Below are 72,089 nucleotides of genomic sequence, written 5' to 3' on the forward strand. Positions count from 1 at the left end.
CTTTCATCCATCAAATTCTCAGGGTGGATAATTCAGTTCAAATTCTGTTCAGGGGTACGAAAAGCCAGACTACGAGTTCTTGTCACTCAAAAAGTCACCCATTTTCCGTGCACGTACCCAATGAAATATAGTCCCCTCAAATTCCACCAGAAAAGCTTTCATCTTCTAACCAAAATGCAATTTGTAGAGGAATTCATACTCAATATCTACAGCTATTCAGTTTTTTGCCAAACTGCATCATTGATTTTTAATTAATTTTTTCTCCATTTATTTTGGTATCTTTGGTACGAATTTGTGAAGGGGTTTCGGACATTCCATTGTATTTACGGGTGTGAGCCCTATAGTGAAGGTCATATTTCTCATTTGACTTTTAAACATCATAAATGTGTTTTTGATGATATTTGCACCTACATCATATGGGAAATTACACATTCTAGGGTTATAAAGCTTCTCAAAGGGACACTTTTGAAACTCACACCCTTTGAGGTTTTTTAAAGAAATAAAAATGTAGTGTTGATCAGTTCTTCATAAGATGAATACCTAGATGCAGGCAGTAATCTTTGATTATGGGGGTGTCATCATCACATTATTGCCTACAAAATACTTGAAAAGACTTTGTTCTGTCAAACAGACTAACTTTATGAATTTTGACCTCTTCCAGTGGTAGCCAAACAAAGAAATACATTAAAATAACACAGTCATTCAAAGTTGTGTGATACTGATGACTGCTATGTACAAAGGTCTATCTATACCACAACAACACAACAACATAATAAGAAAACAAATTATAGCCAAACAGAGTTGGGGGGTGGGGGTAGAGGAGAAGGGGGGGGGGGGTAGGAAGGGGAAGGGGGAGGGAGGAAGAGATCTGACACAATACAACAACATAAACCAGCAGAATTTGTATGGGATGAATACTTCCCATAGACTTGTGTGCATTGCCGCATGCATCCTCTATAGTGAAGGTCATATTTCTCATTTGACTTTTAAACATCATAAATGTGTTTTTGATGATATTTGCACCTACATCATATGGGAAATTACACATTCTAGGGTTATAAAGCTTCTCAAAGGGACACTTTTGAAACTCACACCCTTTGAGGTTTTTTAAAGAAATAAAAATGTAGTGTTGATCAGTTCTTCATAAGATGAATACCTAGATGCAGGCAGTAATCTTTGATTATGGGGGTGTCATCATCACATTATTGCCTACAAAATACTTGAAAAGACTTTGTTCTGTCAAACAGACTAACTTTATGAATTTTGACCTCTTCCAGTGGTAGCCAAACAAAGAAATACATTAAAATAACACAGTCATTCAAAGTTGTGTGATACTGATGACTGCTATGTACAAAGGTCTATCTATACCACAACATCACAACAACATAATAAGAAAACAAATTATAGCTAAACAGAGTTGGGGGGGGGGGTAGAGGAGAAGGGGGGGGGGGGTAGGAAGGGGAAGGGGGGAGGGAGGAAGAGATCTGACACAATACAACAACATAAACCAGCAGAATTTGTATGGGATGAATACTTCCCATAGACTTGTGTGCATTGCCGCATGCATCCTCTATAGGGCTCACACCCATAAATATTTCCCCATAGGGACGTGTGTTAAAAATCAAATTTCAAAAAATTCTGTAAAATAGCTGGGAGAAATGAGGTGTTTCAGCTTCACTAACCTGGATAAGTTAGATGTACCCTTTCATCCATCAAATTCTCAGGGTGGATAATTCAGTTCAAATTCTGTTCAGGGGTACGAAAAGCCAGACTACGAGTTCTTGTCACTCAAAAAGTCACCCATTTTCCGTGCACGTACCCAATGAAATATAGTCCCCTCAAATTCCACCAGAAAAGCTTTCATCTTCTAACCAAAATGCAATTTGTAGAGGAATTCATACTCAATATCTACAGCTATTCAGTTTTTTGCCAAACTGCATCATTGATTTTTAATTAATTTTTTTCTTCATTTATTTTGGTATCTTTGGTACGAATTTGTGAAGGGGTTTCGGACATTCCATTGTATTTACGGGTGTGAGCCCTATAGTGAAGGTCATATTTCTCATTTGACTTTTAAACATCATAAATGTGTTTTTGATGATATTTGCACCTACATCATATGGGAAATTACACATTCTAGGGTTATAAAGCTTCTCAAAGGGACACTTTTGAAACTCACACCCTTTGAGGTTTTTTAAAGAAATAAAAATGTAGTGTTGATCAGTTCTTCATAAGATGAATACCTAGATGCAGGCAGTAATCTTTGATTATGGGGGTGTCATCATCACATTATTGCCTACAAAATACTTGAAAAGACTTTGTTCTGTCAAACAGACTAACTTTATGAATTTTGACCTCTTCCAGTGGTAGCCAAACAAAGAAATACATTAAAATAACACAGTCATTCAAAGTTGTGTGATACTGATGACTGCTATGTACAAAGGTCTATCTATACCACAACAACACAACAACATAATAAGAAAACAAATTATAGCCAAACAGAGTTGGGGGGTGGGGGTAGAGGAGAAGGGGGGGGGGGTAGGAAGGGGAAGGGGGAGGGAGGAAGAGATCTGACACAATACAACAACATAAACCAGCAGAATTTGTATGGGATGAATACTTCCCATAGACTTGTGTCCATTGCCGCATGCATCCTCTATAGTGAAGGTCATATTTCTCATTTGACTTTTAAACATCATAAATGTGTTTTTGATGATATTTGCACCTACATCATATGGGAAATTACACATTCTAGGGTTATAAAGCTTCTCAAAGGGACACTTTTGAAACTCACACCCTTTGAGGTTTTTTAAAGAAATAAAAATGTAGTGTTGATCAGTTCTTCATAAGATGAATACCTAGATGCAGGCAGTAATCTTTGATTATGGGGGTGTCATCATCACATTATTGCCTACAAAATACTTGAAAAGACTTTGTTCTGTCAAACAGACTAACTTTATGAATTTTGACCTCTTCCAGTGGTAGCCAAACAAAGAAATACATTAAAATAACACAGTCATTCAAAGTTGTGTGATACTGATGACTGCTATGTACAAAGGTCTATCTATACCACAACATCACAACAACATAATAAGAAAACAAATTATAGCTAAACAGAGTTGGGGGGGGGGGGGGTAGAGGAGAAGGGGGGGGGTAGGAAGGGGAAGGGGGGAGGGAGGAAGAGATCTGACACAATACAACAACATAAACCAGCAGAATTTGTATGGGATGAATACTTCCCATAGACTTGTGTGCATTGCCGCATGCATCCTCTATAGGGCTCACACCCATAAATATTTCCCCATAGGGACGTGTGTTAAAAATCAAATTTCAAAAAATTCTGTAAAATAGCTGGGAGAAATGAGGTGTTTCAGCTTCACTAACCTGGATAAGTTAGATGTACCCTTTCATCCATCAAATTCTCAGGGTGGATAATTCAGTTCAAATTCTGTTCAGGGGTACGAAAAGCCAGACTACGAGTTCTTGTCACTCAAAAAGTCACCCATTTTCCGTGCACGTACCCAATGAAATATAGTCCCCTCAAATTCCACCAGAAAAGCTTTCATCTTCTAACCAAAATGCAATTTGTAGAGGAATTCATACTCAATATCTACAGCTATTCAGTTTTTTGCCAAACTGCATCATTGATTTTTAATTAATTTTTTTCTCCATTTATTTTGGTATCTTTGGTACGAATTTGTGAAGGGGTTTCGGACATTCCATTGTATTTACGGGTGTGAGCCCTATAGTGAAGGTCATATTTCTCATTTGACTTTTAAACATCATAAATGTGTTTTTGATGATATTTGCACCTACATCATATGGGAAATTACACATTCTAGGGTTATAAAGCTTCTCAAAGGGACACTTTTGAAACTCACACCCTTTGAGGTTTTTTAAAGAAATAAAAATGTAGTGTTGATCAGTTCTTCATAAGATGAATACCTAGATGCAGGCAGTAATCTTTGATTATGGGGGTGTCATCATCACATTATTGCCTACAAAATACTTGAAAAGACTTTGTTCTGTCAAACAGACTAACTTTATGAATTTTGACCTCTTCCAGTGGTAGCCAAACAAAGAAATACATTAAAATAACACAGTCATTCAAAGTTGTGTGATACTGATGACTGCTATGTACAAAGGTCTATCTATACCACAACAACACAACAACATAATAAGAAAACAAATTATAGCCAAACAGAGTTGGGGGGTGGGGGTAGAGGAGAAGGGGGGGGGGGGGTAGGAAGGGGAAGGGGGAGGGAGGAAGAGATCTGACACAATACAACAACATAAACCAGCAGAATTTGTATGGGATGAATACTTCCCATAGACTTGTGTGCATTGCCGCATGCATCCTCTATAGTGAAGGTCATATTTCTCATTTGACTTTTAAACATCATTAATGTGTTTTTGATGATATTTGCACCTACATCATATGGGAAATTACACATTCTAGGGTTATAAAGCTTCTCAAAGGGACACTTTTGAAACTCACACCCTTTGAGGTTTTTTAAAGAAATAAAAATGTAGTGTTGATCAGTTCTTCATAAGATGAATACCTAGATGCAGGCAGTAATCTTTGATTATGGGGGTGTCATCATCACATTATTGCCTACAAAATACTTGAAAAGACTTTGTTCTGTCAAACAGACTAACTTTATGAATTTTGACCTCTTCCAGTGGTAGCCAAACAAAGAAATACATTAAAATAACACAGTCATTCAAAGTTGTGTGATACTGATGACTGCTATGTACAAAGGTCTATCTATACCACAACAACACAACAACATAATAAGAAAACAAATTATAGCCAAACAGAGTTGGGGGGGGGTGGGGGTAGAGGAGAAGGGGGGGGGGGGGGTAGGAAGGGGAAGGGGGAGGGAGGAAGAGATCTGACACAATACAACAACATAAACCAGCAGAATTTGTATGGGATGAATACTTCCCATAGACTTGTGTCCATTGCCGCATGCATCCTCTATAGGGCTCACACCCATAAATATTTCCCCATAGGGACGTGTGTTAAAAATCAAATTTCAAAAAATTCTGTAAAATAGCTGGGAGAAATGAGGTGTTTCAGCTTCACTAACCTGGATAAGTTAGATGTACCCTTTCATCCATCAAATTCTCAGGGTGGATAATTCAGTTCAAATTCTGTTCAGGGGTACGAAAAGCCAGACTACGAGTTCTTGTCACTCAAAAAGTCACCCATTTTCCGTGCACGTACCCAATGAAATATAGTCCCCTCAAATTCCACCAGAAAAGCTTTCATCTTCTAACCAAAATGCAATTTGTAGAGGAATTCATACTCAATATCTACAGCTATTCAGTTTTTTGCCAAACTGCATCATTGATTTTTAATTAATTTTTTTCTTCATTTATTTTGGTATCTTTGGTACGAATTTGTGAAGGGGTTTCGGACATTCCATTGTATTTACGGGTGTGAGCCCTATAGTGAAGGTCATATTTCTCATTTGACTTTTAAACATCATAAATGTGTTTTTGATGATATTTGCACCTACATCATATGGGAAATTACACATTCTAGGGTTATAAAGCTTCTCAAAGGGACACTTTTGAAACTCACACCCTTTGAGGTTTTTTAAAGAAATAAAAATGTAGTGTTGATCAGTTCTTCAAAAGATGAATACCTAGATGCAGGCAGTAATCTTTGATTATGGGGGTGTCATCATCACATTATTGCCTACAAAATACTTGAAAAGACTTTGTTCTGTCAAACAGACTAACTTTATGAATTTTGACCTCTTCCAGTGGTAGCCAAACAAAGAAATACATTAAAATAACACAGTCATTCAAAGTTGTGTGATACTGATGACTGCTATGTACAAAGGTCTATCTATACCACAACATCACAACAACATAATAAGAAAACAAATTATAGCTAAACAGAGTTGGGGGGGGGGGTAGAGGAGAAGGGGGGGTAGGAAGGGGAAGGGGGGAGGGAGGAAGAGATCTGACACAATACAACAACATAAACCAGCAGAATTTGTATGGGATGAATACTTCCCATAGACTTGTGTGCATTGCCGCATGCATCCTCTATAAGCACCAACAGATTGGGATCGTTCCCGTATCTTCGGTTCGAGTCATTCATTGCCTTTCTAGAAAACCTAGGAATTGGCGACATCGTCCTTCATGAGAGATGGTTTCATCTACTGACGAAGACGCCATAGATTACCACATTAATTGACCTACTAAAATCTATTACAGTGGTAAATGGTTGGAACTCATACAACACTAGTATTCGATTTTGCCCATATTCTGCTGCTTTCGGGGATTTGATAAAAACACATATACACACACAAATACACAGACAGAGACACACACACACAGACACACGCACACAGACAGACACAAACACACACACAAAACCCGAAGCAAACCCAGAGATATCGATGAACAACAGTGTCTCCATTATGTGAGTGTGTGTATATGTTCGTGTGTAGAACATCCTTTCTCCTCCCTGAGTGTTCCTTTAATAATGTATTATAATTTGAACAGTGTTGGCCGAGTCATTCTTTAAAGGGATGGCGCAGTATTGGTGGAGATGAGAATTGGGCTTTTTACTTTTTGCGAGATGCCAAGAAAACACAAGTACAGAGCATACCATTTTAAGAGGAATTCAAAATTTATTTGATGAAATCGGGTTTGGAATGACTGGAACATCCAAAAACAAAGTAAAACAAAGCGATCGTAATAAAATGTGGGTCCCACACTTTATTAGAATCACTCTGTTTTGGATTTCTATAAGCCGTTTCAAAATCAATTTTCATAAAATAAACGTTGAATTCCTCATGGAATTACACACTCTTTCATATTTCATAAGAGGTTTCTCATCACACACACACACACACACACACACACACACACACACAAATGTTAGAAACCTGAAATTTGGTCTCAACCCAAACTATACGATCCCTTTAAACTTGATTAAATGGAAAATAGTTGTGTATTTTCCATGCATATCTAAAATTATTTGCATGCACGGTATCATTCTTGGGCAGGTGGTCCAAGAAAAGGGGTTTTTGTTGCACACCAGGCAACCATTTTTGGTCTCCAACATATAACGATCGAACCACATCTCTTCTTCAATCAGAATTTCACTTTGCACGCATTGTGCTTTTCGCATACCACTGTGTTCGTTTCTCCGGATGGCAGTCGATTTTCTCTATTCTCGCAACCAACACGAGGACACTCGCTGGCTGGCACGATTTGCACGCACGTGTCACTAGGCCCCGCCCCTCGCGTGGCAAGAGGTCATTACCATGACGCAATTTGCGGACAGTCCAATGAAAAGCCTTGTTTCATGTGCCGTCTAGTGCTTGTTTACTACGGTAGTCGTGTGAATTATGCCTTTCGGACCGGTCGAATGCACAATTTCTCGTGTTCGTTCTTGCGCTCCCTAGCCCCCCTGTACGTACTCGTACAGTACTTCCTCCGTGCGTGTGTGTCACCCTTATCGAGCTCGCTGTGTGTAGCTAGCGCGCTAGCAGGAGGAATAGCATGCAACAAAGACATTACTCCGATCTGTTGTCGTTCTTGGCTGTGCCGCCTGCCGTCCACACGCATTATCGGAGGAGGAGCATCTCCGTCGAAGAGGAGCTCAACTGCCTTCTGACAGTGAATGTCGCCGTGTAAATTTCTATAGTCTGCTGTTCATGTTGCAACTAGCAGCAGAGTACACGGGAGGCGTAGGATCGAGTAGATGCACAGTGGTGTGTATATGTGATTGAGCGGAGGTTGGCCACTGTACTGATGTCTCAGAAATACCCAAATAAGAGCAAAACAAACTCTGTGTCTGAGCAAAATCAGGCACATGAACGCTCAAAATGAAATAGAAAGAGGATCAAGAGGAAAGGAGTCTTTCGGGAGTACGTGACCAAGCCAGAAGTGCGGGCCACATCAACACGATTATAATCTCTGATCAGCTGAGTTCAGCGGACCTGTTGTTCATGCACGGTCCTCACTTGGTTAGCTTGGAGGATATAAAACAGGGTTTAACAATTCTCTGGTCAGCAGCTCATCACCACTCTCTGGAAATGATGATTAGATTTCTAACCCAAAAATTTCGAGCTCAATCTCTGAATGACGTTCAACCGTTTGAAGCGAAGGTAAGTGACAAATTCAATTTCAGTTCCTTTTGTGACTGAGTTGTCATGTGGGTAACACTTGTTGGAAAAGTTTTTTTTTTTTTAAACTTTGAACATGTTACTTTTTTCTTTTCTTTTTTTTTTTTTTTACTGGAGAGGAATGTTACACTTAAGGATGCATAACACCGTGAGAGGGGTCTAACCGTTAGTCTATAGGCCCTCTATGGTTTCTAGGTACGGTACCTCTAAAATCTTTTAACCATACTACCCATAGGCATAGGGTTATGACAAAATTTGGCTAACTGGTACAAAATAATTTAAAGCTCTTAATGTAGATCTAAGTTACATCTGTAATTGTAAACACCAGAGTCCAAGAAACCACTAACCAATGGCAGTGCTATAAATACTGCTATTTGGGCAGTGGCTGTGCAGTGGGCATTGCAGCATCCTATGGAAAACATGCTGATCATGGTGATGATGGAGTCAGTAACAACTAAACGCTATGAATGATAATATCATTTCCATCATGGTGGTTACATTTTTAGGAATCGTTGACCTATAATTGTGTTAAGTGTTAACAAACATGGATTACATGTAATTGTGCTACTTGCCATTGTACCTTCTTCGCTGTTTTTAGAGGTGTACCAAGCATATCGTGCAGCAGCAATGTGTGTAGTACCGTACAGTCTAACAATAATTTTATGAACACATAGCCATAGGGCCCTACTGTATTTATGGGTAAACTCAGGCCCTATATATGATCTCATTACTTTGGGGCTGAGTTTGCCCATAAGTATGGTACTGCAATGTCTCCCCTTCACCCGCACCAAGTAGTTCTCGATACACTTTGTGTGCACAAACACAAGGTAAATTTAGACCCATCCCACCCCCTCTCTGGGTTGGATTAACAATACCAACAGCTGTCAGAGATGGCTTGCTTCCAGAAAATTTAGATATTCGAGACTGGGAATTGATTGTGTGTACGAGTTTTCATACCTGGCCTGGACATTCCCATTGTATCGTACTCACATATTGGGGCATCAGGAAGTGTATACATGTATGTACAATCCTGGCAATGGTTCGGTAAGCCCTCCTGCTACTATAGTACTACCGGTATACTATAGGCTAGCAACAAAGGCATGCCAGGGCCAGGAATGACAGCCATTTACATTTGTGCAAAGGCAGGCTGGAGAAACAACCACCTGCCCAATCCCCGATTCAAAAGGAATCAGTTTATATGGAACAGCGGAGAGACCCATGACGTGTGAGCCATGTACTAACAAAGACCTGTGGTCTTGAAATGTGTGTCTGTGTGTTGACTTTGCAAAATTGGTCAGCAAACATGTGGCTTTTCATGTTTTGTGTTCGTCATCAAATATTGCCCTTTCTATTTTTTTCTTTTAGTTGTGAGCCTGTACACATTATGTACATTGTAGGCATACATGTACTTTATATTGTAGTTGAATTTAATGCTACGTTTTGATAATTTAAATCACAATTCTTGTTCTGTTCTTCATTTTTACCTCAATTTTACTTCAATTAAGGCAAAATCAGAATAGTGTGGGTAGCCAACATGTACCAACACCTGTACCTCTATCTGACTTGTAAATGTAAGGACATAATTAATACAGCACTGAAATGTTCCAGAGAAATTTTCACTTGCTTTGTAGGCCTATTCGTATTCATAACCTATTAAGGAGAGCTCATATATTAGAAATGCTGTAGTGATGTTTTGAAGTTTGTCAGATTTAAGTTTTTCCTTTTTTGTAATTACATAATATCCTAGTTTTTCTATGCCTCACCTGTCTTTCATTGAATGTGTGGAAGGACTAGGGTATTACCATGATGCTCTTATAAGCAAATCTGTTTGATGCTGTTCTTAATTTCTACCAGTTGCCATGAACAGCTTGGTGTTTGCTCCCACTGGGATGCTATGTAAATGAGATCTAGTACAATGGTATGCAGCTACAATGCATTGTTAGCATGCAGCCTAGATACCCAAGACTTCGACTTGTCCATTGATTTTTTTCCCCCCTCCTCTTTCAACATGCTCACTGTTCATGCAAGCCCATGTAGTGTGGCATGAATGCACCCAATGAAGCTTTTCAGCAAGGGTTTTGGTTTTAGGAACCTATTGTATGGTAGTCGATCAATGTTTTCTTTTGTCTTTTTTTTTTTTTTGGTCTTTTTTTCTTTTTAGAGAAACTGGTAAATTACTTTATGCGCCCAATCACTATCAACTATACAACTTACATGAACGCCATCACCAACTACTGTATTTAAAGACTTTTGCAAATCAATATGCAAAGTGTGTGACAATTGCCTTTAATAGTTCAAAAGAAAAATTTGCATGGTGCAGAGGTCATCTGGATTAGGAACTGCTAAATAACATTTCCTGTTTGATAAGCTGTGGCGGAATATCATCTTACTGACAATATCATGCAAAAGGCAAATGCATTACGTCAAGCATGGTGATAGAGAATGTTCAGTGCCTACAAACTCCCTGTGAAGTTTACAACATTACAAATAGTGGGTACATTGTAATTATTGATAGCAGGAAGTATCCATGCTCACAACCAAGGGTAAATTTGGCCTCCATGCCTAAGATGCCAAGGAGCTCTATCTCAGAGAAGAGGCCTGTTTTGATTTCTTTTCATCAGCAGTTGATTTACAGAGGTCAGATCTTGGCAAGGAAAGAGGCTTTTACTTCAGCCCCATCAAAAAACAAGTGCCATGGACCTCAATGTTATTCATTCAGTCCGTGCTTCATGCCATCCACGGAGCTACTATAAATCTGCAATAAGCTGCTCTTTGGAGAGTGAGGAAAGGGAAAACAGGGGAGCGTAGACATGAAAAGCTGCCACACTTTCCACAGTGCTATTAAATCCCTCTGCCTGGGCTTGAGTTAAGGGGATTTCTATGCAGTCGCTGAATTTAAAGTGAGGGAGTAATATTATGCATACAAACTCATCACTTGGGAATTTTGTATTGTTGTTTTGTTCTTTGTAGGGCTTGGTATCCACTTTTAGAGTATTAAAGCTTATGAAACAGACAATAGTTTGTACCCCATTCTCTATCCTTTTTCTTTTGTACAGAAGTATACCCCTCTTGGTCTGTTTATTCCTTCATATAAATTGCAGTTGTTAGGGATGTGACTTGTTTACAAGACAGGTACAAACTGCTTGGCATCCTGTAATTTGCCTCTACTCTGTTAGCATAGGCCTTTAAATTGCTCCTAGGCCCCATAATGGACCTACGGTGCTGTTACTCTCTCTCGCAGTTGATGCCTCTCAACAAGAGTGACCCTTTTGATTACGTCCTTTGTTGTGAAGTTGATGGGAGGGAGGGCGGGCAGGCGCTGGTGGTGCCATTGCCACTGTGGTCAGAAAAGCGTTTCCTTGTATTGTGAAACTGGTGATTATGATGCTCTAATGCTGAATAAATTCCCCACAAATGATGCAGGTAGTTATGCGTGGTTCTCGATCACCCTACGTGCGTAATTATTCAAATCCAGAGGGCATGGCAACTCCTCCACTGTGTTATGCCGTAATTAGTGTAAAGCTTACTGTTGTAACTGCTGTAGTTCCAACCTTCAATTTTACAGACTTTTATGGTTTCTAATGATTGACCTAATATTGCTGTTTTTGTTATCATTTTTCTGCCCAAACAGATCACAGCAGAAGAGACGGAAAATACTGATTCTGAAGAGGAAAACCAAGAAGTTGAACAACTTTTCAAAGGTACATTTTATCTGTTCCTCTGCATTGTAATCTAGAGTGACAAATGATCTCACTATTTTAAACTAGACAAAATGATGCGCACAGTCACGATCATTCATCATTTCCTCCTAGTTATTGTAAATTGATTAATCCCAAAATTTGCTGACAGTATCATGATTGAGGTTCAGGGACACAGTGACATGTATTGCTGCATTTGGCACAGCCCCCTGTTGTTTCGAGCAAATGATGTACTATACACACTGGATCACTGTTCTTCTAGCCAATTGAATGCGTATTCAGTGATGAGAATTCACTGATTAAAGAGTGAAATTCCATACAGTGTTTCAAATTGGCTTTAATGAATTCATAGAAGTATTAAATCAGACATGTATGGAATACTATGTAGCTGAAATTCCATCAACATTTGGAAAAAAACAGTTGTCATGGTGGATTGTGTGTGACTGCTGAGTGCTATCAATACCACTGTTGAGCGAAAATTTGAATATAAGAACTTTCTGACTGTAAGACCAATTTTGGTGAAACCTCAACCATTCGGGGTTTTGTTTTGTTTTGTTTATATTTTGTGTATTTTACCCTGGTCATCAAAACCAACTTGAACTACAGCTGTAGTGTGGAATTGCTCTTAAAACCAAATTTCAGCGGCCATGAAGTTTCAGTAAGTGCTTGACACGCCCACTCACTCATAGAATCTGTAATACATAGAAGCTATATGTCTTTTAAAAAGATAATGTTGTTTCCTAATTTTTTTTGTTTAGAGAGGAGAATGTGCATTGGCACCATGGCCCCGAACTCCGGCCCCCTGCACCACCAGTACCCATCGCTTGCCACAAAACCGAGACCGCTGGAGGACAATTCCTCGGAGAACATCCTCGTTTCCGCGCCAGACAGGCACAGCTCGGAGGAGGAGCTGGCCTGCATAGAGAGACAGTTGCCGGAGAAACGGAAGTGGTCACAGGTGAACCACTGGAACAGGAACGGGGAAGTGTCCAGCTCCAGTGACGAGGAGGTTAAGGAGTTATTCACTAAGTCGTCGTCGCCTCTACAGTTTAGTACTTCACCGCCAAAGCACCTCTGCAGACTCTCCCCAAAGAGAATAGACAATAAAATCCACTTTGTTGCCAACGTTGGCCCCGCCGGGGACTATACGTCACCTCGGAAGAGGCACCGGCACGTTCACTACGACGGTCACATCCAGAGCGGGAGGCGAATAGACTTCGAGAAGATGCAGCAGGTAAATTATGCACATTTCCTTGTTTATCTCTGTGAACCACTTAGGGCCTGAGAATGGAATACTGTATACATGTGTACTTAGGGCTCACACAATGCAAATGCCAAAACAGCATCTGGCCTCAGTTATAGGTTTGTGGTGGCAGTGGAGAACAAGAGCAAAGAGAAAAATAGTAACAAAACAAACAAAGAACTGTACAATATATACATGTACGCGGTGGTATAATATGGGTATCTAGAACTAGCAATGCAGTCTCGCAAGTGTTTCATTTCACAATCAATATTCTCAGAGATGGAAGGAGAAATAAGTAGGCCCTACATTTCTTTCACAGAAGAAAACTTGCTGATTTGCTACTCAGGATATGTTATCCATTGCACAAATTTGTATCTTAGCATGTTGAAAGTTTGTAAATATAACGTATCAGTTGACTCTTAACTTTCACCAAAAAAAGAGAGTAAATTTATAAATAAAACCTCCCTTAAATGCACAATATAGGCCCTATACATTACCATGAATTGATGAAGTGTCTTTAAAGGGACTGTACAGTACTGATTGAGGTAAGGGATTCATGTTTTGAACATTTCTAAGTGAGATAATGAGAAACCTCTTATGAAATATGAAAGAGCATGTAATTTTAAAAAGGATTCAACGTTTATTTGATGAAAATTGGTTTTGAAATGGCCGAGATATCCAAAAAAGTGATGATAATAAAAGGCGACATGCCACAACTTTATTACGATCGCTTTGTTTCACCTTGTTTTTGGATATCTCAGCCAATTCAAAACTGATTTTCATCAAATCAACTTTTGATACCTTTTAGAAATGCATGCTCTGTGACATCTCATAGAGTAGTTTCTGAATATCTCGCAAAATGTTAAAAGCTGAATCCTCACCTCGACCAGAACTGTACACACCCTTTAATGTCCAAAGTGTCACAAAATGGGTATCAAAAATTTTTTAAAAAGAGAGAGGAAAAGGATGTGGTCTCATCATATGGGCAGTATGGTGAGATATTACTGACCAGAGTTATAAATAGCTGTTTACAGTTCAAGAGACTACTGGTACAGTTGTATGTGTATGGTGTAACCCTCCCATGCTGTGCTCTGGGCTATACAGCAATGTCCATTTTGTCCCTGTGCGTAGCTGAACACAGGAAATAACTGATAGGTGGGGCAGGAACATTGCCATAAATCCGAGCTGTTTCATATTATTGCCAGGGATTGCCATGTATAATTTGATTTGATAATGCCTTCAACATGTACTAACTGAGTACCAGTCCTCTGCATGTTTGTTACCCATGTGGCAATGTGAGGGATTGCCAGTATGGTACAGATATTGTATTGTAGATACATACACTCAGCATTTACTGCTGTATGTGTGTGTATGTGTGTGTTTGTGTACCGAATACTGTATGTATCATATTTGTGTGTGTGTGTGTGTGTGTGTGTGTGTGTGTGTGCATCTAGGCTTAAAGGAGAATTATTCCTGAAAGGAAATGCTGTTTTATTTTTAACACAAAGCAAAGAAACACATACCAAAGCAACTAAATGTGAGCGTGATTTATCAGCAGATCCATGAAAACATAGGTAAAAGTTGACTGCAGTACACTGTCCCAATAAAAGCTGAGTACCAGCACTGTGACTTATCTTCACCACATTGGAATGTGTGGTAATTAAGGACACAGAAAAAAAAAATTGTTCCATAAGACTCTTACGTCAGCATGCAGTGTGCACAGCACCTTTTAGGCCTTTTGACTGAGGACTGAGTACAGAAAATTTTCCTGATACCACCCTTTCCTTAGAATCTAATAATTTTATTGTGACACTCCTCCAGTGCCAAACAATGAACACGTCTCTAACTTTGTTTGATGAAGTATCATTGGGCGCCGTATCATTGGGCGCAGTAGGAAACCACAGAATACATCGTAGGATGGGAGGCGTTGTGCCTCTACAGGACATAAAGGACAAAGCCATGTTTACTGTTGTGTGTTTATCGATACTCGCATACTTGCATCATTTTGGAATATAGATAGGTATTTCATGTGTAATGTGTATGTAAATTTGTGTGTTTGTTTGCTGAACCACCGCCTACAAACCTCTGAGGGGGAATTAAATGTACCAGTACCTTACTTCTTGCTGCTTGGGCAATGAAGCATTTTCCCCTGGGTGGCCAGTGCTTGCTCACCATGGCAAGATTTGAGATGAAAACACATGAGAACCATGAAGGGGGGGGGGGGGGGGAGTTAAGAATTCCTAAAAAATTCAGTGGGAAGGCCATGCATGCTTGACCAATTAGATCAATTTACCTATGACCTACTTGCGTCCTTGCTTCTTGCAAAACTTTGATATTCAGTTCTAGCTAGTGTTCATGCTATTCTTATAGCTTTTTGTCGTGATTTGTTTGTTTAACTCTTCTTTTGGACCCACAATGAATTTGATAGAACTTTTCACTGTTTGTATAGGAAAAAAGGGAAAAAAAAGGAATTACCAGTGAAGTCATATTGATTTATGAATGTTTCAATGAATTTTGTTATCCTTCTATAATACAAGTAAAGATATTAAAGAGCATAGATTCAGGAGAAGCTCAACAGTAGAATAAAAAACAAACAGATCAAAGTATTAGAGTAATGGAAACATATCAATACTATGGCCTTCATTTGAGAACTTTTATTTGATAAGATCTGAACTACAGCAGGGAGGTGTCCTCTCACCTCCCTGACTACAGGGAGGGTTGTTACACCCACACTAGCAGCTGTAAGTGTTATGCACAAATGTAGATTGTCATTTTTTTTTATCCAACTCTTTTTTTTTCACCAGGTATTTGTATGACTGCTTTTATTCATTCAAGTGTTTTAATTCATTTACATTTCCTATTTCGCCTCTGAGAGAGAGAGAGAGAGAGAGAGAGAGCTTTTCAAGTTAAAAAGAAAAAAGAAAAAAGAAAAAAGAAAATCGCTTGCAGTGTACCAATGCTGATCACCACCGGGTACTGCTGCAGATTTGAATTGTATGCCTGCATTTTACTATGCTACTGTACGTACCTGTAGCTTGTCATTATAAAGCACAAATGTGTATATTTCATCAGTACTAAAGTTGTTTACTCGGTCATCATGCAGGTTTTCTGACAATTTTTATTTGCCACTTGCTGGGAGTTACACTGGTAGTGTTCAAAACAAATTCAGGCCCTTCCATTCGTATAATATCCAACGGTCACATTAAAAAAAAAAATGCCCCCCCCCCAATGCCACGTGTACCTTCCTTTCTAATTGAGTCCTAAGAGCCACTTCCCTATGACGATAATGTCATGAAGTTGAGAATGCATCCAACTCACAGTGGCAGGGAAGCCCAGTTCGTACATATTGCGCAGGATGCGGGGTTTAATGTTAGAAGTTCCCATTCGCACAACTGTAGCTTGCAATGCAAGGCATGCCACATTGACTGTGGTGCTGTGTACACTGTGGTTTGTGGTTTGTACAGTTCTTGTCACTGTACACACCTACGTACAAGCATGATGTAGGATTGTACATTCTGTTTGAGAGTACATTGTATGCACTACCATTCAATTAGGCTGACATATTACACCTGTAGAATATATTCGTAGATACGCGAAAAGTATACTGTACATGTTTTAAAGAGATCAAATCAATTTGCTTGTTGTTAACACTGTAGGAACATCATTTATTGCATTGTAACAATGTTGCTACCACATTCATTATCCTTTAATAGCAAACATACAGTGTCAGATAGTGGGCTACTGATCACACCTCGGTGTGTCTTTGTTGCAATTTATAGTGATATAGCCCAAGGCAAGCAGTGGAAATATGAAGTGTGCAATTTACATCATTGTGTATATTATTATGCAAATCATGTCATTCATAATATGCCAATTATGTACAAGAAATAGCATGCTTTCTCCCCACCAGGGTGTCAACTTCAACAATTACTGTAGCAGTCAATGAACAGTCTGTCCTGTTTGAAATAATATTTCCATTTATATTTGTGTTGAATCTACATGTAGCTCCCATTATTTTTCCTTTGTCTCTGGTACTGACTGCGAAATTTTAAAGACACAATTTTCAAGTGTAGGCCTATCATCCATGTTTAGGTTTCAGCGATTAAAAGACAAGACACATTTAACTAAATGTTTTGCAGAATGGTTGTGTGCAAACTGTTTCAATCATGTGTAGTTTGATCATGTGGATGAACACATTTAATCGAATAAATTACAGAAGCATGTCATTAATGCCAATGACTCATGTACAATGTACATGTATGCAGAAACATTCCTTGTAGAGACATATTCATGTGGGACTGGCATGTATACTGTACAGTTGTGCATTGTGCATGCTCACATTAGAAAATGTGATGATATCCCAATTGTTGGTATGAATATTATGGATGTACAATTTATGTACATGCAGCTTATTTTTTTTTGGCAGTGTTCCATGTGTAAAATATTACTGGCATCGCATTATATTCTATAGGAACATAATTTATTTTCTGAGTATGAATTACATGTACTCTACAACTTGAATGATATCAAAGGGAATGTGACAATTTACTTACACCCCCCCCCCCCATTATGTAATAGTTTGCCCACATTACATTCAAAACTTGTGGAAGTAAGTCATAGTCACTCTATGTTTTGTACATTTTGTGTGCAATAAAACATACTTTAGGCCTATATTTGATGATATTTCCTCCACTCGGAATCCCCTACTTGTAAATGTGATTTAAATTGCATGCTCTGATGAAGACACTATTGGTATGTTTACAAAGCCTTCATTTGTGTCGGTTAGCATGAAGACACAAACACCCTCTGATCTCTCTCTTCCCGAACTGACACAGAATTTTCTTCTAAGGGGCATATTTGACTAGTGCATTTGACAATCCAATTCTCACTTCCTGAATTTCATACCCTGGCCGTTCTTCATGACAACAGAGTCCATCTAGAGGCATTCCTTTGTTTGGTCCGAGAGGATGAAAGTGGTGGGTGGGTGGGGGGGGGGGGGGGGGGGGAGGGGGGAGTTGGGGGGATGGGATCACTGAAGTGCCCTTTTTCGTCGACCTGGGTCATAGAAAATGGGTCTTCCCTTCATATCCTAAGCAGCCAGCCCCCGCCAGATGCACAAGTGGGAGTCGGGGAGTATAATCACATCACACTGCGTGCATGCAGGGCAGTGGACAATGGGTTCCAAACTAGAGAGGATATATGATAATGTACAGAGAGAGGAGAGACAGACTGACGGACAGACATTCAGATAAAGATAGAGCATGACAGAGAAGGAGGGAGGAGAAAGAAAGATACAAAGAGACAGAGAAACGTGTGGAGGCAAAAACAGACATGGGGTGGGGGGGGGGGGGGGAGAAGAGGGAGGGTGAGATGGAAAGGCCCGCCAGTGGCATGAGCGCAAGTATTGTCAAAATCAATTTCACTTACAATGTACTTCCCTTCTCTCACTGATAGAGATGAATAAGAAAGGTGGTTCATTGCACCCGAGTACAAGGGGTTGTTTGTGAGAAGAAACCTGGAGGCATGCTGCAATTTTACAGCAATTTCACCTTCCAGTACAGAGTGGAGAGAGCAGTGAACTTCATGCAGTAATTTGTTTACACGGTGTTTAAGCAATTATCTACAACTTGAACAAGCTGTTTATGTGCATCGTACCCCATGATCTGAGGTATTCCTGATGGAATGCAGAGATGTAAGAAGTGGTCTGGTAATAGCTGTAGGCAGATGTACACTACCTGTACTGGTCCCTGAAACTGTGATGGCGCAAGAGCTGCAATGATTTATTACTGCACGTACATAAACTTCATTTGTAGAATGCAATTTCATCTACAGTATATGTAATTAGGTATGTACACATGTGCATGAATAATTACCACGGACATTGAAGTATAAATAACTAGTTTTGATTACATAATTTACTATGATAATGATGGACTATATAGTCCATCATTATCATAAAATGCCATTATTATAATCCCACAGAATCAACGATACCCAATCAGTTGTATGAATTTGTGCATGTCTTAGAATTATTTTGAGAGAAATTCTTTGTTTTCTTTAGATGCATATGATGAAAATGAATGTACAGTGACATCCAGATTTAACTATCTAAATAGTAAGTATAACTCATACAGAGGGGTAATCTGGTTTACAAGTAGTTGAATGGAAATGCAATGTATTTGTCAACTCTTTGTGCACACTTCCTGTTTTGAAAATACACTATAGCTGCAATCCCATTTTAGAGCTGGATATATCTGTATCATACTTGGACAATATATTCATACAAGATAGAATTGTTGATCAATATAAAACGCTACCTGCATAGGCCTACATAGAGATTATATATGTCTGTTCCAATGCAACACACATTGTAAATATTATGGATATTTATTGTTTTGTGTTTGTTGTTGTTTTTTAACAAAGTACAGTACATGCATTAGGCAACATTGTACTGTACACATGTAGGCCTACGATTTACGAACTGTAGATAATGCTACACAGAAAAAGCAGTATTGATGAAGCAAATGTTGTTCTGGATGATACAGTTTACAAGAATTACTTTTCAGACCACATATGTAGTAGCCCTCTGAAGATGGGCTAAGGGTGCTTTGAGTAATGCCCATTAAGAAGGCATTATTTGCACGCGACATAGCACTATACTGCTCAAAACCAGAAATGTACATGTACCTAGTATAGACAGTTTTAAGTGGAAGAGTACAATGTACGTGAGAGCCAGTATTGATAAGAACATGGGTGAAATACAAACTCAGTGGAAAATGTGTGCTCCATGTACACAGATACCTGTCCCATTAGTTCATGTTTACAATGTGGCGCTTGGCACATCTGCGAGTGTTATTAATTGTGACACACCACAACTTTGCCACTACTGGGATCAGTGCCAAGCACTGTCCTTTTCTCTCTCCCTATAAAGGAAGCGTGCAGTATTAATGACCTGCTTGGCGCGAAGCCAAGCTGTACCCTGCCGTACACCCCATACGAGTAGCATACGTATATAGTAGATTGATATTGACGACTATACTTTCTCCTCCGGCATAATTTCTGCTGGAGGTTTTGGCAGCAACATTGTCTTTGAGCGGCTTGCATAGTTGTATCCACATGTGCCGTGTGTTGTTTGTGATTGTGGGTGTACAATTGCATGATGATTCATCGCAGGAGCAAAATGGTTAGGACAACTGCAGAAGAAAGTGTTTTCTCTGTCAACTGTAACATGCAGCCGTCACTGTCTGTAGATTTTCAGTTATTGTGGTTGTTGGACATATTAAAAAAAAAAAAAAACTTTGTGTAAACAAATACATGTAGTTTCAAATGAGAATTTGAGGGTTGTATGCACCCATGCAGCAGCATGGCTTGTCCAATGTTTTTGATGCGTGAAATGCTTTAGCTTACCCACACAACACATCGTCAGATTTCCTCATTCTTGTATTGTGAGGGGAATTTCTCTGCCAAAGCCTACAAACCCTCCTCGGTGGCCCATTTGACGAGGGTGTGAACTTCAGCGGGAGAGTTTTTCGAGCAGATTTAGTGGAGTGAAAAACAGATTACCAGTGCAGATTCTAAGCCAAGATTTGTCCATTAACATGTGTACACGAAGACTGCATTTGGCATAATACCGTAGAACTGCATTCTACATTGTATTGTACATTGTTTCGATGATGTTCAGTTTTGATGATGTTATGTAGAGAAAGTGCCTGATATAAGCTCTTTATAGACAATCTAAAACAGAAAAATCACCATTTCTTGTCGTGGACAAAATAAACTTGGACATGCTGCAGACGTTGATTGTACAGCATTTATAGTTCATGTCCATAAAAAAGTAGACAATGTGAGTTCGCATGTACAGTACATAGTTATATGCACTACTACAGAAAGCCCCAGGCAATTAAATCATTTTGATACAAAAAATTATTTGTTGTATAGGGCCCCAATTTTTTTCTTTCTCTTCTTTCTTTAAAACACAACAACAATTAAATCACATGGAATAGGATTTTGATATGCTAATTTTTGCACCATTGTATTGACTACATTATGTAAAGAAGAGGATGTATAATTCTGCTGGGAAATTTATGTCAAGATCATAAGCTTGACTACCAAGGTGCATATAAGAAAACAAAATCAGCACAAAAACAACGGTACAATATACTACAAAATAGTCCTCATATCGTCTGTTGAGAATGAGAAGGGCGCTACACTGTAAGTTGTCTCGAACACTATGGGTTTTGTGACAACTTAACGCCCTTATCATTCTCAACCGACGATATGTACACACTATGTACAGTAGGTCCTATGGTACTCTTTAATTGTTTAGTAGGCCTACATAATCATCTAGAAGAAGAAAGTGGAATTGTTACATTATGTTCTTATAATAAATCAATTTCTGTAATTCATAATTTCCATGATATCACAGTAAATTGCAATAGTGAATCATTCAGAACAAACAAGTCAGAACTTTCCTACAACGTGTATTTAGGAACAAATTATAGAATTGCTAGGTAATGAAAAGGTTGTTTGATAATCTGATTGGATCTGCATTAAATAGTTGATGTAGCAATTATAAATTGTTGTTTGTCCATTCTTGCCACCCACCCCCTGTTAATCTGTCCCTCTTCATCAGATTAATGTATATCAAAACATATGAATAATGTACACATACACTGTAGCCTTTCAAATTGTTGAAGATAGCTGTAGTTTGGCATTTGTTATTCAGTAGGCTATTGCTTTCACTATGATCATTAGCCTGATTGAATGAAAATGGACTAATGTTACGGAAGAGTAGTTTGTCCTTTTTGTAATCATTGCAGAAAGCATTTGGTATCCTTTGTCGTATTTCAGTGGCACTTTCCACCATACGTGTACGGTGAGACTACGTGATGTGCATCGAAAGTATTGTGGATGCATAAATTTACAGACCAAATGTTTGATTTGTAACCCTGCCTGGACTGTGGAGTCCTTGGAAAAAAATAACTGTCCCTGTTTATGCTGAACACTCAAGGTTTGATGCATGGCCATGACAAGCTCATGTTACTTGGGATCGTTGACTTTTAGAGAAGTACTTCAGCTTAAGTGTGACAAAGCTGCTTTTCTAATGTGAGCTTTTTCCTCTTTTATTTTCCCTTCCTCCCTTTGCAGAAAATGTTGGCGAAGCGGCATTCAATGCACGGGCGAGGAATGAAGTCGGCCAAGCTGGTGAGAATAAAGGTAAAAAAACGATTGGACTACACTCTCATCATAATTTGTTTGCTCATGCATTTCTTGGAGATTCAGCCTCTCTTCTCATTATGGCTGGGGGAAATTACTTTGTTATTTCTCCCAGGGTGTTCATCTGAGTAATGCAGATGAAAAAAAAAAAAGAATTAGGGAAGCATTACTGTAAAAGCTGTGTGAAAATTCAAGCTGTGAGGCAAAAATGGCGATGGAAATGAACTGGATGTGTGAAATTCAACATTTGCGCTGAAGTGAAAGAAGAGATTAAACTGCAGTGTGATAGTAAGAGGTACAATTTATGTATTTCCAACTGATGAATATTATTAAAAAAAAGTAGCACTATAACCCTGATTTTAGTTTGAGGCATTTGCCAGATATCAAAGCCACCGATTGTTCATGACAATATTTAAAGAGATATGTTCAAAGAAAGGCCGAAGATGTGTCTTGTGTGGTAATGTGTTCTTATGCTATTAAAATGCTTGCATCTGTTACTGTATTGTGTGTCGTACGGGGACTATTTGAGTCGGGGACTTCAAGGCTGGAATGCCAACCTCAGGTTCACAACGAGGGCAATGAACACGAAGGCTGAGAAATGAGCGCCTCTTTTGTGGAGCGCCATTCTTAACATGAAAGCCAGACAGGCGTTAAATGATGATATTTATAGCAATGCTGGGGTTAGTGCCCGTTGTGATTTCCAGACGGCCAATCACATCATAACGATGAGACCCAGGCTTTGTGAATGTTAGTCCATGATAGTAGGACAAGGACCGGTGCTCAATATGGCCGTCTGGCCTGTCACTCACCCCAACATGAGGACGACTTTGTGAGAAGGAGTTTGTCGCATGCAATATGTGATGGCTGATGAGCAGTTCATCCAAGAACTGAAAGTAAATGGATCATATAAATATTTATTCTATTACTCCCTGCTGTGTCTGTGCACTGCACCAACGTATTCTCTCTGTGGTCTTAATGTGCACATCCTCTTTAAACGAATACCTGTGAACACTTGACGATTTCCTGTTGGCTTTTTTTTCTTCCCGTCAAGGCTCTGAATTTGGCAGTAAAAGCATTCCTGAGCATCTGCTGCCACTAAATGAATGAACCAACATACATGCCTCTCTGAACTTCATGCCAACCTCTGTGAAGTGCCCAAAATGGGCTTATCATATGGGTTTTGGAAAAATGCAGAAGCAAACAAAAAAACAAACCAACAACAACAGAAGCAACAAAGAGTGGGCGGGACCCTGACCTCCTGAGCTCCATGCAGTTTGCATCAGATGTCTTTCTTCCTCCTCCCATGATTGACAAACAAGTCGATGTTGCCCTTGTGACACCATCCCCTGTCATCAAGGGTGATGGATATAGTTGTGTGGGTGCCCGGCTCTGGGGGTCTCTTGCCAGGTTCATGATATTCCATCCCGACTAACAGGAGGCAGCTGGCGAGGAGGCCCAAGTGATACACACTGCTCAGTCACAAACAAAGTCTTAAAGACCCTATGGCGTTGGGATCCGTGGAGCAGGAAGGCTGGCCCAACTTCGATATATATTCGAGAATCGCCCGTACGAAACTGTGTACAGCTTATCACTGATTTCTCAGTAAGTACTCACACAACCGAAGAATCTCCACTGGAGTCGACCGTTACCGATGAGTGTACTCTTTGGTGCATGTATTTGCTGACCAGTGCTATTCATAGTTTTCTAATGTACCCCGGTGAGCAGCGAATTGGGCCACCCATGAATCCCGCACTATAGGGTCTTTATAAGAACCAATAGTATGTGGAGAGAGAGGTGGTCCGGCTGAATTGATCTTCTTTCGCTGTCTTCTGGGTACATTGGAAAACCATTAATAATGCAGATCTGCCAGAATAGAATTGCCCATCAGCGAATAGGCCCATGTGCATCGAAGCATACGCTCATTGGTAACGTTCGACTCCAGTCAATATTCCCAGGCTGCGTGTGTACTTGCATAAAGATCACTGATACGACTGTACACAATTCGTTAGGGGGATTCCTGAACGTATCCAAGTCAGGCCAGTCTTCCCATTGCATGGTATCACCATGATAGAGCTACAAGGTCTTTGAAGGACAAGTTCACCTTCATAAACATAAGGATTGAGAGAATGTAGCAATATTAGTAGAACACATCATTGAAAGTTTGAGGAAAATCGGACAATCCGTTCAAAAGTTATGCATTTTTGAAGTTTTTGTGCAGTAACCGCTGGATGAGAAGACTACTGCAATGTGTGAATAACTTAGATGTCACATGCGTACAACAATATACAGAAAATATAAAGAGAATTTCACAAAATTTCATCTTTTGAAAAAAGTACACATTCCCCCGACTCGTTATCGGCAAATGTTATGGGTAATGTTATTCCCCCTGCCTTTAGAAAGAGGCAAGTCAAGTGCTCTTTTATTATGCGAAAAAAGTGAAAATATGTTGAATTTTCTTTACATTTTCTTTATACTGTTGTACGCATATGACTCACAAGCTGTAGTAGTCTCCTCATCCAGCGGTTCCAACACAAAAATTTTAAAAATTCATAACTTTTGCATCGATTGTCCAATTTTCCTCAAACTTTCACTGATGTGTTCTACTAATATTGTTGCATTCTCTCAATCCTTATGTTTATGAAGGTGAACTTGTCCTTTAATTCAAAGGGAGGAGGGAGGGGGTGGGAGGGATGGGGGAGGGGGGAGGAGGGGAGGGAGTGGGAACAGGAATATGGAGCAGGTATTTGAGTGAAAGAAGGTCAAAGCTATGATACCATACTACAAACTGATGAAAGCTGGCAATATTTTTTCCCAGTTGCAGTAAGTTGTACATCTGCTATAGTGTCTTTAACCCATTGAGGACGAATCCCAAGTAGGCCTATACTCCGGCATTTGTCTATGGAAATGCGTGTTGTTGCATAAACAGCCCATCCTCAACGGGTCAATGTGTGCTCGAGTAAAGCTGAAGATTGGATGACATTCATTACTATCAAATGTGTTGGGAAACTTAAATAAATTATGGGGGGAAAAATCATTTGAATGAAACTGATTAAAGCGTACAGTGTAGTAGTAACAAATTTATCAGTGAAAGTTTAATTAGAGTGACTTTCTCTACTGGTGACAGTATAAAAGTTCCTGCATCATTTTACTTTAGTGAGCATCCATGGAGATCTTGGAATAGCCCGTCTCACTGGATATGACCTTGACGTCACTTGTAAGGACTTTACCACTTGATGCACGCACAAAAGATACTGACCTTCATGTATGCTCCTGCATGAATTTTCATGAAGGAATCATGTCAGTTAGTGTGGAGAAGGTATGATAATGTATCTTCGGTGATATAGGACTTATATTGTATATTGTGAAAGAGTCACCATTTTGAAGAATGAATGTCTTCTGAAGAACATGGACAGTATTGGTACTTCATGAGCAAAGCAAAGTGAGAAGTCTTGCCTATAGTGTATACTGTAAAACATGGTATATTTGTGGCATGAATTTTTCGCGAATTGGAGCCGACAGCCTTTTTTGCGGCATGAAATTTTTGCGAACTGCCACTGGCATTCAATGCATATAGTGTAGACAAGAACTCTCGCTTGCATTTTGATTTCGCAAATCTTGACACTCGCGAAATTCGCGAAATTGAAATGCACGCGAACATTCCTTGTTTTACAGTAGCCTATATGCATCATGTTTGCGAGACTCTACAGTTGTATAAACTACTAAAATAGACTCTTTTGAGGGCCCCAATTAAAGCCTCATTACAAATACAGAGAACTTATTGTCGTAAGAACAATCAAATCGACGAACTGTTGTCTGTGTTTTGCCCGTTTGTGTGAGTCTTCTCTGCCCTTCCTGTGCTATTCTCTTCGCTGCATTCCCATTCTTGATTTCCTTTTCTCTGTCGTACTCTCCCATTGCTGAGGGAAGTTGGTTGTGCAGGTCAAGCTTTTCAACCTCTGTTATTCTAGCAAGAAGCATTCTCCTGTGTGCAAAACAGCAACTCCAGAAGCCCGCTTTGATATGCCCCCATTTCATAAATTTGAGTTTCGAGCATTTTTCGTTGCTCTGTGTGCGTGAATGAATAGGTCTGTGCTTCCGTCAGTCTATGGGCTTCCCCTTTAAGGGAGTTAGAAATGGATGATTTTCCTTTCATTTCCTGGGTGACTGTTTTTAAAAATACCCTCCAGTAGTCTCGAGAGAAGGATGTATTTTTTTAAATGGAATTGTTGAGTGATGATCATGATTCTTTAGGTCGAATATATGTATTTATACATATGAGTCATCAATTTTGGGCGGCAATTCTGGCAATGTCATATCATTTTGTGGTAGTACATACGTAATTTCCATGGCTGTATTGCCTTAGGTACCCTATCATTCCATCAGTGTGCAAACGAATAAATGTATACATGACATGTGATGATTGCTTGTGGAATTTCTTGCGGTGTCAGATTTCTAAGCTGTATGTAACAATTCAGTCAACCACCAGACAGATGAAGAAGAAGAAGAAGAAGAAGAAGAAGAAGAAGAAGAAGAAAAAAATCTTTCCGCACATGATTAAGTGCCTACATTACCGGTTTATTTGTTTGCCTGTGTCGGCATCCATTTCCTTCCTGCATCGTTGCACAATGTTCCTTGGGACCACAGTCTGCCAGATAGAGGACGATATACAATTACAAGTGGATTGTTGTGCACAAAATACTGAGACTAGAGTTAGGATCAGGTATGGTTCACAGGTAAATGGAAGAAACAGGAATGGGGAAGTGCTTTGCAGATATGATTAACTCATAACACTCAAAAGTATATCAGGATTGAATTGCTGGTTGACTGTCTTTGTATTGACCATGTGGTAGCTTGTGAAGGCATGAACTTTACAGAGTGTAAACATACAATGCAGAATATCTATAATTCACATTCTGATTTAGTTGCCTGGTTTATAGTATTCATTCTCTTGTATTGTCTTTAATATTCATTAACATATTGCCTGGCATGTTTCAGGACTGCGTGATATTATAATGGCCACTCTACCCCTCCCACACATGAATTTCTCTGGAATTTGTTGCTGTTGTTTTTGTTCTTTTAACTTGGATTTTCTCCCTCGTAAAAATTACTCATGGAATTTTTTTATATGATAGTTCTGTGATATTGCATCAGGAAAAAGTAGGGGAAATTGTGGAGATACAAAGTTGCGGATAAGAAAACACACACATATAAAAAAAAACAAAAAAAAAGTTATTTGTCGCAGTCACATGAAGAGATATCCAATTCTAGCTCCCATTATGCACAACATTGCTCAATTCAGTACTAGCAAGAAATCACCCACACAGAACCATAATCATCATATCCTGTATGTATCCATTCTCTTTTGCTGCCATGCCTTTTAATTGATTTTGTTTTATTAAAGTAGTAGAGGCTACATCGATGCACGATGCATTACCAAAAAAAAAAAAAATTACACTGTATGTAATGAGTGAACACCTTCTTGTCAAATAAAGGAGCGTTCAATAGGTAGACAGACAGTCAAATTGTGTTGAATGTTTCTTAAGGAAGTCGGGCAAACATTGGTAGAAGGAGTCAGTGCTCTTGTAGAAGTGATGGTTTTTAAAAAATGTATAAGAAATAGTAAAACACGCTGGTATGCCACATTGTGCTAGACGTGACTGGCTGGGCACTGAAAACGGATGTTCAGACGTGACTAAAGCTCTCTTTTGACAGCCCATGGTTTGTGCCTTTTGACAGCCCACGGTTTGTGCCTTTTGAGTGGAAATGTGCTTCCAGGAGAATGTACAACCGCATGCCAGGACCCTCTGACCCTGTTCACACCAGAAAATATATACTAGTACAGATCTCTGTCACCAAAACAACTGCTTGGGCATGTTAGGACTGCATTTGTGATGAGTCTATGATCTATACAAAACATTGCTCTCTTTTCCTGGCCAAAGAGTTTAGGTCAGAATGGCTCATAGTAGTGAACTCCAAGGAAAGTGTTACCCATAATCCTGCGCAGACCACCCTTTGTAAGAGTGGATGGGATACTGGGTATCTTGGTTCAATAGGAAAAGAGGAGATGGGAGGGGGGCTGGCTGTAACCCTTCCTGCCAAGATAACGCCTCCCAAATGAGCCCTCTCAGATCATCATCTTTCAGATGCTACATACATGTAGCTAATGAAGCAGTTTTTGCATCAAAGTCTGAAAGCGAACTTGCATGCATAATGAATGTCATTTCCACTAATCGCTCAGTGTGGGGACTCCTGTCAGTGTCTTCATGCAGTGATGTGAACGTGTATAGGAATGCAGTCAAACCACATGATTACAAATAAAGTCTTTGATTGATAGTCTGAAACCCCTCTCACTGCGCTTGGGAGCAGATTACAACCTGTGTTGTAAGGTGCAGTGAATCAATGATTCATGGTTGGGGCAAACACAATGGTGGGGGGGGGGGGGGGGGGGGAATGGCTCCTACTTCTTTACTCTGTTTCTCTACCCACCCTATCCCCTGGTGTACTGATGTACTGCCACAACAAGTTGACTACACCTTGTTTGTCTATCTTCCTAAGGTGTAAAGATGACTTACCTTGGAGCACTAATGCCTAAGGTTAGTGGGGTCGTACGTATTATAACGAATAAGATATTGCTGCTGATATGCCTCAGAAACTCAAACTGAGAATGGACGTCTAAAGTCTGACTGACGTGCCAAATTTTGTAATCTGCAGAAAGAAGAATACTGTTTAAAGCCCCAAAGACTGATCAGCATCCAGGTCTTTGCATTAATTTGTCATGAAGAATGCTTGATTGATCATAGAGAAGTTACACTACGTGTACCAGTTCTTGTTCACCTTTCATCGTCGTTGAATTCATAAGGGGCAGAGATCGATTTGGGCTTCTTCGCTCATACTGATATGTATCTCTCTCTTCTAAAGACGACGCTAGTCTAAGATCCCTTCTGGCCATCAGTCATTAAGTACCCAAATATATCTTGGCCATGAATTTGCGGATGTGTAGATAATGATTCTCATTTGTTTGTTAGTATTGCTGTTTTCCAGTTTCGCCCTGATATAACTTCAGGTGGTTTGGTAATGGTATGGCAAAGGGGGGAGTGTTACACGTGAACACATTTGCCTCCTTTGTTATTTTCATTTCCTCCTCCAAGCAGCGCATGTAGCAGGTAATGGGTTTTGGTTGTCGAACAGTTATAGCAACTCTTTCTGCGGTAGTCTTGTATTCCAACATCCCCAGGATATGACAAACCTACATTATATTCTCCTGCATCCTTCTTACTTGTGTGGTTCAGTTTTCAATAAAATGCATACAAAGTAATTGCTAGTTGAGCAAACCCCCTCAGTGTTAGGTGGGGGTGTTAATCACATTGAGTGATGGTTCTAGTTTTTGTTGTTTTTATTGTTGATATTGAGGTAATCATTGCCATCATAATCATTATTATCATTGCTAGTTGTTACTCTGTAGGTGGTATCATCATTGCTATTGCTTCTACTTGTATTGTAATCTCTGTGTATCTACAGGGGAGTTGTTTCATATTTTGATGAAGTTTCCTGGTGCTGTGGGTGTTGTAATGATATTGATCTATGCATGGAGCTTTCCAGGAAATGCCCGAAGGTTGTCATGATGCATCTCTATGCCCTATCTAGATTAAAATTATGTGTTGCAAATGTGGAATATGTTAGTGGCAGCCACGCAATCATCTCATTTATCATTCGTTAAGAGCATTCAAGAGTGTGTTGTGCTTTAATGAATGCCAACTTGTTTCCAAGTACATGTACAAGAAAAAAAAACCCTCACAATTGCTTTGTGACAAATTGTCGCTTCTTTTATAATGGCTTGGAATGATTGTCTTTAGCACACACTGTGACATATCCTAGGAGGTGATGTAATCTGCCAGTTTGCAAACACTTTCTTTGTACCCTGATCCGTAACATTTAGTGAGCCATTGACTTGCGGGACCTACCTGCATGAATTAAGTATGATAGGTGTGGGTGCAGAAGAATAAGGCAGAACCTCATTAGTCCCTCGATGCCCAGGGCTATGTAACACCGGGAACGTATCTATCGACTCATTGGCACCGTGTGCGAAGTCCTTTATATGTTTGTATCATATTTTTACACCGATAACACTGACAGGCTGTGTGACATATCGCACGCATGCATCAGAAACAGATTATGACATCATGGTACATGTACCTGTACTTAGGTACAGGTATACATTTTTTTTACTGCATTACTGTTGCTGCACTGATGGTCTGTGTCTGATACACTTGCATAAGCATTATCTCCGTAATTAGAATTTGACTCTGACCTGTTTTCTACTTTATATCTTAAGCAGTTGGCCATGACTACGGCAAATTTTCTCTTCTTTCACCCTCCACTTCTCTCTCCCCTCCCTCCCTCCCTCCAACGTGTCCATTAGCAGCGTACTGTGGGCTGGCCTTGGCTGCTCAATCCAGGGTCTCACTCCTAGTGTAGCAGAGGCATACAATAGATCTTTATACCCACTTATAGATTTTTTTGCTTGCTTTGTGGGCACAAAAATAAGGACAGAATGCCCGCTTTGTCTGAAATGTGGCTAGAGTGAAAAACACTCATTCAGTGCACCTGTGTGTGTGTGACAGGCATTCAGGTAAAAGTCGATATTTCGGTCATTGTTCTGGGGCTGTTTATGTAGCTATTGAAAGCAATGTTTTTGCTTGAAACTTGTCTTTCTATAGATAGTCTTTCTTTCTTTCTTTCTCCCTGCACTAGGTACACCATGTACCAACAATTTGAGCAGCATCCATACATTATGGCGTACAAAGTCCATTTCATATATTTTGGGTTATCTTCCAACAACAAGTCAAACAATCGCATTGCATAACATGTATGAGTATAGTCCTATTGGTGAGTATAATTATGTAGACAGAATAAAAAGGTAGTGGAGGTGATAATGTAGACATGGCCCCAATCAGGAACAGTCTCGGCACATGTTTATCCCTGTGCACCAGCATGGCCTCCTAGTCTGCTCTCAAGGCCAACATAGTGATTATTTTAGCAACCAGGCTAGGGAAGGGTAAGGAGAGATAAGCCTTTAAGGTTATTCAGGGACTGATCTGGGATTGATATAGCATGGGCAGAAGGCACAACCTGTCTTTTGCACTTTTTTACTCATCCTCTCTGGCCTCCAATGAATGATGTAAAAAGCATAGGCCTATATACATGCATGCATCAAAGCCATCTTATTTTTTCACCTCACCAAATGTTCTCTATGAAATCCCAATGGTAGAACCAATATTGTAGGCCCTAAACGTCAATATTTTTTGTGCGATTAATTTTTTGCACTAAGCAGCTCAGAAACATGTTCACGAGTTCTTCAATTCGAGCTGTGCAATTTTCAACCCATTCATCATGTGCAGAGAAAATGGTGAAGATATTTTTGCGGGGTTTAGAATTCATGCCAGCCAGAAGTAGCGCAAAACACATGAAAATTAATGTACTGCGAAAATGTCTGTGTTTTCAATAGTATGCATATGAAGTGATATGCCCCTACTGTTATGTGATTATTTGCATTGATGTAAACCATCTGTAATTTTACAAAAGTACAATATGAGTAAGCTCATACATCTATTTGCCTAACTGTGTAAATCTTGATTCAAAACCTAACCATGCTGTTTATGGATGTGAAGTCCTTCACCAGTTGGTAACCCATCAAGTACCCAGTGGATTCTTCCCAGAAACTTCTGATTGTTAAGCAGCTAGGAATTGTTCCACTTCCCTTTCAGATCTACAGGTGATGAAGCCTGGTGAAGCCTGGTGAAATTTTTTTTTTTAAATTAGAAGCATGAAAATGTAGCCACATAGATTTGCCGGGTGTACCTCTTGAAATTTGCTTTGCCTGAGGGAAGTATTACTTTTGTAATTTACTTGATTATTCAAACTATTCCAGCGTAACATTACTGAAAGATACCTGAAGCAGTAAAAAGTAACAGAAAAGAGTGTTCCAACCACTGCTTTCATCTCAGACAAATTTGGTAAACATGCAACATTTTCTGATAGTTGCCTTCATTTCACTATGTTCACCTAAGAATTTGCTCCTCCTGCTATTACTGTTCTAATCTAATGATTCTAGTAGTGGTCAGTGCATCCTATTTTGTTGTACTCAGAGTTTGCCACTGACAAGAATTACCTCCCTTGGTAGCTTTCTATCCAAACATGATATAAAGAATATGCAATATGGGAGCGGGATTGAATATCTGTCATCTTTGTTGCAACGTAGCATTCATTGTGAACGTGGAATGCATGTTGGTCATTCTCACACCTAGTCTTCTCACGCTGATATCAAATACTGGTATTGCCTGGTAGTAAGCAGTCAAGTAAAGTAATTATAGCCTCCAGGGCAACTGCTTGAAATCCTGACAGCAAATTGGTTCTTGTTGCTAGGATACATGTAGTCACACCCTTTGCTGATTGTAGGCTACCATTATACTTTGTAGTCTTCAGTGTGATGGGGGTCACTTGCAATGAGTGGCCTTTTTTTGGCTGCTCCCTTTTTTTTCCTCCCTTGTGAGCCTTCGGTAAAGAATCATAGTCCTGGAAATGTCACCTGTGTCGCATTGTGCGTGCACATGTCACATTCAGTACAGTTGGGGGGTCGAGTGTGAACGCACCCCCCAGAGCAGGAAGAGCCCAAACCTTGGCATTAAAGAGAGTGAAATACTGCAGATAGTGGGCAGCGTCAATCACTCCCCTGGGTGCCAGTCATCCTGCCTGCCTCCCCATGCTCTAGCCAGAAATGTTTGGGTACATGCCCAGCGTGTTTCCTCGCGTAATAAATGACAAGATGTCCATATTTTCGACACTGTGTGCAAATTCCATTTTCCCCCCTTTATCCCTCTCTCTCTCCAACTCTATTTGATATGAGTATGTTTTGAGATGGCAGCACCAAAATTTTAAAAATTGATAACTTCTGAATAGAGTTTCCTACTTTCCTCAAACTTTCACTGATGTATTCTATGAATACTGCTGCATTTATTTGATCCACATGTATTTTTTTGGGTTGCATTCCCCCTTTAATTAAGATACCCACAGGCAGCTGATTATTATTTCAGTGCTCCTATGTGTGGGTGTCATTGGAAATTGCTGAGAGGATTCGGATCAAAGTCTTTTTCTTTCTGTCTCTCTTCTCTGTCTCTTTTTTGTGGGTATGAAAAGTAAGCAAATACTTAGGAATTTGTTTTTCCTGGATGACAGGACAGGTCCTCAAGAGGATAGAGATGATCTATTTTGAAGCTCGATGTTTTTGTTGGGGCTTTTTGAGGTCTTTTTTTTTCTTTAGAGCTGCACCTCATGTCAAAGAGTATGATTGCAGGAAATATTAGTTCTGATGACTGGCAGGTGAAAAACAAAGCCTGGGAACGAGTGCGGGTCATGTATTGTTTTCGTATCCATTTTCTGTTGCCTATTGTGACTGACGATGGCACGCACAGGCAAGTCATTAAATGATATTGGCTGTATGTGTGTGATTTCATTTGAGATAATTATGTGCACATAACTAAAGTGCCTTTTCTCCTCTTTCTGAATGTATGCATGAAAACAATGCGACCGTACTGCCTAGCTTATACGTGTAGACCTACATTTTCCCAATGGTTCTTGAAAATGGAGACAGCTTTCGAGAAAGCAAATGCTTGACTCACAGGTGAAATCAACTATTTGCCAAGTGATGCCAGAGTAAGCCACATGATCTGTTTCATGAGCAATTTCTCATATCCCCAAGAAATTTCAGGCGATCAAAATGAAAATCTAAACGACATGCCAAGGTCGTAAGGTACACATGTATGTTGACATCAGTGTAATCTTCTGCATAACTCATGATGTGATTTTTCACATCACTTTATGATTGCAGGGAAACCCCAAAAGTTGATCTTGGAAGAAGTCTTTAAGATGTGAGCAGAGCATCTGTTCAGGAAATTATTGGAGTGCTGCAATTGTGTTCAGTTCTCCCTTTCCCCATCTCATTTGCTGTACACTTGTAGGGCTAATCATTTTTCATTATTCTCTTGTCTATTTTGTGTTTGATTGTGTTGCTGTTATGTTTTTTTGAGAGGAACAGACTTTATAGAAACTTTCGGCCACCACTTAAATGTTAAGTAGTGGTTAATGGTTCATTTCTTCTTGGCCGTGTAAGTTTTTAAAGATAGCACATTGTGTGGCAGTGCATGATCATATGTGATTGTTGTCTGTTTTTGACAAGGATAAAGTGGGGGGGGGGAGGGGTATGGTAATGCTAGAAATTTGTGTCTCATTCAGTGATCAGCAGTCCTGCTAGGCGGTAAGAGTGTAGGAGGTTTCCATGAGGCAACAAGGTGGTGCCAAGTGTAAAGGATGGTCAAGCATCTGTGCAGGACGTACCATAGCTGGCAAAAAAAGATGACCCAGAACAGTGGGTCAAGCTGTCACACAGCATCCTCTAAATTCAGCATGCTTGATGGAGCAGAGCAGTTCAGAAAAAAAAAAGTAAGTGGACAACTACCGACATTTCAACGTCATTGGGATACTAACAGTGGAGGATTATGCGTTAATGTTAATTTCAATCACGAGATGGCAACGTGGTGTTTGTTTTTCGCGCACCCATGCAGAAGGCGCCAAGATTCGGGGAAAGGGCCTCTATTGATCATCATCAGAGAAGGATTTCTTCGTCAAAGCAGCCCACTTCTCCTCTCTCCCTCTCTTTCTCTTTCTCTCTCTCTCTCGCTCGCTCTCCATCTCTCTTATATGCTCCTCTTGCGCTTCAAGCAGCCCTAATCACGTCATATTGTGCAGGCAGCTGCCCCGAGCCGCAGCAGCGCCGCCCGTTCAAGCTGCCAAGCTGCCGGTGGGAAGCAATCTGTGCCACATCCAGAGTGCTGAAATATTTATCAATTTGGCCCGGAATGCCGGGTGGAGATGTGTATAAAACCTGTCAGCTGAAGTATAGACAAAACTTCCAAACATTTCGCGACTCGAGTGCATTACTGTAACAAGATCAACGTTCCATGGCTGGGCACCCGCCCCGCGGTTTGTTGCCCAGAAATCCAAACAGCTTTATTTTTGTTGGGAGATGGGCACCGGGCTGCGAACTATCAGGCCCAACCTGCAATTAATCAGGCCTGACATGTTGACAACAAGATGAGCACCTAATGATATATCCTTCTGCTCGAAAACAACGTGTGACTCCTTCCAAAGATATGTCTAAATCTGCAGAAAGCCCGCGCGCCATCTTCTGAAGGGGGCTGGCTGCCGAGAATGTGGCAGGACGGGGTGGTCCATGCCCTGCAATTATGGCTGAGGGGGGCATGGAAAGTGATTGATGAGGCCAATAATGCTGATAATGTGTGAATTGGTGCATCTCTTCAGGGAGATGAGGACAGTAGCCTCTTCCAGTTCAGCTGTGGATGCCTTTGTGCATACATGTACAAAAGTGTGTGGGATGTGTTTTTCTCCTTTGCATGTGTGCCCTGTGTATGCATGTGTGTGTATGTGTGTGTGTGCAGGGGTGTGTGTGTGTGTGTACTGAAGTGTCTGTATTTTCACGTATAGCTTGAAGCCTCATTGAAATTTGGATGAAAGCAATAAATACATCCATGCGATCTGTTGACACCCATCAACTGGGGACCAACCATAGTTGTTGCATGTATACACTGTGTAAATCTTGACCCCATTGCAGAAAAGACTTCCCCTTTCAACATGTACGTGTATACATGCAGCTGAGTTGTGGTCTCTGTAAATATTGCAAGAGCCCATCAATCCTTGCATTTCTGCCAGTTGCCACGGAAACCACTATTGTCATAAGCTACCTTTATCGTCATACTAAATAATGTCAATTGGCCAATTGAATCACATCAAACTATTCATGTCAGGGTTTAGGGGTCAAAGGTGTGGTATACTAAAAAGTGGCAGACCATGTAGTGTCAAGGTCTCACAGTGGTAGACAACATGACACGCACCTGTGACTGACAGTACAGTAGCCAGTCAGAGTACAGGAATCTGTCACAGATTGCTGTTATCATGGCAAGTGTCATTTTCAGCCAAAGTTTGTAGACATTGTGGAGATAGGATTTGTCAAGGGGGGACGCCCTCTAGGGAGTCATTATCTCCAGCCGCTATGCAATGTGCATTGCTCATAACCAATGGTAAACATTTCACTTTCTTCCAAAATGGCACACATTTTAGAAGATACCTGGTGAGATAAGTAGCACTACACAATGTTTGCGCAGTACAGTGTGTGCACTGCAGCAATGATTTCTTGATACCAAATTTCCTATGCTCTCTTCAAAGCTGTACCAAGGAGTTGGGCGTACACAGTTGCAGCACAATGGGCCATGCATGCTGAGAGAATTTACAAAATGACATATCAATGCACTTGTAGAAGATAGTATCAAACGTTCAGGCATCAGTGCCTTGAGATTCTGTGAGAAAATGATCTGGCAATGGACTTGATTCAGAATTTTCTTTTTATTCAGTTGGAAAAAGGCAAGCATAACTGCACACAGGATTTCAAGGGCATCCGCATCTGGCTAGCTGCCTTGCCGCTATTGACAGAAGTAGAACAACTTGGTATACATTGACCACTTAACTGTATGTTTGATAATTTACCTTGTAGAATGGTGAATTGCATTTCCTTTGATAGTCAGTTGGAAATATTCAATGACACAAGGACGATTTCTGGAATATTCTAAATGTGAGGGGAAAAATTCATCTTTTCCTTTTTCACAGTGATAAAGACACCATTGCAGTTTCTCCCAAGGTTATCTGCAGAAATGTAGCAGTGAAGCCATTCTAGTAGTATTCATGCTCATGCAGAGAAGAGGGAAACTATAATGATCATGCACTCGTGATGTGAAACGATGAAACCCGAGTCTTTCCGTCTCACGCGCAGTGGCTGATTAGCCATGACAAAATATGGATTCAAGAGTTTAAAATGGACATGAAGCCAATCTTTGAATAGTGTGACAATTTGAAATATATCATTTATGCTCTGATATAATGATCATTTTGGCATTTGGGGTCAAGCAGCCACCCCCCCCCCCCCCAAAAAAAAAAAAAAAAAAAGAAGAATCAATCACTAACCTTAACCAATTCTTTGACCAGGCCTGTATTATTCTATTAAAGCAGTGTGAGTGACATTAATAGTCACATACTATCTGTAAAGGTAGTAGTAGAATGTATGGGGTGCCTAGCACCAATTGCAGTGACTCAGCTGGCAAGCATCCGAATAGCATTTGACGCTCCCACTCCCGGCAAAGGCTTGTTTGTGGGCTGTCCCGCAGTAGATTACCCAGTTAATTGATCAATGTTCGTAAAATGATATGCGTGACGTCTGTGATTGAGATGCCTCGATCTGTGGGGAACTCTCTTATGCTCTGCTCCGCATATAGACCGGTGAAGGGTCTGTATGACTTCAAGTTTGGGAAGCTGTGACATAACTGAATGTTGCTTTCATGACACCAGTAATGTCAGTGGTAAAAGGTCACTAGAGCCATTGATCATGTATGAAGGTAACCTGTCCGTCAGAGATGCGTTCATCAACATCATTAGCAATATTGTGTCGTTGCGTTTGTGAATCAATTACTGGTGAGTATCCGCAAGGACGACATTCCATCACCTTAACTGGGTCTTTGAGGGCTATGTACATTTCATGCATGTTTGCCGTGAGATGATGCTTTGTATTATGGGAATGCAAATTTTGTTACAAACTCTGAACATTTCTGTTATTTCTGACCATGCAGTAATTACTGCACCTACACACATCGGAAATGGAAAGCGTACATGATTTCTTCCGCTTTGTAGAAGTCATATAAAAGCCAGAATATGACATCTGTGAAGCTAAGTGTATGGGAATTCCTCGCTCCCAAGTGGTCAGCTAAAATGTGTGTGTGTGTGGGGGGGGGGGGGGTGGAAGTGATATTTGTCATTTGATCTTCGGTTGTGTATTTAAGTGTGTGACAAAGGGGCCTGTCTCCCCTTTTCTGCCAGTGTGTTTTTCCACCGGCATGACACAAAGACAGCCGCAATTCTCTTGTCACAGATATCATATTAGGGCCAATTTCTGCTTCCTTTCACTAATTCTGCCACATGTCCGCACCAGACCAGTCGTGTGGCTCACAGTTTAAAGGGAGAGAAAAAAAAAAGAGAAATGAAAAGGAAGAGAGAAAAAAAATATATGGGCCGCTTTTGTTGAGAAGTGTGACCTGGACTTTGATTCGCCCACTAGGCCAGAGCCTGTTCCTCCGGCAATGCCCAATTGGCTTTTTCTTTATCCCTTATACGTCGCCAGGCTCCCGTCTTTTTTTGTTGGCAAATAAAGCCTCATTTACATACAGGTGGATACATCTTCGCCATGTACTCAATTACTGAGCAGGTACAGAGCTTTCTGTTCAGCCCAATGTGACCCTTGGGAATAGTGGATTTTAAAAATTCTCTTTATTGTTCTTTTTTTTCCCCCACCCAGCTTTCACTCTTTAAAGGGCCGTAATTTAGGGCTTTCCAGAATCTATAAGGCTGCCATTTAAATATCCTTTTGTATGTGTGTGTGTGTGTGTGTGTGTGTGTGCCTGTGTATGTCTCTGTGTGGTTAATATTACTGTGCCAGTTATCTTACATTCTTGAATACGCCCGGGGCATTTGGCCAAACATGAACACACACTGCAGATTGAACTCGGGTCCAACATCGGCATTTCTTTTTGGTGATGAAATATGGATATACTTTGGTAAAGCCAGATAAATGACAAAGCATTTATATGTTTCATTTATGAGTTTGCGCTTCTGTTAGAAGCTTGCCTGTATTCTGTACATGCTGAAGTGCATGCTAAAGTATGCCCTACCGTACATGAAAAATGTCTTTGTTATCAACTGTACACTAAACTTTTTTTTTTTTGTCCCAGGTGTTCTACAGTTTTCCTTTTTCCCTGAGAAAAGCTTTGTTGTGATAGAAACCTTTAATGTAAAACTTGAACGAGTGCAAACGTTAATAAAGAGGTAGCCGTGATATAAAGCTTTGTGCTACATTTCAGTAGTGATGTAATTTTATATCTAGACACATACAGCATGAGCACAATGTAAACAACACCAAGGGCATACATATCACAGGGTGTTCCACAAAATCTCTTTTATACACATTGCTGAACTCAAAGCCCTGGATAGATTTAGTACTAATGTAATTTAAACAAAATTCAACACAAATATTGTATGTTGCAGTGAATCCCAGATTTCAACACTATTAGGGCATTACAGAAAATGAACAATCCAACGAGGAAGTTGTTTCAACATCGCTGCCCTGTGACAGAAGGTAGCTTTGTCTGTTCTGTCGCGTGATGTGTGCATACTTGGACAAGTATGATTTGATGGTCCTTGTTATTGGCAGAGAAATATTGAGAAGTTTTCTTCTCTCGATCCCTCCCTCCCATCTTCCATCCTGTTAATTATGTGGCTGTCCATCGGTGACCTGTCTGTACAGTGTCTGTCTATCTATCTACATTGTATTTGTCTTTCTGATTATCTCATTGGGCTATCTATCTTTCTGTCAATCCGTCTATCTCTCTATCCCCATCACAGGATCTGTTCCATTCCCTTTTCCTGTTTTGAATTTACAAGAGAATTTACTCATTCTTGGTGTGATGGGGGTGTTTTGAAATACTGTATACGCAATATATTTTGCAAGTCGTGAATAGGAACTTCTTGACTATTTCAGAGCGGTTAAAGTCACGATAATGGAATACTGTACTGAATGGAGAAATGTATACGTGTGTGTCACATTCATATCCGGATCAGAGTCGTTATTTTCATGTGTCTTTAATTTCGCAAATAGCACCTGACTCGTGAAGTTCGCGAAAAGAAAAAAAAAATTCTGTTTATACGGTCATATACTGTACAACTGAATTAGTGATTGTGACCCTTTAAAATGATTTCATTTTCGCCAAGGATGGGTGTTACTGGCCTACATTTTGCAGCAAGGCTCTGAAGTGATTTTCTCTCTTTTTTTTAAAATTTTCTTTTTTGCCTTCTTCTGGGTAGTTGAAGATGGTTGTAGTAATCAGATTTGCTGTCTCTTTGTCTATTGGCCTGTTCAGCCCAGGCTCCCCAGCCATTAGGAGCTTTGAGAGAGGGGCCACATGGACATCAAATTGCTTTGTGCTCCTATGAGCGCTGTTTGCCACTCCATCTTATTAGCCTTTTCCTCCCTGCCATCATGGTTTGTCGCTTTTACCGTTCCTTCCCCCTCCCCTCCCCCCCCCCCCCCAACTTTTCCTTTCTTTTCCTCAGTCTTCCTCAGAGGCTTCGGTAAACCTCCTGGTCTTGTATAAATCAATAGTCACAATTGATGCTTGCCCAATGCCAGTGTGAGAAGCAGAAGTGCTAAGCAACTCTTCATTGTACCGAGTACTTTACTGTACGAAGCAGAGCGAGTGTGTAAGTGTGTGCATGTGTGTTTAAAGGAGGGGGGGGGGGGATTCATTTCTCTTTATGCTTTTAAATTGAGTGTGTGTGTGTGTGTGTGTGTGTGTGCGTGTGTGTGTGCTTGCTGTATGTGTGTAAGGGGAGGGATGTGCAGCAATTGAAAAGCAGCTAAAGTGCACTCCTGTGCCCTCAGGCTCACTGGTGGAGGGTGCCTTTAATCTCCCTCGTCCCTCGATTATCCCATGGGGGGAGCTGCATGCAAGCAGAAAGCACTGCAGAGATAAAGAAGTAAACATTATGCCCAGGGCCATAATTATTGATAGTGCATCATGAGCAAGGGCTCACGTACTCATCCACTGCTAGCTAGTGTATGAGTGTGTGTTTGTATGCATGTGTGTGTGTGTGTGCGTGTGTTCACAATTCTTCCATTTCCTGTATATATGACTCCTTTCTCAACCCAGGCACATTAAAAGTAATAGCCAAATAAAACTTGGCAGTTGATGAAGTAGTGTCTTTTCCTGTCATCCTTAGGCTGTTTAAACCACTGTGCTTTTCAGTGCGAAATGGTTTGCAGTGAAGTCAGCTGTATGTTCTCATACACACTGCATGTTTGTTTGTGTGTGTGTATGTATGAGTTTGTGTACATAGTCATAGTGTGTCCCTATGTTACAGTGTGGGTCAATTCTTTTTGTGCTTTATATGGTATTCCATATATGCACTATATAGGCTTTCAGCCATTCACATATTGTTGCACCATGGATTATTATCTACATCTTGCCATTCAAGTCATACTCTGATTGGGCCTAAAACTTTAATTGTGACAAAATGACCTTCTCCCCCCCCCCCAAAAAAAAAAAGGAAAAAAAAAAGAAGAAGACATATGAATCATTAACAACTCCTCAAAAATAATAATACCAAGAAATGAAAGAGAAAGGGCAGGTACAGTGGAGCAGAATTTTCAACAGGCATCACACTGTAGGGCCTACCCACGAAGGCTAGTATGTTAACCCTTTGAAGACTAGTCCCTCTTATATTCAGATAGGTGTCTATGGGAAATATGTGTTGTAGCAAAGTCTGCTAGTCCTCAACAGGTTAAATGCATTCATTTCCATTAATACTATGAGCCACTAACTGGCCTCCAAGGGATTATGTCGTACTGTTACGCCCGTGACTGCATTATTATGCTTTAAGCCACCCTAGGTTAAACATAGCAGGTAACTGCCACACTGGTACTTCCTGTACTTACTGTATTCTTTGCCAATTTTGTATTTGCTTGAAAGATTCAGTCATTTTAGTTTGAGTTTTGTGACCTTTTTTTTTGGGGGGGGGGATGAGGAACAACTATAAGCCACCACAAACACTTTTCATTCTTCTCGTCTCATCTTTTTTCAATGTTTCCACTGAAAAAAAGGAAAGAAAAAGCTGTATGTGGGTCACATGGCAAGCATTTCCGTACGTACAAAATGAATCCTGGATTTAATTCTTAGCAGCATTGATCATAAACACGTATGATTTGATGTAGTGCCCCTCTTTATTGTGGCATCTAGATTATGGCATCTTAAAATGTACAAAAGGCAGGTAGAATGGGCAAGGGTGCTGTGACATGGCAGCGCATTGTGTTGTGGCTGGGTAGGGGATCAGTGGGTGCCCTGACAACTTGCTTTACAATTGGCACATCCTGGCCTTTGTCCTCCAAAATAAAGGAGACCATCACTGACAGAACTAGTCTTTCTTTCAGGTGTTGGATGCTGCCCTTCCCTCGAAGAAGTGCCTGCCTGTTTCTGCTATTTACAGTATTCTTGACTTGGTGCCTGAAAAGGAGGTTGCATTCCACTACTAGAAGATATGAGGTGGTCTGTCTGTATTCTGTTTTCCTTTTGAGCATAGATTAAATTAACAATTTTCAGTCTGTATGTAAACTTTTGCTGTTGCCTCGACAGGAGGCTATCCATATGAATTGCTGAAGTGAAAGCTTGGTCAACTTTAAAAGAACTAACTTTTGTGCTGCACGCAATGATTGATCAGAGCAAAACATATCAATGAAAGACATGCGTTGGTTGAGATAGAGGTGAATCGGTGAGGCAGATTTAGATAATTTCCCAGGAAGTTAGATTTACAGCATGACTCGGACAGATCGTATGAAACTAGGCCACGCAAAGATACATTGACCAGCATCCTTGAAACACATTCTAAAGCAAACACACAAACACAGACCTGTATGCACTATGAAGTCACATCTCAGATGCAATTTACACAAGCATAAGGCTTATAATACAAAGAAGCAGAAACCCTTGTACACACGTATACACAGATGCACACAGAAGCAAGCATACAAGTCTGTGTGTATTCTCTTGTACACACAGACACCCACACAGACATACTGTATGTAATAGCCCTTTATCAATTATCATTTTCCCTTACCCCCCCCCCCCCCCCACCCCCATACATATACACACACTCCTACTACCACTCTCATCTCCTTGATAAACTGGCAACACCTTGGCACAGAGCTATCTCCCAGGTCCCAATTCCTATCCCCGCTACATTCTCTTCTTGGCAGCCTGGCAGCAGCCCAGGGATAGTGGCTAATCCTAGCAACCTATTTTCATTGTGCTCTTCTCTGGGTGCCATTATGTGTGTATGTATGTATGTGTGTAAGTGTGTATTTCTGTATGTGTGTAGGTTTATGTGCATTTGAGTGCATATATGTGTGTGTGTGTGTGTGTGTGTGTGTGTGTGTACACTGTGGTGATTGAGTGGCAAGTGTGGAAGCAACAGCTTGAATGAATGGTCAGCTGCCAGAATTGTAGTGAGTGTGTGTGTGTGTAGGGGGGGTTTACAGTAGGCCCTTTTTTTTTTAGTTGTTATGAAGTGCATAGCAAATATTTCACTCGCGATACCCGAATCTTGTCATTATGCGAAGCAGAGCAGAGCTCTCTCCCTTCGTGCTGTTTCGTGCGAGTGAATGCTAACACTGCTTCCTGCATGCAATTAAAATCCCTTTGATGTTTGTTATCAGTTTTGATTGCCAGTTTCAACAGCCTCGCACACAGTGCAAGTATGTCAGGAAGAAGGAACAATACCCTTGCAATGCTATAGTACTTCAAAGATATGTGTACCGTGTACATTTTGAAACATTCAACCTGCTAGCTTTACATTCTGTGGTATTATGTAGCAATATGATTACAGTGACATGTATTGAGGGAACTTTTTTTTTTCTCATCAGTGTTAAGGCATTTCATTGTCATGTGTATAACAATTTAGCATGAAAAAGTTCATTGATGATAAAAGGTACCATACAGCCTTATATCCATGACAATGTTCATCTTTAAGAAATTTGTATTATGTGCAAATTTATGAGGTTTCCGGGCGAAATCTATCCCATTTATAGATATTGCATAAAAAAGATTGCAGTAGTAGCATGTCGTATACCAATTTAATTTGACTGACGTTTGGTGATAGCATGATTATAATGTCAGTGAGTATGAGGAAGGGGGAAGAGGGGAGATGGATATGGGGGTGGGATAAGGGGGAGGGGAGGTGAAGTGGGTGGGATAAGGGGAGAGGGGAGAGGGGGAGGAGTAATGCGGTGAATGGAGGAGGGAGAGAGATGAAGGAGGAAGGATAAGGGATGAGGGAGGTTTAGAGGTGAAGAAGGAGAGTAAGGGACGAGGGAAAGGTATGAGGAAGGGATTTAGAGGGGTACAAAAAATCAATGCTTCATTCAAAGAAAAAAGCTCTTGTGAACAGAAAGAATACTTGTGGGTTTATAAACCATGATTTTACCTTTATCTTTGTCACAGTTTCTTCACATGGGGCAGTTCTCCTCAAAAAAACCTTGACAGTTTTGCCCACAATATTTTTTTAGTATTGTGTGTGGGCCCCTTCTTGTATCCACAAACCATTAAATACCAGGTAATAGACAAAACATGATACATCATGTTATTGCCAACAGACCAACTTACTGGTACTTCCCCAGATCCAATAACTGAAACATATGCGATTGTCCGTACAGCATCCGCTTTTTATTTTATTATTATCATTATTTTTTTTTTTTGGTCTGATTTACAAGCTGGAAATAGGCAGCAAATCATGACCACTCGTGGTAGTATGTTTGTGGCTGAGGTGCTTTTAAAAGGTGCATTGTACTTTCCCCAAACCTTTCTACACAAAAGCGTTTGTTAAATTTTTTTTTTTTCAGTTTGTACAACATTTTTTTTTGTCTTCTTCAAAACAACAGGATGGAGACTAATTCCTTGCTTGGTGGCTGTGTATATTTGGGCACAATCCAGAGGTTAATGTGTATACTAGGCACAGTACGAGAAAGCAAAATACTGTGTTCTGTGTCAGTGTGTTTGCCAAGGACTTGGGGAAGATCATTGCCTTGAAATTAGTTGCCATGATAAACCAAGAGACTGGCTTTGACTCCACCTCAAGCACGCGGCAAAGTTTCAGCACCGGAAACATGGGTGCTTAAAGTTGTGAGATCAGGTTGCCATATTGTTTTGCAATGTTCCATTAAAAAAAAGGAAATATCTTTTAAGTTGTACTTATGCCATTTCTGTGAAAAAAAACCCCAACAGTTTCCTGAGATGACAATGTTTCAGAGTTTTGGGGCAAAATGAAATAGAAATGATTAGGAGGTTCATTTGAGAAAAAACTTCAGTATTTTTGTATGAGAGTGTTTTCCCTTCCCACATGAACAAAGATTTGAGTAGCCTGTGAATATCACCATTGTATCATGCATCTTCTTTTTCCATCCTTTGTATTTTGTCGGGGTAAGAATAAAAATGTTAGGAAATATCACTTATTCTTGCAGTGGATTATAGCATAATTGCGTTTTACTCCTGTAGACGATTTTTGGACTGTACACGCATTCGATGCATAAAGAATGGTCTGACGCCATTGTTTTCCTGGTTGGTTTGGCATATCAGAACACTATTATGTTCATACCATTGCCCTATTGTTGGAAAAGGTGAAAGAAAAGGGGGGGGGGGCGTAGAGAAGAGATCTGTTATGTATTCATTATCGTGAGTGGGGCCATATGCCGATGATGACATCAAGTGGTAATGTGATACGAGCAGACCTTTTCACAGGGATTGAATTTTGTCCGCTGGGCAGAGGATGCAAACGGCCTCATTCTGGTTTCCATTTGCAATTCAGGACGTGGACAGGGCAGGGAATCGCCTATTGTCTTGCGCCTGCCCGAGAGTGTCGTTTCGGCACTACGTATAGGCCTGACGTAGCTGTACAGTTTTTTTGTAGTAGTTTACAGGCAGTGCAGAATCGTGAGTGTTCACAGCTTTCTTCCCCCCACCCCCTTGCTGCCTGCCTCAAACGTGGAACATAACAAAGTAGAAATTGAAACAAAATGAGAGGGCCGGAAAACATTGTCACATTAAATTTGATGTGTTTGTTAGCTGATACCCAATCATGTGCCACACTCTCATTAATATTAGTTTCTATTCTGAAGACAAAGGAAATAAGTGAACCTTCATTGTCTAGATGGAGAGCCAATTTTAATCAAAATTGATAACTCTGATAATCAGATTTTTTTTTTTCATTTAGGGGCTTACATATCTGACAAAAAAATGATAAGAAGAATAGATTTTTTTTTTTTTAATTTTCACTTGAAAATAGTTACTATTGATGGTTCAAAATTAGGACTTCTTTTTCAAACAAGTGCCAGTAGGGCCAATATTTAAGTGTAGGACTCTGTTTGTGAGAGGGAAAGAAAGATCATAAGTCACTGTATATCATATTCCGATGTAGCCATAATGGATGGAGATGATTGCTGCCCTGGTTGTCAACTGTTGTTGAGATACTTAGCATGTCAGCTCGACCATTCTCACTCTTGCAGTGGGAATACTTGCGAAAAGTGTAATTTTTGCCTGTTGAGGCAAATTGCCTGGACTGCATGGATGTCTCAGATTTTCTTCCCTGTCTGCCTTCGAACAATCTGAGGGAGAAGTTGCAATTGAGCAAATTGAGGTATATCATTTCAAGAGTTGCAAGAGCCGTATGTGTCCCTTTAACTCTTAACGTGCCATGGTCGCCGAACGGCGACCTTAGTCCTGACGTGCCATGGTCGCCGATCGGCGACTAAGAAGAGCGAGAAAAGCATTGATCATTTAAGTTATTGTGGTACCGTAATGTGTTACACCAAGAAACTGCCAATGATATGTACTGGTAGCTGATTAGTATAACCATCGTTTCCACTGAAAATATGACCATGTTTACATTGGAAATTTTTGAGTAAATACATGATTTTTCAGCTAGATGTACTTTTTTCGCGTCGGGAAAATCCGCAGTGAGCGCACCCTCCGCAAGATGTGTATGGACCAAAAGTCTCATTGGTAAACCACGCGTGTGTATGCTATTGAATCAGCATGTATTGTCTATGCGGTTCCACTCGCATTGTTCCACTTGGATGCTGTCCTGCGGGAAGCTGCTTTGATTTTGTCCCTGAAAGAGGGTCAGCTTTCGTTCATCGGTCAAGTCTTTCATCCTTTTGTTTTGGTAAACGTCACTAATCGTCCCCCACGCTAGCATAGGAATTACGCGCGGACAAAGGCTAGCCGATTTCAATAGAATATGCCCGCCCCCGGTCCGCTTAGACAAAAGGAGGATTAGTAGGTTCTTCCTTCTCAAGTGGACAAAAGACACTCTTCCAGGGCCAGGGACATTACTTCAGTTGCAAATACAGGATCTGGGACTAAAGAAGTCACATTTGGGAATGAATTACTGAGGCAGAAAGAGAAATTGCTAAGACAAAATAAACTGCTAGTATCTTTGGAATCATACAATTCTAGAAGGCAATTTTGTTATCATTTGAAAGAGGAGATGTTGCTCTAAAACTTTCTCACAGAGTCAAGGGAGCGTTCTATTGAAGAAAAACCGCGACTGACTCTTTTTTTCCATACTACACAAAAATTTCTAATAATTTTTTTTGATGTATCAATTATTTCTGCAATATTTCAGGTTCAGATAGAAATTATGGCAAACTGACTACATGACATGAAAGAACAAACATTTTTTGATATATGTTGTGTAGAACTCACTTCAAAACAGTCAATAGTTTCAGAGATATGGCGGTTTTAAATTTCATTGTCGGTCCAATTTCGAAACGTTCTGGCTTTAGGTAAAAACCTCTGGCACGTTAGGGGTTTTGGGCCTGGCACATTAAGAGTTAAACCTAAAACTATATTCTATTCCTGGGTGCAGATTGTCATATACTTTTACTGGGATTCACCTTCCTGTGTCTGTTATTTAATCAGAGGGCCCCCAGTGGATAGCACGTAGTCCAAACAGGTTCACTTGCTCGTTCAAGAGCCAATGAGAGCGGGGTTGGAGGTAGGGCGAGTGCAACGAAAGTAACACTGACCTTGTTCAACCTGAGGATTGTATACCTGCAGTTCCTGTGATGACCCTCCAGGGATGTAAATGGAGAAGAAGTTTGTGGCAGTTTGAAGGGTGAACAGCCTTACACTGACATCCCCGCGTTCCCCTCGTCAAATTTTGTCGCTGGACTGATTGCTGTATTGAGAAGTTTTAAAGAGTGCAATTGATAACAACAAAATGCGAATGAAGACTTTAATGAAAGATGCACAGATCTTTATCATCATTATAGTCCTGAATATACTCTACTCTCCATACATGTGTGTCAATGCACATTCGGTGTGTGTGCATGACAGACAATTTGAATACACTATAGTGGTGTTGGTAGAGCCGTATAAAGCCTGTGATTTTCATTCTTTTCTTCTTTTTTTTCTTTTTTTTTTTGGGGGGGGGGGTACATTTGTATGAATGTGCCTTTATCTTCACACAACTCGCATACCATGTCCTTGCTATGACAGGAAGTATGCATCCGGTACAGTAAGCATGTTTCCATTTGAAAATCACATTGTCTGCATATAACTGTTTGGATATTTTTATGTCTTTTTGGTTAATTTGTCCAAACATGTTTGAACCTGATCATCAATGAAAGACATGAGCATCATTCCAAGGTAGCACTTTATATGCTACCAGTACCATATTCATATGTAGCATTTTGTTTCTGTATATATGATGTCGTCCCTGGGGTGACAAGACCTTGTATCTCAATGGATATGTATTGAAAATCCTCCCATATCAAGTTATAATATCAAAAATACTGATTTTGATTTTGTAAGTTTTGAGTTGTGTCTGACCATTTCAATATTTTTCCTATTTCACTTTCCACATTGTGCAGAGCATCGCGCTGAACAACAACCGAGGTCCCCCGCGGCTCCTGAGCGATCCCACCATCTGCTCCTTCAGGTCCATCAGCATCAACCCGATGACGCCAGTGGAGGATCCCTCGCTGGCCGCATACTGAGGCCTGGCTGCTGGCTCCGGCCCTGGTCCCTGGAAGGAGGAGCTATCCGCCGTGTCTCCCGTGGTCCTTTGATGTGAACACCAAGTTCTCGCTAAAGCCAGGTGGAGCTCCCATCCCACTCCGTTGCATCGGACGCATGAAGAGACATAGTGGTGCTGCTATTTCCAGGTGGCGCGGTACAGAGGGCATCCTCGGTGTGGCTGCATTGCGAATATGCGTGCATGAGATGTGGTCGCCTCTTATGTCACTCGCGAGCGCTGTGGTCGACGACGCATCGCAGCAACTACGAGACGCAGTTGACCTTTTCAACTACCTCTTTTTTTGTCGTAACAGGAGAATCTTTTTACAATGTACTCTGGAATGATGCACCTGTATTGTGGCGAAAGCAACAGCCGCATATTTCAAAATGTGGCTTGTGTATTTGATTGCTTTGTGGTTTTATTTTTTTCCTCTTCTTCGTCTTGACTATGATTTACAGAGCTTTCATCGAGAGAGTCTCTCTCAGGTATATCTGAGTGATATTGGTAGTTCTTCCATCAGACCTCTAATCATTTATTGACAATCGGGTTCATGTCATTGTGTAGATTGTGTCACGTCTTCATTCAGAGCACTCCTGAGTAGCGCCCCTCCTCCTCTCCCCTCCCCCCTTTGGAATATCCTAGATCTTGACTCATTTGCTTGACCTCTGTCCCTAACCCCCTGCTCCCACCAACCCACCCCCACCACCCATCTCCTGAAAATCCTTCCCTATTTTCTTTTCCCTTTGTAATGGGAGAGGGTAAATTGATGCCAACATCCTGAAGGAGACAGATTAGATGCACAACCGAGATGGTACAATCCTTTGCCATGCTAAGCCTGTTCTTCAGATGGACAGGGATCAGAGAGATAGAAAGAACGAAAAACAGGAAGAGAGATGGTGGGAACGAGCAAGAAAGGGGGAGAGAGAGAGAGACCGAACTGGTTTCCGAGGGGATTCGTGAAATGCAATCTGGAATGTCCTTTCTGTCCTGGGAAGTACAAGGAATTTTTGTTTGGATTGAAGGGTAACGACCAACGTTTCTCGGGCCCGATAAATCATTGCAAATCCTGGCCAAAACCTGGGCAGTAGAACAAAGCAAATTGGAAATACAATCTATACTCCTCTATGGTCCTTTGTAGCCAGCAATCATACATATTTCGTAAAATGATATCATATGCACATTTCTTGAATGCAAACGTGTATCCCGAACTAGTGAAAATGTAAAAGGCTAATAGAGCCCAGACACCATACATTACATCTGTCCACACATGCTCGCATGTCACTACTTCTTGGAGGGACAAAATTGCAAAAGTGATGATTTTCATATTTTTTATCTGTTGCAAAATATGATGCAAGGCTTTCTTAAGAGACCAAGTAGGACTCAGGTTTGCCTAGAATGGGTGCTCCAAGTTTCTACCAACTTAACTCTTTTAACATTCATCAGAAGGCATTCCACTGTGATTGAGCAAGCGCAAGTTGATGGCATGGACTGGTTAAATGCAGGGGAATGTAGAAAGATTGGGTAATGTCGGACAAGAAATGATGAAAGTGTCAGCAGATTTGGAAAGGAAAATGATCCTGAAAAGAATCCCCAAAGTAATCTCCAAAGAATCCCTAAAGACCTACGTGTATAATGTGCAAAATTTGGTTTTTGTTGCCCATGTTGACCTGTAAAATAGTTTTGAGATATTTCCCAAATTTCCGAGACGGCCTCTCTAGTCACACCAATCTCCATGGCTGTGCTTGGGTCCTGTACACATCATGACTGATGCAGGAAATGTGCTATCTAGAGCAAAACCAAATCTGTGGCAGAAAGGATGTTTGCATCTGGTCCTGTGTTGTAGAAGTTGTGATTAAAATCGATTTAAAATATCGTAAAACTTGGGATTGATTTCAACTTGCATTTATAGCAAATATCCATCAAAATATTAAAATCAAACTCAAATTGTGATCAATCTGTATGAATTGCACTAATTTTATAACTCTGACCCAAAATTAAACCTAACTTTGGTATCTTCATATTTCAAATCTGAATTCCCAGTGACCCTGAAATTACCCCAGTGGTAAAGAGTCATATCTCCATTGATAATACCCTGTTCATAAGTTTGATGTAAACAATGACCTCTTACTTGCAAATTCCATGGTAACCTAACATTTGTGATTGATTTTTAACTTTTTGTTACTGATTTAGAATTAACCCCAACTTTTGACAGATCTGCAATCAATTCAGTCCTAAGAGTTGTAATCAGTATCAATCACAACTTTTGTATATGATGGATCTGAAATCAGTCGCAAAGTTGTGATTGATTAAGGGGTGGATCGCAACTTTTTATAAAGTGAGTGGGGTAATGTCTGTTTGATGCAATCATCAAAGATATGAGAAATACCGACAACCAGAAAGGTGGCAGGGAGTGTCGGAATGTGAGACCTGTTGAAGGGCGAAACATTGATGGGGCACGGTGTGGTGTGTGAAGGCTGGAATGAGGCATGCTTCCTGTGTAGATGTGGAATGATGGGAACATTCTCTTGGATTTCAAAGTCTACAACACCCACTTCCAAGGAGCACACAAAGCACACATTATTTATGCTGACTACTTCACAGTTGTATGGAAAGGCAGAGCATTGCATTCTGCCAAGGTTGGATAACTTATGTATACGTATGAGTGTCAGCATAATCCTAGCGTAACACAGCTCACAGGCACATTTGCTGGTTTGTTTTTTTGTTTTCTCTCAGAGGCAATGGCGGTAATGGTCTCAGGAGACTCCAACCAAGTCCTTGTTGATTATATTTGGGTGTCTTTCTATCACTTCACATATCATATTCATAGCATCAAATCATACTTGGAATTACAGTGTGAGAAACTGCACCCCACCATTCTGTATTCGCCCCTTTGTTTGTAGAAACTTTTACACTGAATTGAGTTCTTTGTTAATTCGCTCTGTTTATTTGGCTGCTTTTCCCATACCCGGAAAGAGCCAAACGGGACACCAAAGAAATTGCTCAATCCTGAATTGTTGTGGTAGAGCACATTGTAAAAGATGAGTGGGTAATGGTGTCCTGTTGATTGTATTATTTACTTCCATCACGGATTTTGCTTTCTGGTGTTCTCCATATTGTATGGATCACTATTATTGTGCATTGGTGATTTTAACCCCCCCCCCCCCCCCGAAACAACAAAACAAAGACAGAAAATAGAGAAGTTAAAAAAGAAAACAGAAAGCCAAAAAGTAGAGCATGACGAAAAGCATTAAAAAATGTCTTATCTCACCAAAATGGGAGTTTTTCCCAGGGGGAAGAAGAGGTATAACTAATAGACAAGGGCCAAAATCCTTTTGTGCCTATTGTGCTGTATTTGCATTTTTTTTTTTTTTTCACTGTGTCTGTGCTTTTGTTTTGCTCTTGGGAGAGTGGACTGCAGCAATGCAGTCAGTATTCCGCACCGCTGTTACCTGCACACGATTCTCATTCCACTGCTGCACAGCAAACATGGCTTGTACAGTGATCTTGGTGGTGCTTTGCGTTTCTCGTATAATGTATTTCCCCAAATTTGACGTACCATTGTGCCTGAAGATGAAATGGTAGTGCCCCTATCGAGTAGTGATCAAGCAGGAGATTTCGTAGATGGAAACGTGATATTCCGTGGCGTCGCTGAATCGATGCCATGATTTTCTAGCTTTTTGACTTGTCAAAGTTGAGTTCTCTGACTTTTTGTGAAGACGAAATGATGCGTTACACAACACATGGCTTGCTATATATGCAGATGTTAGAACAAATATATTTAAGTAATGCATGGGGGTTCTGTGCACATAATAGCAGGCAATGTTCCTTCATTGTTTTGTTTTTAACCCCCATGGATATGTGTATGTCAAAATGCATGTGGCAATGCAAAGATTCCATGCCTATGATGTTTCCAGTTAGTTTTTTTTTCTTTTGTAATGTTTGAAGAATTATTTTACAAATTTTTGCAAGACATGATTTGACCATGAGTGGTGTCCTATGTATTGAATCTGTGAGGCTGATGTATAGTGAGAGGGGGAGAGAGAGAGCTAGAGAGAAAGGGAGAGAGAAAGAGAGAATGAAGGGTCATCAAATACTATTATGTAGATGCAAGTGAGCAAGGACCAACTATTAAGTTTTGTTTCTGTGTTGAGTAGACTACCGATGCTTTGCAAACTTTCCTTTGATGTGTGAAATATGTTTTAAAAAAATAATATCAGTGTGAGTTGAGTAAAGAAGCCTCAAAAGAAAGCAGCAACAATATTTATTTGATTCGCAAATGTGGATGCACGCATCTCCCGTTGCCATCGGCGATGATGCAAGCTGGCGACATCCCTCTGATCGGGAGGTCTCTGACGGTGCGAGTTGGGTGTGGTTTTGTTGATGTATTTTGCTGTTGAATTTAGTCACTTTGTGTCGGTGTCTGATGTGCACAGTTTTGTTTGAGGCCACACTTCTGGTCTACAGCTGATGTACTGTAAATTCCTCTTCTCTGACAGGAGACAGTATTCACTCTAAATGCCGCAAGAGAATGTGCGTAGTGCATGTTCTCTGTAGGAAAGCTATTACTGTGTAGAACCTGCAGCTGTTATGTTATCTCTTAACTTGGCAATGTCATTTTTTCCCCTATTTTTTTCTTCTCTTCTTAAACCTGTGCTTATTTCTGATTGAATTATGATGTGGGTAAAATGTTTTGCAAGACATCTGTATTTTTTTTTTTTTATAATTACCTAGGTTTGTAAGAGAAATCTTTACAAATCATTTAATTGGCTATGTACAAGAGTAAATTTACTGTGTGAGAAGGGAGTGCCTGTTCTTTCTCTCTGCCTCACGTGATATTCCTATTATATTACTTAATTGCAAATCTTGTAAGAAGTGTACATTCAGTATGTATCCGCTGTACAAAGATTAACTTCATCTGGCTCTGTTCAAGTGAACTAATTCATGTCAAAGAGTTTGCTGTGCATTATACAGACTTATTTTGTCGATTTTGTATGACTGAAGGCGACAGACACACATGGGTTTGATTACGCCCAAGCTTTCCATTTTTTGAGGCAGTTGCTTTAATACCGAGCACAAGGCTTTGCAATTTGTATTTATGCCAGCAGCAATGCATTGTTTGGAGTTTCAGCTCCCCTGTACTTGGGAGAGACTGGTACTTATTTTTCTTCACACATCTTGGCAATTTCCAAGTCTTCTTAGTCACAGAAATGTGCAGTTTTACCTGCCCAATTGTGGGACTGTGGTCCAATTTGACCAGTGCAAATTGGGTGATGTCTGTTTTTGTTTCTTAATATCACATTTCTAGGCAAGTTTTTGGCACATTCTTGTGATAACTGAAAACGTGTTGAATCATATATTTATTGTACGAGTTGAAATTTGCATAACTTTTTTTTTTTCCAATCAAGTTTTTGAAGGAAGGAAGGCAATGGTGTTCCGAGTTGACTAACAATCAAATGTATGTGTGAGTGTCATTGGTGCCAATTTCTGAAGATTTTTGAGAGTGCTCCTTGCACACAGTGTATTCTAACAAACAATCCATTTGAATTGACTACATGAGCTACATGTGGTATAGGTCTGTTAATACCTACATTGCATTTTACATTGTGAATGATGTTTGTATACTGCCATTGGATGAGAAAATCTTATTTATTTGTGTAGTTTCTCCCTTCTAAACTGATCGACCGTGGAGTGACAGTGGGTCAGTCTGGAGCTGAAATTTTTTATGAAAGAAGACAAAAATGAATTTGCATTCATATTTTTTATGTCACTTCTTTGGAGGGAGATTGTTATTGGAGATATATAAATGCATATCTTGTTCTTTGTTTTTATCTTGTCTTTGCCGGTGAGAATATTTTGTGTTTGATATCGGCGGAGATGTCGTAGAACAACGCTTTACAGTGCCTGAACTCGAGAGGGCGACACAAGAGGGTGTGTGATAGTGTGTGAGGGAAAGCAGTTGTGTATTGATTTTGATGGCGGAGAGCCGAAGAATGATCGAGATGTTTCATAATCGTTACTTCAGGTTTTACAAAAAAAAAGTAAATAAAAGATGAAAGAAGTTTTCTATGGTACTGAGATGTCATTTGGTGTAGCTGATGACAGTCACTTGGGCGTGGGTACAGTGATTTGTCACTATATCAACCTATTTTTCCAGATATGTTTGAACTGTGACGCAAGTCACAAATAAAGAAAGAAATATTTAATGAAATTTTTGCTCATCTGGTCAGTGATGTCTCTCTGTTGTAGTGTCTGGTTGTGATCTGTGGGGGAACAGAGTGCATGGTTGGTGATTGGATTACATGCTGGATGGTATCACTGCTGAACGATCAGTAGCCAGTTCCAAAGACATTATTCAGAGCGTGAATGGCTGTCGATAGCGTTGGGTGTATTGGGTGTCATACAAGCCATCATAACCTACTTTATAGATAGTCCAACCCTCCTTGCCCCTTCCTTCTTCCATCAGCACCTGAAAATCCTTTTACTATAGCAGTGCAACAAGTGTGAAGGAAGAACGACAAAAATAGATTTCATTTTAAAGCTATGAGATTTGACCTCACAAACATGTAACTAAGGTGCTACGTTTTTTTTCCTCTCCCCCTTCCTCACCTCATCCTTTTCTCTTTTTTTTTTTCTCTCTCTCTTTCTGTGGGTAGGCGATTTAGAGAATTTGAAGTACAGCCATTTCCCATCTGAATTACTAAAACCACAATTCTATGGTACGCCCAACGACAGAATACGATGCGAGACAAGAATTAATACGCAGCAAGAGTCCAGTCTCTTATCCGAAGACTTGTTCTCTAGAGTCTTGAAAAGCATAATATATTATACATATAATATTTTGTTTGCAAACTGCCTCAGGCATGCAGTCGGGCTGGGGCTGCATAGCCAAGCTCATCGAGGTGCCAGTCGATCTAGTTGAAGTCCCCTCAAATAACAACCAAACCAAAGCTGAGAAAGCGGCCAGAACATTGCATGCCGCCATAAATAATTTCCTTTTGAGAGCGGGGAGAGAGTGAACGAAGAGTGGCCATCAGTTTGAAATATGTACAGCGTAGCCGGCCATCTCAATTAGCAAGGTTTGGAGTGTATATGCATTGAGTTGAGAGAGTGAAAGAGCAATAGATAGATACATAGATACGTGGATAGATAGATAGAAAAATAGATAGATGAAGAGAGTTGGAGAGATAGAATGAGAGAGGTTAGAATGAAAATAAAAAGAAATTAATATTGTTGGACTTAAGAAAGAAATGTTCAAGATCCTGTAAAATTTTCTAAAACCACAAGATGACAAGAATTTCAAAGCTGTGAATCAGTTTCAACAAGATGGAAATGAAAATGCACCACTCACACACACACACACACACACACACACACACACACACACACACACACACACACAAACAAACAAACCAATCTACCACTTGCCAAGAGGCGATTTTCAAACTTACATATATCTTTGAATATATTCAGACTGAAAATGTCACAGCAAAGTAAATGAACACAACCAAAGTAATATAATCATGCTATATCTAACATAACCTGTATCTATATTCATGAAGGTTCCCTACAATTCCTGAAGTCATATTCATCATTTCTGCCTGCACTTTCACCAGGAACTTTCAATAAGTGCATTATCTGCTTCTGAGTTCACATTTTGGAGAGGTTCAACCTATATAATGGATAAGTTTGGCCAAAAAAAAAAAAATAGATGAAGAAAAGAAAAACAAAAACAAAGAGGAAGCGTGGCTTTCATATATTGTGTAGGGGGAAGGATAAAGAGGCCGTAGGAATCTTCCACTTCACAAGAGGTCATTGCTTGCATTCTTTCCTCTGATTGATGCGGCGATAAGATAAGGGAGCGCTGAGGGGCCCTCCGGTAGATTCACAAGGCCAAGAAGATGTCTCGTCCGATCTAGCTTCCGTACGTCACAAGGAAGCTCTATGTTCAAAAGGCACGTAGTATATCTCATTGGCCAGATTCTTCTCAACACAATGCGGAACTGTTTTGCCTCATTTTTGTGTTGTTTAGTTTTTTTAATACTTTTTAAGCAGCCACCCACTTAGAGATGCGTGGGAATAAAAGAGCTGACATTTACAAAAAAAAAAAAAAAAAATGGTACTCATTAAAGTTCTACCTTAGTGTTGAGTATACTGAAACCACTTTAAAAACATATTTTTTAATGTGTTCATTGCTTTTGTAATGTGTTTACTGCTTTTGTTTCATAATTGCAGAAAAGAAAGTGTTAAATAAAAAAAAAATAGATGTATACAGGAGTCACTGATGCTGGGCTCTGACATTACTGCAGTTAATGAAGCATATAAAAATTAAAATGTGGAAGAGGGGGCTGGTAATAGCATAGAATAAATGCCAATTTGTGGTTATCATTCCACATGTACACAGGAATTTGACTCATGTCCTTTGTAGGGTAATTACATGGAAGATACATCAAGCACTCATACACTGTATAAAACAACACCAAGAATAAAAAAAAATTAAAAGCTTTTCTCTGCTCTGTCAAAATAGATTTTAAATGGGCTGACACGATGTGATGTGGTAAATATAGCCTTTAAAACAGTGGACGCTGATGAGGAAAGAGTTTGAACGTGCCTCCAAAATAATGGGGTGATATGAATGCATTTTATTGCTGCTTGGAATGTTGTGGAGCAGGTGAGAGCATCTATTAACATTAATATGTGCATGTTTGTATGTGTGTATGCATTTGTGTGCATGTGTGTGTGTGTGTGTGTGTGTGTGTGTGTGTGTGTGTGTGTGTGTGTGTGTGTGTGTGTGTGTGTGAATGTGTATCATATGTGTGTGTCTGTTCTTCTGTGTGTCTATCTGTGCGGTGTCTTTGTGCATGCTTGCCTCTGGGTAAGGAGATTTGGAAGAGTGAACATTGATATCAGTTACAGGGCAACATCCTTTTCGAGATGGAAGTCCAGGCAATTTTTATGGACTGATTCTATTCATCTTACTGTCATGGGACTTTTCAGTTCCAATCAATAGCATTGCGAGTGTAAGCAATACACACAGTGGCAGTATTGCCCTCTGATCATTCCCCTCCACCCTAAACAAACAAATAAACAAACAAACAAGAACAACAACAACACACATATCAAAATTAAATAAAAAACAACAACTCAGGGTCATCTGCTATTGCATGGTCTCTTTGAATATTTAACAAGAGATAGTCATTGGCATGTATCAAAATGTCTCAAGAATTGAATAACCACCACCACAAAAAAAAAACAACAACAACTGTAATTGTACAATCACATGGAATGAGTTTTTCATGGTATTTGGGCACCTGGAAGACTTTAGATAGTAACAATTACTGAAAACTCCAGATATGATGATCAAAAAAGTTGAGAGAGATATTAACACTAATGGCACGAAAGACATTGGACATTCATGGCACATCTCTCACAAAACATGAACTTGTTTGGAGCTCTGATCATTAGCATGCATGTATATAATCATATGTGACATTCTGCTTGAATTTAGCTATCTAATACTACTCAGATTATGTATGATCTCAATGCAGTAGTCTTTCAAATGTAACGGTAAGCAGTGTGTCATTTAAAAATCAATGCGTTACTGTCAAGAACTTTAATGCCTTAATGTCGAACTTCAGCTAATGATTTGTTTGTCCTGCTGCTGATGCAGAGACGTTGAAAGGGAACCAGAGCTTAGAGATTCTACGGGGAAGAGCTACGAAAACATCCCAATTATATCTCAACAATAACAGCTGGATCCCAATCGGCGCTGCACCTCATGTCAGGGTTTCTTACGTTTTAACGGAGGTCAGTGGATCTCACGCACACGTGTGCGCGCGGCCGCGGCCAGAGAGAAGAGGAATGTACATGAAGAATGATATCCACACGAATCCCCCTCTATCTGGATTTATATTTGATCCCAGGGTCTGTTTTTCTCTCTCTGCCTACCTACCCCACCTTGAGTTGCCATGCGCAGGTTCATGCCATACATCACTATTTTTCCTTTACTATTGGTGAGGGATATGAGGATTGGTGAGGGATATGAGGATGGGGTGGTATATAATGAACTCCTCACTTTCCCCTCTCTCCTCTTTATCTGAGCTCCTGCCCCCCTCCCCCCCCCCCCCCCCTTGCCTTTACTCCACATTCCCAGCTGATTCTATTTCAGTGTTTTCAAGGTGAGGCAAGACAAGACACTCCTACGGATTGTAACCAATAAGGAGGCTAGTTTCCTTTGACAGGCTTCATTGGTCACAAGCTGGAATTAGTCTCTGGCTTCAAGACTCTGAATCATGCACAACACACCCCAAAATCTCCTTTTTAACCCACTGAGGATGGGCTGATTTTGCTACATCATGCATTTCCCATAGACACTTGCCCGAGTATGGGGGGGGGGGGGGGAGGGAGGGACGGGGACTTGCCCTCAATGGGTTAAGTGTAGTCATGGTAACCAAACTTGCCCAAAGAGAGACTGGCAGTAAGTAATCTCAATGGTTAGGTGCACAAGTCACACGACAAAAGCATGATGAAAACTCAATGCTGAGCAGTAAAACATGAGTATTGATATGTGGGACATTTTTTTCTTCTTTTGAGGGGTGGATGGGGAGATGATTTTAGAAATCATATGTCAGCATCTGATTACAAATCAAAGACATTATTTAGCACAATTTTTTTGCTTCATTATTGGTTTCCAAACCTCTATTTGGCATTAGTTTTCAATCACAGAATACAAGTTATGAGAACTTTTGTACTGCAGAAAATTCTTTCAGGCATGATCATAATATTTGCACTAAAACATATTCATTCATTCATTCATCCACACATCCATCCATTGATTTATCTTTCCATTCAAGGATTTATTATCATCTATAAGAATATATGAGTGAAGAAGTTAGTTACGGTCGTGGGCAGTTTGGCTTGGATATCAACTATGATTCTTGCATGTTGCTGGTGGTAATGATCCTTAAAAGGGAGATAAAGAGAATGATGAATAGTCTCATATGATTATTATTTTCTTCAATTAGAAATTTAGGAAAAGAGCCCCTTGTGGAAGGGCTTGGGATGGAAGACGAGTATTTACTGAAAGACTTGGAATCCATGATGCCATTTGCAGAAAAAAAAATGTCTGAACATCAAGACTAAGAGTTGGTGAACTTGAGCTGGGCATGGCAGGGGGTCGTTGCACCTTGATAACATCACAACATCTCATCATTACGGGATTCCTTTCCTAATTCAATAACGGCTCATGTAGCTGTCCCCCTTCGCCCCGGCCTGTGGGATCGAAACCCCGCGCCTGCTGGAAGGTAATCTTATAGTCCCAATAATACCCACTTCTATTACAACATTGATTCCGAGTTCAAAGGGGCTTGGATGCTCCACGGAATCACATAAAAGTTTCTGAAACTACCCATGATATCTAGAATTGCTGGGTACATGCACTGTTGCTCAGCAAAGTCTGTTTCTATCGATTTGTCCCTGAAAATGATAACCAGAATGATAGGCTTGTTGTCAGTATAAGAAGGTGCAAAGTGCTTCAGCATCTACCTTTTTTTATAGCTCTACATTTTCAAATGAAGAAATTTAGTCTCAACAGAAAGGGACTTACCATTGCCAGTGAGAATTGCTTGAGCATAATAAAGAACAAGGTTGTAATCTCTAAAGGTAAAGAGGGTCTAGAATCTAAAGAGTGAGTGTCTTGTGTAAGTCAGTGCTCAAGATACAAGCTGAACTGAACTTCGATTTTGGGTTGTGACATGCTTGACATGTGACATGTGACAAAGGGCTATTTTGTGATAAACAACGAAACATTTCATTGAACACCAAAGGATTCATGACCTTTGACCGTCAAGAGTTTTAGTTGCTGTTGTTGTTTACAAACAGTTCTGTAATAAATATAACTTGGCAAAAGGATAATGAATCAAAATCTGCCCAGAATTTTACCAGGGGCCCCATTTCATATAGATGTTCGCAATTATATTGCTGTGCATTGCAATAGAAGTGGTTGCCATGGCAACAACACAAATGGTCCCATGTGATCAATTGTTACCAACTCCCAGAGTAGGCCTAACTAAAATTGATTGCAACTTTACAGTGCTTGCCAACCCCTTCATGAAATGTGCCCCATCTGTTCAGAATGACTGATGCAGGGTAAGTTTCATAATTTGACTGACAACAATCATTATTCAACATTTTCTCCTGGTGGCTTGGTGGATCTTTTCACTTGTTTTTGTGAAAAGCACTTGAGTGTTTGACTTGATTTTAGAATAGCATGTGCTGTGATTAATCTCTCTGTGCTTGGTAATTAATGCTTCATAATGTTTTACACTGATTAGGCTACCCTGGATAAATAAAATTATTGTTATTGTATCATTACCATTGTTATTGTTACTTTATATTCTTCCTATTCTATTGTTACAGTTACTAACGACTGATACATTGTACTTGAATTATTGTCACTAACACACTTTGGTCATTTATGTCACATATTGAATAGTACGTGTAGATATTTGAATGTTTATTTTAATCTATTGTAACATGCTATCAACATGTGCCTTGCAATGTGGGTAGCTTTGGATATTTCTTCTTGCAAACAAAGTCGACAACAAATAAAATTTCATTTCTTACAGTCTCAAGGATGTGCATTAAAGGTTCATTACTCTTTTGGAGCTTAGTGTTTGGCACACCAATTCGACTTAGATATTCTTCTTGATTAGCTACACTGCCTCATCAGTTGCCTAAGAGAGGAAGTCAGCTAGCATCTTCCGTTACTCTTGTTACCATGGTTACTGACTACCCATGTGTTGCATATTGTATGTCATCTTGGTTCAACATGTCTTCCATCAAAATACTAAGCTTTCAGGGGTGTGCCAAAGAATTAATGTTGGAAGAAAAAAAAGGTAGCACTTCTAGTCTCATCCACATCCACACCCACACCCACACGATAAGTACTTCATCAATAGAATCATCAGTAGATTGACATGTTGGGAACACCAAGGTGCTGCACTGTAATATTTTCCAGCTTTGTATGGACCAATAAGATATAGCAACTAGAGACAAGAAAAGAGAAGAGGGAAAAAAAAAAACAGTAGCAGGTAATCAAAAATGAATGCTCCAGACTGACAAAATAATTCTGATATTTTCAGCAGACGCGAGGTACTGGAAAATGAGGAATGTTCGCGTGCATTTTAATTTCGCGAATTTCGCGAGCGCCGAAATTTGCGAAATTAAAATGCACGCAAAATTTCTTGTCTACACTATATGCACTGAAAGCCAGTGGCAAATCGCAAAAATTTCATGCCATGAAAAAGGCTGTCGGCTCCAATTTGCGAAAATTTCGTGCCGCGAATATATCAATGGGTGGAATTATCATGTTTTACAGTACACGTAATGCCCTGAAGGTCTCATGAATGCATTGGAAGTGAATGTTGTTGAAATCCATAGTGGTTATATACCAGTAAGCATATGCAACTGTCTATCTCTCTGTTCATGCACTTTGTTGATCTTTGTTACTTTTGATATCATTCTATCATTTTATTGCTTTGATATCTCTCCCTCTTCTGGTGGGTGTGTCCCATTTCTCACCCCCTTTGCCAACCCACCCCAGTGAACCCCCTCATAATTGACATCATCTCATGTAAATGAAAGCATGGATTCAGCACGTCCACTTCTCGCTGAGTAACGGCCAACAAATTACTTTGGCTGTGTAAACATCCCCACCCACGGACTTGCCCGCTGCAACCCTCCACGTTCCCCAGCAGCCGAACAAAAAAGAAAGCAGGGCTCCAGTTCGCTCGGCGGTGGGAGGGTTAACGCCGTCGCCGTCTCACGCAAACTCCTTAAAGGACAGAGTCTAATCGGCTCTCCACACGGCAAGAGTTGGGCCATTTACTATCACTCCTTTATTTGTTTAATTTCCAACTGTTCTTTCAGTGAGTCACATCTACTGAAATCAACCATCCAGCTCTCAGTGGGATGCTTTCATCCACAGTCATTTGTCTTGCTCAACTTCTCACGCTAACATTAAAAGTGGTGTATGTATCTGTTACATTTTTCTCAATTCGTTGTTTTTTTTTCTGAGTTTGATTTCTCATCTCATGCCTGCGAGGGATAAGACAAATATCGTACTTTGATGTGCCAAACTGGAAATGAGCTGGATCACAGTATCCACTTTCGCAGGTTGGACACGACTTGGGTGGAGCGAGGGAAAGACCCATGCGTCCCTCTGCTGCACGTAGGCCTACTTATCGATGCTTGCAATACTGTGATTGCATATTAAAGGGTTACATTCATTTCTTTCATGTTTTTCTTTCTTTCCCTGTTTTTTTTCTTCCTTCAGGGGGTAGTGTGATGAGGTGACCTGCCCACACAGAACAAAATGAAGAAAGTAAAGCAAAGCAATTCCTCTCTCCCTCCACGTTATACAATGGCTAAAGAACCAATTTACATAGTTGAAAGATAATGTGGTCATGTGATAAGAATTTTACTTTTTTTTGTTTTTTTTTTGCAAATATCTAAATTGCCACATAATCATCAACATCCATTTGGATTTTAATAAACTGGCTATATAATTTACATACGTTGCTTTCTTTCTTTCTTTCATTTTCTTTTTTTTTTTTAATTCACCCACAGTGTTGAATATTAGTCCACCATGAATCCTTGCCCATCTCTTGGTGGAATAATGATGATGATGATGATGATGATGAAAATAACAATACCAGTAATAGTAATAGTAATAATAGTAATAGTAATAGTAATAGTAATAGTAATAGTAATAATAATAATAATAATAATAACAATAATAATAATAATAATAATAATAATAATAATAATAATAATAAAATAATAATAATGATGATAAAGATTATACTGAAAAATAATAATAATAATATTAATAATGAAACTTCTGTTTAGAAGACAGAAATTTTTGATGCTTCATCTCAAAATTACAACTTGATAAAAGAATTAGAATTTAAGCAATTATACCAAAAAAAAATGTAATGGTAACTTGGTGCATAATTAGCCACATAGCAAAATCATTTTGTATACTAGTAAATTATATATATATATAGGCACTCTGTAGGGTGTGACACTATTGTATCAATTGCTGAGAAATTCTCATTTCTTTTTGCATCCACAAAATTTTGCCTGACTGAAGATTTCCTTGAAAGTATAATCATATCCTAAGGCTCTGTTCAAGATTTATCATGGAAATCGTTTACTCGCATGTCCAGATGATGGAGGATTTCTCCTACAAATTCAAGAAACTAAGGCAGGAGTCATAGTTTGTGAACAGCAAATTAGAAGATCAACACAAGTTGCCTAGTACAATGACTTGATGACAGAATAACTACTTATGATGTCTTTAAAGAGATCATATTCATTGACTTATAGAGACTCTTATTCATGAGTTTCTCATCATCTGGCAAAGCTAAATTTTTAAATAATCCAGATCCATACTGTAGGACCCTATGCAGACTAGGAATTACTGTATATTGCATGGTGTCAAGAATTTCCAAATAAGCCAATTGGTTGCTGCTTTACTTTTGACAGTGTGACTCTCATTTTTGTAAGTTCCTTGTGTTGCAAATGCTCTGTAGAGTGTGACCCTAATCCACTCATTATTTCATTCATTTTGCCTTGGGCATCATATTCTTTTTGACAAAGCTCCATGAAGCAGCTTGAATACAATGATTTAAAGGGATCGTATAGTTTTGGTTGAGACCTAATTTCACGTTTCTAACATTTTTTGATGAGATAATGAGAAACCTCTTATGAAATATGAAAGAGCGTGTAATTCCATGAGGAATTCAACATTTATTTGATGAAAATTGGTTTTGAAATGGCCGAGATATCCAAAACAGAGCGATTCTAATAAAGTGTGGGACCCACATTTTATTACGATTGCTTTGTTTCACTTTGTTTTTGGATGTTTCAGTCATTCCAAAGCGGATTTTCGTCAAATAAACTTTGAATTCCTCTTAAAATGGTATGCTCGGTACTATATCATAAGTGTTTTCTTGGTATCTCGCAAAAAGTTAAAAGCCCAATTCTCATCTCCACCAATACTGTATTGTCCCTTTAAGCTAATCCACGCAGGTCGGGAGGAAGAAAAAAAATTAACAGCTCTGGTGTCAGGAAGTATGTTAGCATGATATTATATAGTACAGTGTTGGTTTAGAACATCTCCTTCTTCTCTTGAGAATCTCGGATTTACAACGTGCATATAGTTTTATATTACCAGTCACATATCATCAAACTTGATTGTAAATTCATTCACGATTGACTGCTAACCACAGATTTCAGTTTCTATATGTTCACTGCACTTTTGAATGGTAATGCTTAAAGGTACAGTTTACCCTTGGGGCAGCGATTTAAAAAATGTTCAAGATATTGCATTTAATGTATATGTGTAGGTCAGTTGCATCACAAAACATCCTACCATACAATTTTGCAATAAAGCCTAAAATATAAGAATATATCACCACTTTTCTCATTAAACCATAACTGTAGAGGGTTTAGTCTAGAAACATTTTTATTATACTTATTGTTCACATTTTGTACATTTAACAATATTTAACATTGATTATATTCATTTAAATTTTTACATTGGTTGTTTCTATTCCAGACTTACATTTTAGAAGTGTTTTGAAGCACTAAAGCTTAGTTTCTGTTTCATCTGCAAACGATAAATAATGCCTTTAACATTTAGATAAATGAACAACTGCACTGGAGTGGCCTCTGAGGCCATCACAATAATGTGAGTGGCACTTTTATCATTTGGACCACTATACATTGAAAGGATGTCTTAGAAAGAGGTATTTGCAAGAACAATCGCCTCAAATGGTTTAGTGTGGGAAGAAAGTATGTGGTATTCAAGAGTTTCTTCATTAACCTTGACTTTCTCACAATCTCTTTCTCACAATCTCCCTCCTACATTTCTTGCTTCACATAGAGCAAGAGAGTGAATAGATTCCTTTGAATAGGCCCTACTGTGTTGATGACTTCGTCATGAATAAGACATTGCGGGTTTAATGACCGATCTGAATGGGTGGTATACGAAAGCTGGTGGCTAGGCGTAAGGCCTTTATAATGTTGTTGAAGACACAAGTGGAGAGCAACCAGAGAAGAGCCTGTCCACTCATCACACACAGACATCACATATCATAGTATACAAATGATGCATGGGTCTGAGTGTGTCAATGTTCATAAGGTGACTATGGAATGCTTAACCCATGAGACAAAGCCAAGTGAGTTTAAGCTAAATTCCATAGTTACTGCATGCACACAATTCCTTCTGACCCATGAAAAGGCACTTACATCATTTGTTTTATAGAACGGTGACAAATTTTGCCTGAAATCCATTGTTTTTATCGCATTTCAAACATTTTGCAAGTCTTTCTTTTTGGCTAGTCATAGATCAAATCATGCATCAGTAGGCATCTAATTATTATAAAATGGGTGGTGAGAATCCTGCTATCTCATTGGTCGAGAGCTATGTGTTGATTCTTTACTGGCTGCACGCTGAGTCACAGTGGTAAACATGTTGTCGCGCACTTGCAGCAATAGTACATGCACTTGTACCAAAGGTTCGTGCACTCAGCACGAGACACCTATTGGCTAAAAATCATGCATCCAGTAAATATTGGATACATGGTTTTGAAGTACTGGATGCATCATTTTTGGGCTCTCGTCTATGCTAGCCAAAAGGAAATGCATCCAGTAAATTTGCCATTGCGTAACATGATAGAAAAATGGATTTTTGGCTAGAAAATTACCCATTCTAATTCCATAGTTACCTTATGCATACAATTCCGACTGATGCACTCAGACCTGTGCGTCATTTGTATTCTGATGCATGGCTAGCCATTTCTTGCCAAGTGCGCGATCCCCAGTCTATGCGGGTACGGTAAGCCCCCTCTTGCCAAGTGCGCAAATGCTTGCTAAGTGTGCGAACTCTTTTTTACAAGTATGCGCAACAAAATGTTTACTGCATCTATATCCAGTGATCTAGCATACTGCCATTAAAAATTGAATAGATGACTCTCGACCAATGAGATTGCAGGATTCTCTCGACCCATTCTATAAAAGTGTTTGCTTGCTCCAGCTGCACCAAGGAAAAGCAAATGTTTTTAATCATCTTTCAGTTTCAGTTTAATTTATTTTGCACCAAGCATTAAAAATATACAGAGCAAACAATAAAACATGAATGTACACAATGAGATACAAAAAGAGAAAAATACATCAGACATACGACATAAAAGTAAAGATAATGTGCCGGTATGACTACATACAGAGACAATGCCATTGGTGGGGGAAGCAGCAAGAAAGGAAAAGCCCTTGTGAGTAGCTGACCCCATTTTACTGTAACATACATACCTTTGACGGATTTAAGAAAAAAAAAAGTCAGTTAAGTTGACAAAACAGAACAAGTCAAACCAATGCAATCATTACGAAAGAAAACTACGGAGGTATGGACGATAACAACACAGAAAACAGCAACAACAAAAATACGCCTTGAATTAACTATGTTTGTAATCTTCCAATAAAAAGTGTCTATATTTAATTTTGAAATTATTTATAGATTTTGATGCTCTAATTTCTCTAGGGATAGAATACCATATATGAGGGCCCTGATATATAACTGAATTTTGAAAAATGAGGCGCGCATGTGATATCGATGATAGTTTGCCAGAATTTCTTGTTCCGTAATTATGGATAGTGCTGTTTAGCGAAAAACAATCTAAAAGGGATTCTGGAAGGAACTTTTTGTAACATAAATACATAAAAATACCCAACTGTAAAAGATAAATATAATAAAATTGCAGCACCTTATACAAATGAAAGATTGGTTTTGAATGGGCAAGATATGAAGCATGGTGTACAATACGTATTGCACGATTTTTGTAAGACACAAACTCTGTTCAATTGGGTTTTTGATGCATTGCCCAAATTATGATCCCGTATGACAAATGTGGTAAAACAATTGAATTATAAATCATTTTTAAAAACACTTTAGGCATTGACTTTAATTTATACATAACACCAATATTCTTTGCCAACACATTACAAAGGTTATTTACATGAGCATTCCATGTAACATTTTCATCAAGTATTAATCCTAAAAACTTCAAAGCCGACACACATTTTACCTGAGAGGCACAGATATTGACAGAAAAAATTATCAATATTACATTTTCTCTAACCACACCTTCAAGAAACACCATGCATATTTAAGCTGTCTTATGGTACTTTGGGGGATGATAACATGAATGATTACCAGTAGTTCTTCATCAGTCCCACTGCAACCCTCACTCTGATCAGTATCCAGATGAATAACTCTCAAATTTTATCGCACTGATGAAACGCTTTGCAAACAACCGTCATGTTGCTGTGCAGCCATTAGGTTGATATCCCCATTAAAGTAGACTTGCAAAGCACCATAAACTTTAATCACCTGCTTCATTAAAGTAGACCATCAGTTCGCTCCACATCCTCAGAGATTTTGTTAAACAGAGTGTAATCAAACAAATAGAGCAAGAGATGTTTCATTCTAGAGGACAAGTTCCACCATTTTGGAGTTTTGAATATCTTTATGAAAAGTGGTGGTGATGATGATGCTCATTAGATTAAGTGGCAGTGACCTTATAGTACTTTGATTTGCTCGCGCACAAATTTTCACCAAATTTCCTTTTTTCCTGACATGAATTTTAGGAGGAAGATGTGATAGCCTTCTAATCAAACTGTTCCAGAGTTTCAACAACCTAGCAATGCCGGTTTGCAAAGCTATGGAAAGGGGTGGGAACAAAGTTACTGCATTATTGCCAGAGAAAGTGATTTCATGTTTTTATGAGGCATCTTTGTGAGGCAAGAGTATCATTGCTTTTATCTAATATGCATATAGGAGAGCATGACCCACAATTCTGTTTTGCAAAAACATATTTCAACATTAGAAGTAACTTCTCAATCTTTATTCACTCTTTACGGAAGTTTTGACTATTGTTCTCATTAGAATAAACCTGTAATGAAAGATTGGAATTTCCCTTTAATCCTGAATGCCAGTGGAGCGGAATACGGGGGATGCAGGCAGGTCTATCACATAGAGTCTGTATGCATGAAATAAGAAGCGACACAGAAATGCATTGGACCTGAATAATACAATTACAGATCATTGAGGGTCTCAAAATAGCCACATGATTCCTCTACATTGTCTCTTGTGATTTTGATCATTTCCTCCCCTCATAAAAGTCTCTGATCGACTTTTGGGGGAATGCCTGCATTTTATGGCAGTCATTTTTCCTTCTTTTGTTGGTTCATTTTTTTGTTGCTAACTGTTGCCGCTTCACCTCCATTCAGACAGTACATATTGCTATAATTATGTGTGTCCAGTTGCATAGCATGTTCTTCCATCGTTGTTGCTAAGAAGATAATTGGGAACTTTTGCAAGCACGACACAGCCACTAGTTGACCGTGCCTGTAGCTTTCTGCGCACTGTTATGTATTATTCATAGGAGCAAAAAAAAAATTTCGGCATCATACCTTATGGAAAAATGAGTTATCAGAGGCTTTTAAAAAAACAACAACGAAATAATCAGTAAGAGATTTCTAAAATATGACATTATTGGCCTCTTATAAGAACAGACATTACAGAAAACAACTGAAAATGTTAATATTAAATTTCATCACAGAATTGCCTTTTTAGCTTTATTCAAAGTAGCATATAGAGCTATTTCATATGAAAGTGATGGAAAAAATGTTGAAAAGGGTGATGAAGGTATTGAACTACCCATAATCTGGTTCAAAAATTCCCCTCGAAGGTCTTACATTGTATGCAAAGTTTATGCAAAAATGACTCTTATGTTGCTGGTTGTATTCAAAACATTGTTCTGGCACGGAGTAAATCTAGACAGCTTTATATGATTTCTTTTCATAACCTTCATAAGGAAATGCAGTAATGACTATCTATGGCTGGTTTTTACTACGAGAATTCTGAACTACGATGAGCATATATTGTATTTATTGGAGACGCCCTTTAGCATTTAGCAAATGAATCTATACCCGACTGTTATGCACTACCCCGTAAAGTCATGACATTAATGTGGCATTTACAATGCATAAGAGAAGTCTTGTTTGTATCCACTGAAAAGTCTTTTTCCCTCTCTCTGTTTGAGAGGTTGAATGGATGCAATAAAAAGGGTGAAAACCTAATTCTTTGGCTTTGACAAAGAAATGTGGGACAGCATGAAAGAAAAGCTGACCATGAATGTTGAGATAAATATGAAATGCGAACGAAAAATGGGGCCTGCATTTGTGGGGCGTAAGTTCAAAATGAGATTGCTTACCTAAGATCTTACCTCAAGTTAGCGCACAGGATGCATCAAACGTGCTGGCAGTCACATTAAGTTTTATCACCCACAACAGTTGGCACGGGGTCTGGGCAATACGATACGGTTGTGTTGCTAATTTAACAACGATAACTCAAGGTATTGCATAATCCTTATAGAGTAACATACAAAGCAGCTTATTTTGAGAGGTACTCATTGGGCGTATGTTACTGACCTGGATCGACATGCCTGCAGGATAAACAACCCTTATCAGGTGAGCAGTATAAAGTAATAACCAAATGAAAATGTAAACCTGATCCCTTTCACAAGTACCTCACTGTATGTAATGCAATCAAATCAACTCTCTGTCCTTTTGTGTGAAAGAAGCTTGAAGATCAGTTCACAGTTTAAAATATGTATCCAAATCTGCTATCTGCTGTATTCTAATTCTCTTCACACATATTTTTATTTACCATTATGCACTCTGATTAAAAAAATGCAGTGATTTTACAGAGACTCTAAATCATCATATTCAGCTACAAAATGCCTATCAAATGCTCTGACATGACCTTATGGAGAATTGCCTCAATGAAAAAAAAAAAAGAGCTGTTCCCAGCCCCTTTTCAGTTTTTATGATCAATTATATAGATTTTTGATAGTGATCATTTAAATATCTAGAAAGCACTTGTACAAGAGATCATATCTTTGTCATCTCACTGAAAAAAAAGTCTGAACTTGTTTTCCTGATCTCATGTCATCATTCATGAATCATAATAATAAAGCATATCTCATGATCCAATCTCCACTCTGATGGATCCAAATACAAGTCGAAGAACATAAATGATATGACCTCAGTCCTTGAATTCAGTGTGCCTTACCCCCCCCCCCCCCCCCCATATAATTCAGTCGCATTCAGTGAGGATTTTTTTCCCCTTTTCCTTTTTAGTTGTTTTTATTATCAAATTCATCAGATTCCATCAACAAATAGAAATTCCGACATCCTGTTTGATTAAAAGCCTATCAAATACTTCCTCCGTTTCCCTCCAGGCAGGACACGTGTAAGACGATATCTCTCTGGGGTGAAATATCGCTGGGAGACATGAACAAAGGGCTGCAGGAGTCAGCTGCTATTTGTACAGAGCATCGACACCGAGCTCATCTGAATATATCACGCCATTTCTCCAACTCTCTGACGACCACAAACTCAAAATGCAATTGGATGTATGGACAAATGGTTTGCCTCAAGTAATGAGATAGTTAAAGGGAGTTGTCACGTGCCGTAAGGCCATGCATTTCTCAGCCCACCCTCCCTGATCAAAAAAGAAAAAAGAAAGATGCAGGAATATTAGACAATGAAGTTGAACAATATTGTCTAGTTTTCCAAAGGCATGCGTCAAATATCACTATAACGGTGTAATGTTTCAAAATGTACATCATTAGGGTTCTCTATGGATATGCTTTCTATATCCTGGGCATTGACTGTGAATGTTTCTATTTTGAATCCAATTGTCAAGGGAAATTGAATGGCGTATGGTGATTGCCCTGTGTGGCTTTGAATATTTCATGCTACAATGACCCTGCGATCGTACATCATTTAACATCCTACAAACATTATTTGCCAGGGAACCTAACAAAAAAAAAAAAGCTAAACAAACACACAAACTACAAA

At 39.6% G+C, this 72,089-nt stretch overlaps 1 protein-coding gene across 1 annotated transcript; it reads left to right on the top strand.

Annotated features, from left to right (window-relative positions):
* The first annotated feature begins 7,514 nt into the window (after nt 1–7,514).
* Nucleotides 7,515–49,223, top strand: LOC139723253 (uncharacterized). The gene is made up of 5 exons (XM_071634511.1): nt 7,515–8,138; nt 11,788–11,857; nt 12,613–13,088; nt 22,245–22,313; nt 48,958–49,223. Exons 1-5 carry the CDS (start codon nt 7,980–7,982, stop codon nt 49,081–49,083), a joined length of 900 nt encoding a protein of 299 aa, XP_071490612.1. The 5' UTR covers nt 7,515–7,979; the 3' UTR covers nt 49,084–49,223.
* Nucleotides 49,224–72,089: the final 22,866 nt, after the last annotated feature.

The sequence above is a fragment of the Diadema antillarum genome, unplaced genomic scaffold (genome assembly GCF_040938485.1).
Source record: "Diadema antillarum isolate AM-2024a unplaced genomic scaffold, OU_Dant_1.0 scf00000183, whole genome shotgun sequence".
NCBI lineage: Eukaryota > Metazoa > Echinodermata > Echinoidea > Diadematoida > Diadematidae > Diadema > Diadema antillarum.

Excerpts from the sequence above, each read along its gene's own strand:
- LOC139723253 (XM_071634511.1), top strand. The coding sequence starts at position 7,980 with ATGCACGGTCCTCACTTGGTTAGCTTGGAGGATATAAAACAGGGTTTA. Across the intron at positions 11,858-12,612 it reads AGTTGAACAACTTTTCAAAG|AGAGGAGAATGTGCATTGGC; the intron begins GTACATTTTATC and ends TTTTTTGTTTAG. Across the intron at positions 22,314-48,957 it reads CCAAGCTGGTGAGAATAAAG|AGCATCGCGCTGAACAACAA; the intron begins GTAAAAAAACGA and ends CACATTGTGCAG.